The sequence below is a fragment of the Urtica dioica genome, chromosome 9 (assembly GCF_054948205.1).
Source record: "Urtica dioica subsp. dioica isolate 48M chromosome 9, U.dioica_male_clone48M_v1_H2, whole genome shotgun sequence".
NCBI classification, from domain to species: Eukaryota; Viridiplantae; Streptophyta; class Magnoliopsida; order Rosales; family Urticaceae; genus Urtica; species Urtica dioica.
Genome location: NC_142764.1, coordinates 474,485 through 546,197, shown reverse-complemented (window position 1 = coordinate 546,197; position 71,713 = coordinate 474,485). Strand labels below are relative to the sequence as shown.

General features: G+C 41.1%; 4 protein-coding genes across 7 annotated transcripts; 2 read left to right on the top strand and 2 right to left on the bottom strand.

Annotated features, from left to right (window-relative positions):
• Positions 1–19,511: 19,511 nt before the first annotated feature.
• WAVE2 (SCAR family protein) lies at positions 19,512–25,403 on the top strand. 2 transcript variants are annotated; one of them, XM_089625663.1, is made up of 10 exons: positions 19,512–19,811; positions 19,892–20,055; positions 20,361–20,484; positions 20,586–20,718; positions 21,910–21,980; positions 22,282–23,693; positions 23,805–24,664; positions 24,759–24,830; positions 24,956–25,066; positions 25,164–25,403. In XM_089625663.1, exons 1-10 carry the CDS (start codon positions 19,633–19,635, stop codon positions 25,200–25,202), a joined length of 3,165 nt encoding a protein of 1,054 aa, XP_089481789.1. In that variant the 5' UTR covers positions 19,512–19,632; the 3' UTR covers positions 25,203–25,403. The 2 variants fall into 2 exon arrangements, with proteins under 2 accessions (XP_089481789.1, XP_089481788.1); XM_089625662.1 differs by having other exon boundaries at positions 19,513–19,811; positions 22,282–24,664.
• Positions 25,404–60,840: 35,437 nt separating this feature from the next.
• Positions 60,841–61,962, top strand: LOC149384598 (uncharacterized). The gene has a single exon (XM_089625062.1). It carries the CDS (start codon positions 61,156–61,158, stop codon positions 61,558–61,560), a length of 405 nt encoding a protein of 134 aa, XP_089481188.1. The 5' UTR covers positions 60,841–61,155; the 3' UTR covers positions 61,561–61,962.
• A 513-nt stretch (positions 61,963–62,475) lies between these two features.
• LOC149384597 (Pollen Ole e 1 allergen and extensin family protein) lies at positions 62,476–63,813 on the bottom strand. Its single transcript, XM_089625743.1, has 2 exons — positions 63,153–63,813; positions 62,476–63,088 (listed from the first exon to the last, which is right to left on the bottom strand). Exons 1-2 carry the CDS (start codon positions 63,301–63,303, stop codon positions 62,742–62,744), a joined length of 498 nt encoding a protein of 165 aa, XP_089481869.1. The 5' UTR covers positions 63,304–63,813; the 3' UTR covers positions 62,476–62,741.
• Positions 63,814–64,410: 597 nt separating this feature from the next.
• LOC149384596 (Hydrolase-like protein family) lies at positions 64,411–68,565 on the bottom strand. Of its 3 annotated transcripts, XM_089625742.1 has the most exons (12): positions 68,208–68,557; positions 67,987–68,137; positions 67,850–67,917; positions 67,455–67,525; positions 67,099–67,326; positions 66,349–66,512; positions 66,155–66,210; positions 65,987–66,039; positions 65,220–65,388; positions 65,045–65,142; positions 64,855–64,959; positions 64,411–64,632 (listed from the first exon to the last, which is right to left on the bottom strand). In XM_089625742.1, exons 1-11 carry the CDS (start codon positions 68,347–68,349, stop codon positions 64,855–64,857), a joined length of 1,305 nt encoding a protein of 434 aa, XP_089481868.1. In that variant the 5' UTR covers positions 68,350–68,557; the 3' UTR covers positions 64,411–64,632. The 3 variants fall into 3 exon arrangements, 2 of the variants coding, with proteins under 2 accessions (XP_089481868.1, XP_089481867.1); XM_089625741.1 differs by having other exon boundaries at positions 67,850–68,137; positions 68,208–68,559; XR_016301286.1 differs by lacking the exon at positions 64,411–64,632 and having other exon boundaries at positions 64,861–64,959; positions 65,245–65,388; positions 68,208–68,565.
• Between the last annotated feature and the right edge of the window lie 3,148 nt (positions 68,566–71,713).

The window sequence follows — 71,713 nt, the reverse complement described above, 5'->3', positions numbered from 1 at the left end:
AACCAAGTTGTTGTCAATAGTGCCCACAAGAAGAGTTGTAGTCTTTATTTTGTACATTTGATGTAATAAAGTCTCACGAAGACTCTTGCTTGTAATTACTTATTCATTTAATAAAAAGTTGAAACGTTCATTCATTCTTCCTTGTCTGTTTGAAGCTTTATGATAAAACATTAGTCTTTAGTCCATAAACAAACTAAACAACTTACGAAGAGACAAATTTAGATTTGCATGAACAAACTCTTCGTAGTTTGCTTAAAACGATATATTCGCAATCTAAGGGTCAAAGGACTATTGACCTAAGTATGATTGTTAGGAGAATCTATGATGTCTAGTTATGGGGCATTGAGAGTTGGAGACTCTATAGTTCTTCTAGGTATCTTCCGAAGGTACTGAATTGACCAGTGCACTTCTAGAGACAAGATAAGAACAAACCATTTAACCACTTATGTCTCGAAGTCACTACGTATGAATTGCATCGTGCTTACCTTAATCCTGAAATGAGACATGCCATTTCACAACTTACGTATTCTCATTTGAGAAAGTCAGAGTTCGGACTCACTATGTGATTCCGAACATGGCCTATTGATGAAGTACTAAGTTGTGAGAATGTCATGAGTAACTTTGTGAAGTTCTCATAGATATGGAATTCATGTACAAGATTGCTGAAATGCAATGTATATCACCTCATGCTTTGTTCCTTGGAATGTGAATAAATGAACTGGCCAGTGTCCAAATTGAGTCTTGACTCTTTTGGATGAAACAATGTGACTTGTTAGCTCCTCGTCAATACATTGTTTCTAACTTATTCACAAGCGACAAAGGAGTTGAGGAAATAACAGCTAGAAGGGTAAAATGGTAATTTTGTAAATCCCGACTAGCTGATGACGTTCATGAAGGGTAAACACTGATAATATTCTATGGATCCACTCATTACAATTTGGTTGAATTCTTGAGCAGAAAATAAATTCATTTGAACCGAGAGATTTTCAGTGTCAACTCTTTAGTGGAGTCAGTTGACATTAAGCTAAACTTGGAAAAGGTTTGTGAACTTTTGAGTCCAAGTATTTAGCTCAAGCTTTGTTCATTTGAATCCATGAGGTCACTGTCACGAATCACATCGAGTAGGAATAGTTAAACTGGAAGCTAAGTCAAAACAAGAACGAGACAAGTTTTACGAAAATTGTCAAAAGGGTATTTTTGTCTTTTTGGAGAAAGAATGAAATGAATGTCAATAAATATTTTTGGCATGGTCATTTGATGACTTGCATCCACTCGGCCAAGTTAGTTTGTTTGGGCATTGTTGATTAATTTCATTTCATAAGAGTTTTATTGAAAATTCTTAATGGGCATTTCTCATGTTGTCATGAACAAATGAAGAAGTTTCTAGAAGCTCCTTCTAGAGAGACTTGGCCGCCCACCCTATAGAGAAAAATGAGATATTATTTTGTGTATAAATGTATCAAGATACTTGCCAAAAGAAAAAGAGGAAACAAATTTCCTCCATGCACAAAGAGGGAATTCGGCCAAGACAAGTCAAGGGAGAAGAAAACATAAAAGGAAACAAATCCAAGGCCTTCTAGAAGGCATCTTGGCCGTGTGGAATCAAAGAGAAAGAGGGAATATTTTGCTCATGAATATGTGATATTCTATAGAAGATGAAACTACCTTATTGAAGGTGAAACCTCTCTTATAAATAGAGCCCTCATTCTTCACATTTGATTCATCCAAAGTTTTAGAGATTGAGAGCTTCTCTCTCTAGACTTGGCCGACTTCTCCTAGAAGGGTAAAATGGTAATTTTTGTAAATCGATCTAGGGTTTAAGAAAAAGTTTAACGCTTCAGTAAGCGGCGAAATTTTAAAAATTTTCTTTTACAAGTAAAACAGTTTTTACTAACCTAGACAAAGAGCAAGCACATGTAAATAAAAACTATTATGAGCATAAAAGATTACTAACATTTTAGAAGCTTGAATGTTGATGAGCCTTCGGAAGGTTGAAAACGTTCATCTCCCCTCGCAGCACGTCTCTCTTCTTTCCTCGGGAACTCGAGCAACCACGAAAGTTTCTATCACAAGAATCACTCGAGAAAAAAAGGAATTAGTGTGTGGGCACTTTTAAACACGACGACTCGAGAACAAGTCTCAAAGTTGAAGAGCTAAAACACTAGGTCAAATGAGGACCTAGGTGCCAAAACAAAAAACGAAATTGACTAGAGAGAGAGAGAGAAAGAGAGAGAGAGAGAGAGAGAGGAGTCGGCCAACAATGTCTAGAGAGAGAGTCTCTCAATCTCTAACTTATGTTGGATGATTCAAATAAGAGGAATGAGGTGGGGTATTTATAGGAGAAGGATTACCTTCAAAAGGTAGTTTCCTTTTCTCTATAGAATATCACATATTCATGAGAAAATATTATTTCCTCTTTTGCACACCTCATGGGCGTCCAACATGCTTCATGGAAGCTTTGGATTTGTTTCCTTATTTGGTTCCTTCTCTCTTGGCTGAAAATCAACTTTCCTTCTAGAGGAAATTTGTTTCCTCTTTTTCTTTTAGCAAGTATCTTCATACATTAATGCACAAAATAATCTCTCTTTCACACTAAGGGCTGCACGAAATTTAGTCTCCCATTCTCTTGGGTTGTGTTGTCGCTCGTTTTCGGACAACGATTTAGGAGCCCCGAACGGTTCGACCCGAGGCCGGACCAAGTGGTCGCGTTCGGGCTCGAAGGTGTCAGACTCGGTATCCCGAGCCTTCCCTTAGCTGTGAATGTCCCTTGAGTTCGTCCAAGCACCTGAAGAGGAAGAAAGAACACGTGAACTACAAAGGGAAAACAGAGGGGGTGCCACTGTTTACCTCTCCGACGCTCAACATTAGTGGGATTGAGGTGGAGAATAGAGGGTTTAGGTGTTTAAGGGCCGAGACTTGAGAGAAACGAGCGAGAGGTGAGTTCGGCAGCGTTTCAGTACTCAAGAATGGATTACCTTTTGAAGAGGGTGGGCCTCTTGTATTTATAGGCGACCAAGGGGTCATTGGTGGGACCCTTGGCCGAGGATAACATAGGCTCGGCCATTGGCCGAGGATAGCATAGGCTCGGCCATTGGCCAAGGATAACATAGGTTCGGCCATTTGCCGAGGATAACATAGGCTCGGCCGAGGATAGCATAGGATGGCCGAGGATAGCGTAGGCTCGGCCATTGGCCGAGGATAACATAGGCTCGGCCATTGGCCGAGGATAGCATAGGCTCGGCCGAGGATAGCGTAGGATGGCCGAGGATAGCCGAGCTCGTGAGGCCGAGGTCGAGTTTATGAGGCCGAGGTCGAGCTCGTGAGGCCGAGGTCGAGTTTATGAGGCCGAGGTTGAGCTCGTGAGGCCGAGGTCGAGCTCGTGATGCCGAGGTCGAGCTCATGAGGCCGAGGTCGAGCTTGTGAGGCTGAGGTTGAGCTCGTGAGGCCGAGGTCAAGTTTATGAGGCCGAGAAGAGATCGAGCTCACAAGGCCGAGCGGAGGTCGAGCTCATGAAGCCGAGGCCATCGGGCTGATGGCCGTGGATAGCCGAGCTCGGTCTTGGGCCGAGGCTATTGGGCCGGCCCTTGGCCGAGCCGGCCCACGGGCCGATCTATGGCCGGGGCAAGTCTGATCGCTGTTTTGCCTTTGATTGGCCGCGATCGGGGTCGGGCCGATAACATTTACCCCCCGAGTTTATCGTCGAGTGAAGCTCGTGCGGTAAACTCAAGATTCCCGTCATCGTCGGCCCACCGGAGTGACCCATCGCGAAAAGGTTTGACGCGAGCCTTTTTTACTATTTATTTTTTCTTTCTCTGGTCACTTTTTGTCTTGCCTCGCTTCACGTGCCAATGGACCCTACCAACCACCTGTCGGGGCGTGGGTCCGTCGAAGATGACCTCTTCCCTCTGCTCGGGAATCAAGATGTAAACCTAGACGACTTTTGGGTGCAATTCTCATCCCTTGCGGCTACCCAAAACGCAACGCCCCCATCATCGCCTTCGGGCAACAGGTCGGTTGAGATGGCTGGAGGTGATCTTCGCTCGGTCGATGCGTGGCTGGCCGACATGGAGGAGGGTACGCGCACCGGAGACGTCGCCAGAGGGGACCCCGACGTCGTCGGGGACGCGCGCGGCCCGGGGGAAGGTGCGCCCGCCGAGGTGAGTCCGTGCGAAGGTGGGCCAACCCCCGTCGGCCTTGTCTGTGCTGGAGGCGTTGCCGGGAGAGGCCCAAGCCGCGCTGGTGGAGCGCCCGCCCTGGAAGGAGTCGCGTCGGCCGAGCCGGGCGCAGGGAGAGTCGCGCCGGTCCCGGGTGGCGATGTCGGGACTGTCCGGCAAGCGAGCGGCGGCGAGGGAGGCCCGAGTACTCTGGGCCCGGCCTTCCCCGAGGAGGGATGCACCGGTGGAGGTCGATCGGAGGCGGGGGGCTCCGATGGAGGGCCGCCGGAGGCGGGCGGCGTCGTTGGCGGCAGCGCCGGCGCCAGAGACGAGGAGCGCCGGCCGGACAGCGCTGGCCAGGGGGCGGCGGTCGAGGCGCTGGTTGCCCTAGCCCTAGGGGTCGGTGGCGTCCCATCTGGCGAGCGGGGCCATGCTGTCGGGCCAGGCGCAAGCGCCAATGGGCCGGCCGAGAGCCCAAAGAGCCTGGGTGACCTGGGCGCGCGAGGGGACTCTCCGGCCAGGCCGGGCGCCGACGGTGGGCCCGCTGCCGGGCCGGACAAGGGGAAGACAAGGCCGGCTGGCTCGGGCGGCCGCCGTGAGGGGTCTGCAATCCGTGATGACCTGGACTGCTCGGGCGTTGATGTCCCGAGCTCGCTCTCGATCGTCAGTTTCACGAGTTTGAGGAAGCGTTACGGCATCCCGGATTCGGTGTCGATCCTGAGGCCGTTGCCCGACGATCGCCCGACTCGCCCTCCGAAGGGACACGCGGCCATTCACGAGTCGAGTCTTCGCGGGGGGCTACGGTTACCCTTTCAACCGGTGATCCAAGAGCTATTGATTCGGTTGGGGGTCCATGCGTCGCAAATGTCTCCGTCCTTCTACCGGGCGGTCACCGCATGCCATATGATGCTCTATCGAGCAAAGAAACGGGCAGTCACCGCAGACGATATCCAGGATCTCGTGGTCGTTCGCGGGGTCCCGGGGAAACCGGGCTTCTACTGCGCGTGCCCTCGGAAGCGCATCTCCATCGTTACCAAGGTTACCTCGAAGCATCGGTACCCTTGGGTGTGGGTTTCCGAATCGATCTTCGGGGCGGCGCCCTTAACGTTTGGGCCCGCGGTCGACTTTCCCTCCGTCGGGGACGCAGAAGATTCCGAACTCGTATCCGTGATCAAAGCGATCCCGGATTCGAGGCGGCAGGGGTCACTGTTCGAGTCCCCGGACCTAATGGCGAGGACCGGGTGGTTCGTGCCTTATGACAATGCCCCTCCGTGTCTTGGTCTTGGCGTGGAGGTTACGGAGGACCCTGTATCAGAGGCGGGGGGTTCGTCCGCCCCTCTCCCCGACGCGGGGGGTACTAGCCGTTCACACGCTCTCGCGTTATCGCGCTTTTTGTTGTATTACGCTTATCGTGTGTGTTCTAACTTACTGTCGTCTCTCTCTCTTTCAGATACTATGCCCAGACAACATCGGTCGCGCACACACGTGCCGAAAGTGGCACCTATCGCTGAAGCTACGACCGCGGCTTGCCCCCGAGCTGAGGTTCGCCACCGAGGGTCGCCACCGCGGGCGGGGAACGAGGCGATCTCTTCTAACAAGCGATCGTTGTCGTCGACTTCATTCGGACCACCCTCTGGCCACAAGCGCGCCCACACATCGACGGTGCCGGATAGCATGGATTCGATGCTCCTGGCGGAGGCGGCGGAGCTGAGGGATCAGTGCTCCCGAGGGATTCTTGGGACCTCTCTGCGGGACTTCAAAGGTTTGCTGACGACAAGCGATCTGGAGCATTTCCAAAACGGGATCGGCGATGCCCGAAAGGTACGATCCGCCTGCTTATCTCATGCGTAACCATTATGCTTATTTCGACTATACGTATATCACTTGTCTCTGCAGATGCTCGCACGTCAAGAGCGAAGCGGTCGCATTCTCCGGGACCTGCTGCGGCGCATGCAGATCATGGAGAAGGACAAGGAGAGCACGGCGGCCGCCCACGCTGACGCTCTAACGGGAGCCCGCACCGCTCGAGAATTTCAAGCACTCGAGGAGGAGCTGAAGCGAGCTCGCGAGGAGTCGGCGATCAAGAAATTGCTTCGCACGGCCGGGCAGACGTCTCGGGAGAAGGCGGAGCAGGCGGCCGACACATTCGTAGGGGAGACGAAGAAGCTCCAGGCGGCGCTCTCGAGCCGGGACGAGGAGCTAAGCATCGTCCACGCTCAGCTGTCAGTGAGCGAGATCTCCCGGGTCAAGGTCGAGAGGGAGAGGGATACTTTGCGGGCGGAGGTGCAGATCCTTGCCGAGGAGAAAGACGACGCCGTGCAGTCCAAGATGGACTTGGAGGATGATTGGGACCACGCGCTGGAGGCGGCCCATTATGAGGCAGCCAAACGGGTCCGAGATGCGACCGCGAAGGAGAACGTGTCTCGTGGGACCACGTTTTCCTTCTTCGACGTCATGTTTCCTCCTCTGGACGACGAGCCGCCTGAGGACGACATGCGACCCCAAGCCCCCGTGGAAGCCGCCCAGTCGATGAACCGTCAACTTGACGGAGAAGCCATCGGCGGGTTTGGCGCCCCCTGCCCCGAGGACGACGAAGAGCAGATCGACTTCGGCTCGGAGTAGCCGAGTTTTCTTTGGTTTTCCGCGCACTTGTTTAGCGCTTGCATCATGCTTTCTTCCGGAATTTTGTTATGTCTTTCTTCCGTTAGAAGTTTGCCGTACTCTCATACTTTTCTTGTTGGATTGCTCGTACAACATTGTTTGCTTTAGTTAAAGCTTTTTCGTCTGTTATGCGTCTTATTTTCTCGACTTGCTATGCTTAGCGTAATCGATTCGCGCGATTTTATTGGTGCGTGTCTCACGAGCCCAGCTTGCCTTACCTAGCGTAATCGGTTTGCACGGCTTACTGCCGCACTTGGCAGCGAAGTTTCCCGCGGACGCTGGCTAGACCAGATTCGCCCGACGGGTGCGACCTTCGGCCATCCATTCGTGACTCGTTGCCTATCGGCGTGTGCGAGCTGGGTGGCCGTCGCGCTCATCTTCCGGCGAGTGCGCTACCTATCGGCGTGCGTATCGGGATGAGCTTGCAATTCCCAGTGAGCATGGTACTTGTCGGTACGCGCGTCATGTTTTGGGTTTTGACTGCCGAGATCGACGGTCCAGTGCGCGGACGCGATCTACCGACACCCCGTTGCCTATCGGTGTGCGGGGCGTGGAATTGTGCGAGAGCGTCGCGCAGGGGTTGGAGGTCCGGTGCGCGGATCCGACTTGTTAATCTTTAGCTACCTTTCGGTGCGTAAAACGTGTCATTGTGCGAGCTCGACTAGACGAGGTGACGAGCTCGACTAGACGACGTGACGAGTTCGACTAGACGAAGTGACCAGCTCGACTAGACGAAGTGACCAGCTCGAAGTAACGAGCTCGACTAGGCGAAGTGACGAGCTCGACAGCTCGAAGTGGCGAGCTCGACTAGACGAAGTGACGAGCTCGACTAGGCGAAGTGACGAGCTCGACTAGGCGAAGTGACGAGCTCGACTAGGCGAAGTGACGAGCTCGACTAGACGAGGTCAAAGTCCCAACAATCCGTTAGCCCCCCGAGTTTCTCGGGTACTCGCAGAGAAGACGAGAAATTGTTACAAAATAAGGTAAAGGTTTCGAAGCGAAATGTAATTCGATTACAATGTTGAAATAGTTAAAAAATTACATTCCCAGGCCGTTTGGCCATACTTGAGATTTAAAATTGTCATTGCAAAAATCGAAAATGAAATGACATAACAAAACATAGAGTAAGCGGGAACGGGCATCTATTGGTAGTATCGCCGAAGGTGCTCCGCGTTCCAAGGGTGTGTGAATACGAGTCCTTCCAGGTTCTCGAGCTCATACGTGCCGTTGTGGATGGCTCGACGCACGCGGTGCGGACCTTCCCAGGTGGGGCCCAAGACTCCCGCCCCTTGCACTTTAGTGTTTTAGAACACCCTCCTGAGGACGAGGCTTCCGTCGGCAAACTGTCGCAGCTTGACCTTGGAGTTGTAGTATTTTTCGACCTTCCTCTTTTGTGCAGCAAGGCGGGTGAGCGCGTCCGCCCTCTTCTCATCTATGAGGTCCAGCTCGAGCCTGATCGCGTTGTTGTTTGCGGCTTCTTCGTATTCCTCGATGCACAGGGTCGGCAGCTTGGTCTCGGCGGGCACCACGGCCTCGACGCCGAACGCGAGAGCGAAAGGGGTTTCGCCGGTCGCGTTTCGCGCGGTGGTTCGGTACGCCCATAGGACCATGGGGAGCTCGTCGGCCCAAGCCCCCTTTTTCTCCTCCAGCTTCTTCTTCAGATTCTCCTTGATCGTTTTGTTGACCGCCTCTACCTGACCGTTGGCTTGAGGATGGCGGGGGGAAGAGAAAGTCTTGCTAATGCCCAACTGCTCGCATACTTCTCGGAGGCGCGCGTTGTCAAATTGCTTTCCGTTATCGGTCACAATCGACGCGGGGATCCCGAAGCGGCAGACAATGTTCTTCCAAATGAAGTTCGTTGTGTTTGTCTCGGTGATCTTTGCCAGCTATTCGGCCTCTACCCAATTTGTGAAATAGTCGATCGCCACGATCGCATGCTTGTATTGCCTCGGAGCCATAGGTAGCTCGCCGATGAGATCGATTCCCCACTTTGCGAAGGGTCGTGGCACGATGATCGGGTATAGCGGGGCAGGCGCTTGGCGCGGGATGTGAGCGAACCTTTGGCATTTGTCGCATTTTTTGGCCCACTCGTGGGAGTCCTTTTTCAAGGTTGGCCAAAAATATCCGAGCCTTAGAAGCTTTAATGCCAAGGATTGTCCGGCGGCATGGTTTCCGCACACCCCTTCGTGCACTTCACGGAGCGCTTTCTTCGCCTCGACCTCGGTCAAGCAGCGGAGGAGGGGCATGGAGTAGCCCCTCTTGAACAGGTTATCCTCCCTCATCGCGTACTTCGGCGCCAAGCTTCTTAGCTTTTTGGCTTCTTCTTTGTCTTCAGGGGTGACTCCTCGCTTAAGGAGTTCCACGAGCGGAGTCATCCATGAGGGGGACGGAGTCTCGTCGACTACCCCTACGTCGCCTCTCGAGATGTAGGGTCGGGTCAGCACTTCGATCGGGACGCTGCCCTCGCCCTCCTCGTCTATCCCGGATGCGAGGTGAGCCAAGGCGTCAGCGTCGACGTTCGCCTCTCGAGGAACTTGGACGATCTCGAACCATGATAGGGCCTCTAGGTTCTCTTGGGTCTTGGATAGGTACGCGACCATGTTTGGCTCTTTTGCGACGTAGTCGCCCTTAACCTGGTTCACAATCAACTGCTAGTCGCAGTGGATGCGCAGGTTTTGGATGCCTAGCTTGTTTGCTAGCTCCAAGCCAACGATCAGAGCCTCGTATTCTGCCTCGTTGTTGGAAGCCTTGAACTCGAACCGCAGGGCGTATCTCAGTTTTTCCCTATCGGGATTTGTGAGCACAACGCCGGCGCCAGCCCCCCGGGCGTTTGACGCGCCATCCACGTGCAAGTCCCAGACCGGCCCTATCGGGTTGTTGGCCCTCTTCTTCGATGACTCGCTGTGGTCGTCCTCCTTGTCTTCTCTGCCCTCACCGCCTTTGTCCCCCTCGTCAGCCGAGGGCGCGCCTGTGAACTCGGCTACGAAGTCGGCGAGGGCTTGGTCCTTGATGGCGGTTCTCGGTTGGAAATCGACCCCGTACTCGCCCAACTCTTGGGACCATACGGCCATTCGAGAGGAGGTCCCTTTTTGAAGGGCCTTCTCGATGGGATGCCCCGTGCGGACCACAATGGGGTGCGCCTGAAAGTAGGGTCGGAGTTTTCTCGCGCTCATGACAAGGGCGAGGGACAATCTCTCGATTTCCGGGTATCGAGTCTCGGCATCGAGGAGCGCCTTGCTAACGTAATAGACCGGCCATTGCACCTTGTCTTCTTCGCGTATGAGAACCGCGCTCACGGCCCTGTCAGAAACCGCGAGGTAGATGTACAAGGTTTCGCCATTCTTTGGCTTTGCAAGGAACGGGGGGGAGGCGAAATATGCTTTCATTTCGCGGAATGCTTCCTCGCACTTCTCCGTCCACACAAACCCGTCGGTCTTCTTCACTTGAAAAACGGTTGGCACTTGTCGGTGGCCTTGGACACGAATCCCGTCAGGGCGGCGATCCTTCCTGTCAGACTCTGAACTTCTTTCACTTTCTGCGGCGACCTCATCTCTAAGATCGCCCTAATCTTCTCAGGGTTAGCCTCGATCCCGCAGCGGCTAACCATGTAGCCCAAGAATTTTCTGGACTCGACCCCAAAAGCGCTTTTGTTGGGGTTGAGCTTCATCTTGTAGCGTCGCAGGATCGCAAACATCTCTCTCAGGTCTCGAACGTGGTCGTGGGTCTTGAGGCTTTTGACGAGCATATCATCCACGTAGACCTCCATGGTTTTGCCAATTTGATTGGCGAACATTCGGTTTACCAACCTTTGATATGTCGCTCCCGCGTTTTTTAGGCCAAAGGGCATGACCTTGTAACAGTAGAGTCTGCGGTTCGTAACAAAGGTGGTCTTGATCTGGTCCAGCTCGTGCATGCGGATCTGGTTGTAGCCTGAGTAGGCGTCCATGAAGCTCAACAACTCGTGGCCCGCCGTAGCGTCCACAAGCTGCTCGATCCTCGGGAGGGGGAAGCTATCTTTCGGGCAGGCCTTGTTGAGATCTTTATAGTGAATACAGATCCGCCATTTCTCGTTTGGCTTCTTGACCATCACCACATTGGACACCCACTTGGGGTGTTCCGCCTCCCTGATGAAGTCGGCGGCGAGAAGTTTATCGACCTCTACACCGATGGCTTGGTATCTCTCTCCGCTGAACGTCCGCCGCGGTTGAACGCGTTCGGCTACTCTCTTGTCGTCCTTGAGACGGTGAACCATTATCTCGGGGTCGATCCCCGGCATGTCGGCGTGTGTCCACGCGAAGACGTCCTTGTGCTTGCGGAGGAAGGTGGCGAGCTGGTTTCGGACTTCGGATGGGAGCTGGGTGCCTACCTTGACTACCTGGTCGGGTTTGGAGTTGTCCAACACGACGGGAACAAGGTCGTCCGGTGTCTCCACCTTTCGACGCCCGACATCGTCCCTCTAGTCCAGTTCTCCGAAGATTCCTCCTTCCTCTATTACGCACGGGAACTTGTCCCCGAGCTGGAAGACGGTGCTCACCATCTTTCCCTTTTCTTTCCCGTCCACGCCTTGGATGTAGCACATCCTTGCCATCGATTGGTCTCCCAACATCATGGCTATCCCCTTGTCAGTCGGGAACTTCATCATCAGGTGGTAAGTGGACGTAATGGCCTTCAACCGATTGAGGGTCGGGCGGCCAATTATGATGTTGTAGGCGGAGGGTTGGTCCACGACCAAGAACGATACGATGTGGGTAACCTCGAGCCCCCCCGGTGTCCCGAAGGTCACCGAGAGGTCGATGGTTCCCTCCGTCATGACCCTCTCCCCGGAGAAGCCGAAGAGCGGAGTCAAGATCGGGGTCGGTCTCATCCCAGATAGCTTCATCCTATCCAGCGCCGCCTTGAAGATTATATCGGCGGAGCTCCCATTGTGGATTAGGATTCTCCGGACGAGGTTGTTGGCGACCGGGGCTGAGACGACTATCGCGTCGTTGTGTGGGTGGAGGACTCGCGCCGCCTCTTGGCCAGTGAAGAACATGGACTCGAACGGGGCCGGAGGAGGAGCCTCGTACGTATGTTTGATGTAGTGCGCTATTTTCCCTTGGGAAACTTCACGCGCGTACTTATTCCTTTGCGTGGACAAGTCCCCAAACTCTGGGCCGCCCATGATTGAGCCCACGACGTGCAGTTGTGAGCTCTCCGGTTCTTCGATTGCTGCTCGGTCCGTGACGGTCACCGTTGCCGAACCCTTCCTTTCCTGCCGCGGATGCTCACCGTGCACCACGGCCGTCCCGATCGTTCTAAGGACGTACTCTTTCAGTTTCCCGTCTTGAATCAAGGCCTCGATCTGACGCTTGAGTTGATAGCATTCGGACGTCAGATGCCTGTGATCTTGGTGGTATTCGCATAACTTGTTTCGGTCCCTCTTTGCAGGATCCTTTGTGAGAGGAGTGGGGCTCCCTAGCTTGTCGCGGTGCAGAGCTAGGATCCGCTCCGGTGGGGTGTTCAAGGGGGTGAACGTCGAGAACTTTCGGAAGCTATCGACGTGTGACGGTCTCGGCCCGGGGAGGGAGCGGCCGTTAGGGGCCTGGCCTCCCTTGTTCCTCCTCTTTTGAGAGTCGGGACGATCCCCATCTTGGTCGTCGCGGCGTCGACTACCTTGCCCCCTGACTTCCGGCCATCTCGGCCATCGAGACAATCCTCGATTCCCATATACGTGCGGGCTCTCGTCATCAGCTCCGCCATGCCCCGCGGGACTTTCCCAACAATGGACTTGAGGAAGTCGCTCGTGCGAACTCCCTTGGTGATCGCCGTGATGGCGTCCTTGTCGTCGAACCCCTCGACTTTGTGAGACTCCTCGGTGAAGCGAGCGAGGTATTGCCTCAACGTCTCGTCTCTCCCTTGCCGAATGGAGAGGAGGTGGGTCTTCGACTTCTTTTGTGCCACGAGCGTGGCGAAGCGGGCAAGGAAAGCCTCTTGCAAAGCCCGAAAGGACGGGATGCTCCCGGGTCTCAAGCTCCGGAACCACTCAAAGCCCGACCCTGTGAGGGTTAGGCTGAAGGCTTGGCATAGGGTCGCGTCCGGCTGCCCTTGCATTGTCATCCACGTCTCGTAGTGTTGGATGTGGAAGTTCGGGTCAGTCCGCCCATCATAGGGAGGGATGGACGGCAATTTGAAGTTCCCCACGCAAGGTTGCGTGAGGATTTGTGCGACGAAGGGAGAGTATGATTCCTCGATCCCTCCATACGGCCTCTGCCTCCCCGACTCCCTCATCTCGATGATTTGGTTTTGGAGGCTCTGAATTATCGTGACCATGTCAAGCCCGTTAGCAGGGCTGACCGTCGAGGCCACGGGAGTCGCCGGCTGGCGCTCGTTGGACGCTTGGTCCACGATATTGGCCTGAGGTTGGCCGAGAGTTGCGGCGGGGAGCGCGTCCCTCCGAGAGTTGAGCCTTTGGCGGAGATCCTCCCCTCGGGAGTTTCTCTGCGCCGTCAAGCGCTCTCTAAGGTCCACGCTCGGCGCGTGGTGGGGCGAGTTCGCCCTTGGTCGGGCCGTGCGGCAAGCGCTTCGGCTATCAGCCCCATCATTGCCCAGAGTCGCTCTCTCCTCGGTGAGGGGCCGTGTCCGGCCGCCTCTTGAAACCGAAGGGGCGAGTCCCCGGGAATGTGACCGTGCCTGTCGTCGCGCCGGACGCGACAGATCGGCCAAAGCACCATCGGGCCTCTCGGGTCGCGAATGGGCGAGGCTAGGAGTCGCCTCATCGGTCCTTGACTCCCCCACATAGTCGGGGTCAGAGTCGTTACGGGCGGATCGATCCTCGACATCGTAGCCGAGGAGATCGGCAATGAGCGAGCCGTCGACGCCGGGACGGTCTAGAAGCTCTGCGAGCCGCCGAGCCGTGTCCTCTCGGAGCGCAGCCTCGGGGTCATTCGTCGGGTCTTGGGGCTGGCTCTCGTTATCACGAGGTTGCCCTTCAGACGGTGAGCGAGGCTCCGGAGACCGTACCTTGAGCTCGTCGCTCGAGTACCGGTGGAGGTCGCTGGAATGTGACTCATCTCTCGAGAGTCGTAAGAGTAGTGAGAGTGTGGAATGGAAGGGAGAGCGCGCTAAGGTCGGTGGTCCCCTCCTTCTAGCGCCAAAATGTTGTCGCTCATTTTCGGACAACGATTTAGGAGCCCCGAACGGTTCGACCCGAGGCCGGACCAAGTGGTCGCGTTCGGGCTCGAGCGTGTCGGACTCGATATCCCGAGCCTTCCCTTAGCTGTGAATGTCCCTTGAGTTCGTCCAAGCACCTGAAGAGGAAGAAAGAACACGTGAACTACAAAGGGAAAATAGAGGGGGTGCCTCTGTTTACCTCTCCGACGCTCAACATTAGTGGGATTGAGGTGGAGAATAGAGGGTTTAGGTGTTTAAGGGCCGAGACTTGAGAGAAACGAGCGAGAGGTGAGTTCGGCAGCGTTTCAGTACTCAAGAATGGATTACCTTTTGAAGAGGGTGGGCCTCTTGTATTTATAGGCGACCAAGGGGTCATTGGTGGGCCCCTTGGCCGAGGATAACATAGGCTCGGCCATTGGTCGAGGATAGCATAGGCTCGGCCATTGGACGAGGATAGCATAGGCTCGGCCATTGGCCAAGGATAACATAGGTTCGGCCATTGGCCGAGGATAGCATAGGCTCGGCCGAGGATATCATAGGATGGCCGAGGATAGCGTAGGCTCGGCCATTGACCGAGGATAACATAGGCTCGGCCATTGGCCGAGGATAGCATAGGCTCGGCCGAGGATAGCGTAGGATGGCCGAGGATAGCCGAGCTCGTGAGGCCGAGGTCGGGTTTATGAGGCCGAGGTCGAGCTCGTGAGGCCGAGGTCGAGTTTATGATGCCGAGGTCGAGCTCGTGAGGCCGAGGTCGAGCTCGTGAGGCCGAGGTCGAGCTCGTGATGCTGAGGTCGAGCTCATGAGGCCGAGGTCGAGCTTGTGAGGCCGAGGTCGAGCTCGTGAGGCCGAGGTCGAGTTTATGAGGCCGAGAAGAGATCGATCTCACAAGGCCGAGCGGAGGTCGAGCTCATGAGGCCGAGGCCATCGGGCTGATGGCCGTGGATAGCCGAGCTCGGTCTTGGGCCGAGGCTATTGGGCCGGCCCTTGGCCGAGCCGGCCCACGGGCCGATCAATGGCCGGGGCAAGTCTGATCGCTGTTTTGCCTTTGATTGGCCGCGATCGGGGTCGGGCCGATAACAGGTTGGACGGCCAAAGGGCTTCTAGAAAGCCTTTCTAGATTTTTCTTTACTTGTTCATGACAACATAAGAAAAGCCCATTGAGGATTTTCAAGTAAAATTCTATGAAATGAAATTAATCCACAAGGCCCAATGAACACATCATGGTTAAGTGATCTAGGCCATCATAAATTTATTGACATTCATTTCATGCTATGTCCAAAAAGACAAATTTATCCTTTTGACAATTTTCGTAAAACTTGTCTCGTTCTTGTTTTGACTTAGCTTCTAGTTCAACTATTCCTACTCGATATGATTTGTGACAGTGACCTCGTGGATCCAAATGAACAAAGCTTGAGCTAAACACTTGGACTCAAAAGTTCACAAACCTTTTCCAAGTTTAGCTTATTGCCAACTGACTGCACTAAAGAGTTGACACTGAAAATATCTCGGTTCAAATGAATTTGTTTTCTATTCAAGAATTCAACCAAATTATGATGAGCGGATCCACTGAATATTATCTATGTTTACCCTTCATGAATATCATCAGCTAGTCGGGATTTACAAAAATTACAATTTTACCCTTCTAACTGTTATTTCCTCAACTCCTTTGTCGCTTGTGGATAAGTTAGAAACAATGTATTGACGAGGAGCTAACAAGTCACATTGTTTCATCCAAAAGAGTCAAGACTCAATTTGGACACTGGCCAGTTCATTTATTCACATTCCAAGGAACAAAGCATGAGGTGATATACATTGCATTTCAGCAATCTTGTACATGAATTCCATATCTATGAGAACTTCACAAAGTTACTCATGACATTCTCACAACTTAGTACTTCACCAATAGGCCCTGTTCGGAATCACATAGTGAGTCCGAACTCTGACTTTCTCAAATGAGAATACGTAAGTTGTGAAATGCCATGTCTCATACGTAGTGACTTCGAGACATAAGAGGTTAAATGGTTTGTTCTTATCTTGTCTCTAGAAGTGCACTGGTCAATTCAGTACCTTCGGAAGATACCTAGAAGAACTATAGAGTCTCCAACTCTCAATGTCCCATAACCAGACATCATAGATTCTCCTAACAATCGTACTGAGGTCAATAGTCCTTTGACCTTTAGATTGCGAATATATCGTTTTAAGCAAACTACGAAGAGTTTGTTCATGCAAATCTACATTTGTCTCTTCGTAAGTTGTTAAGTTTGTTTATGGACTAAAGACTAGTGTTTTATCATAAAGCTTAGAACAGACAAGGAAGAATGAATGAACGTTTCAACTTTTTATTAATGAATAAGCAATTACAAGCAAGAGTCTTCGTGAGACTTTATTACATCAAATGTACAAAATAAAGACTACAACTCTTCTTGTGGGCACCATTGACAACAGTAACTTCTCATCTTATTTAATAATCATCATCTTCTAGTTGGCAATATTCCTAACAATTCAGTGGGTCCACGAAAAAGATACACGGACACCAATGAAGTTGCTCCTTCAAATCCCAAAGGTGACGACCATGAAGATTTGGAGTCATCCTCGGTTGCCACTTCTTCAACTAAGAAAAGTGCGAAGAAGAAAAAAAGGAGAATAAAGATGTGACTGATGAATTAAAGCTTATAAGAGATGGAATGGAATCTGTAGCAGCGACATTAGGGAAATTAGGCCGATTGGACTTCGATATGGAGCAAGTGCTCCTTCAAGAAGTTGAAAAGGTAGAAGACTTGAGAACATGCGGTCACAAGTAAAATTTTATAAAGAGCTCACCGAAAATGAGAAGATTGCTCGAGTTTTTCTCGCAACTAATGGAGAACGATGTCGTATATGGATGGATATGCAATTTGGATTGCAAATATTCAATGCGTGATTCGATTGTCTACTACCTTGTATGTATAAGCTCAAAATGTCTAAACTGTCTTCTTAAATTTCATAGAGCCACATGTATCGGATTAAATTAGATACAATATTCTCTTTTAAATTTGTTTTTACAAGTTTTTTTTTATATATCATTTAAAAGAATTAAAGGCTTGTATCACAAAAAGTTACAAGTTAATTAATCAAACATAATTAAAAAAAAAAGGGCTCATGCTTTGATAACAGTTTTTTTTATTAATCAAATAAAAATAAACTTTCCTATAGGATCAATTGAAACTCCCCAGAGACGAATAATAATAAAAGATCATCATGAGGTTAACCATTTAAAAGATCCCTCAAAGGATAACCATTTTAAAAAAAAATAGGTATGAGGTTAAACAAATCAAACATAAACATACTCTGAAATGTGAACCGAATTATAATTTTTACTTGGTTTTCAACTTTTTTATTTGATTTTTAGGGCTAAAGTTATATTTATACTTTGTATTAAGTTACAAATTAATAAATAAATGAAAAAAACTATATCTATACACAGGATTTCAACGTTTAAGAGTAAAATGTTATACACGGTGGTCTAATATCAAATCAACGGTACGCAATCCAACATTGTGTGAGTAGCAAAGAAATGCAAATTTTCCATCTTGTTTTTTAACACCTCCAAACAAAGAAGGGAAAATACTAGGGATTTCATTTTCTTTCCCTCACATTTTCCTTAACTTCCATACACAAGAAGCGATTCTTATTTTCTTTCTCACTTTCCGTCTTATTTTCATTTTCCATCTTATTTTTCGGGTTTCAACCGGAACCTTAGAGAAATGAATTCATGTGGACACCATATCTTAATGTTGCAATTATTCTTAAAGCATAAATAAGTGTGACAAAATAATTTTGTGTTGTAAATAAAGATAGGGAAATAGTTAAACGGAAAATTTCTATGAATATTTAACAAGATTAACTTAAAAACCGATTCTCTTACTTTCAAAATTACTTCAAAAAAACTTTTTTCTTTCTTTTTGATTGAAGTCAATTTTATCAAAACAAAGTTTGATTAAGAAATAGGTAAATATAAATTAATTTGTTTTTTCAACCTTTATCCGCATCTTTATTTCTAGGGTGCTTCGGTAGTTATGAGATGTTGATCTTAAATGTTAAATTAGGTAAACTAAACCATCGAGCTTAAAAAATAGATTTAGAAATGAGTCAACTCGTCAACTGATTGTAGTTTATGTATTTTTTTTATTATTTATTATGCTGGCTAGGAATACGTAATTACGTACGTTACATACAGCTGGATGGTCTTCATCTTATTTTATTTCTACTAGTTATTTTGGCGTTGAATTTCTGGTACTAAATATAAGACAGATAGCTGGTAGATCTCAAAACAAAAGAACAGGGATAAAGACACATCTAGCAATGTGTGTGTGTGTGTGTATATATATATATATATATATATATATATATATATATATATACTTTCAATATCGTTTTTTCTTTTCGTCCAAGTAATATGTTCAGTTGTTCAACCAAATAAGACGATTCTTGTTATTTCATAAAATGGTTTAGTGAATAATTTATCTGTGATATTATTAAATCCTAGATTTTAACATTAGGTTAAAAAAGGTGGGAAGGAAAGTACTGATGATTTCATGTGTATTTTCTTACAACGTGGATTTAATATATAAGTTATAAAAACATGTATGTAATGATGTATAGTACGAATGAAGAGGATATGTATAGTAGAAAAAATGAGTTTTGAAATCGTCCATCGTGATGAGTGCCTTTCATTTATTATTACTTGAACCTTTCTAATTAATCCTCAATGGACCACTCTTGGTTGGAATTGGATACAATTTCCTTTTCTTAGTACAAAAAATATAAGGAGAAATGGTGGAAAAAATACTCAATGTTTAGACAAAACAATATTTATATATTTATTATTATTTTTTGGCAAAAATACTCAAACTTTTAAATTTAATTACACGTAAATTCTTTACCATTAAAATTTATGTTTGAACTTAACGATCTGAGTAATAACGGACCAACTATAACATAACATGTGATATTTTGGCAAAAAAAAAAATTGAGTATATAAATAATATTTTGACCAAATATTGAATATTATTGCCATAATTTAAATGGAAATTCCATGCTTTCCTTCAAGCACTAGTTTGTTGATTGTACTACTGTGTTTTTCATGTTACCAACGTACATTGCCAGCAAATTTTAACTTTTATGTTTATAATAACAGAACACTTTAAAAAAAAAAAAAAACAGTAACAGACTACACATTATGCAGAATATAAAGTCTAAATGAAACAAAAAAAAAAAGAAAACACTTTAAAAAATTCTTCACTAAATAAAAATATTATCTCATTCACAACAGAAAAAGGCACGAAGTAAAAAACACAGAAGAATTTGATTGAATGGGATGTTTTTGTTTATGAAAGGGGAAGATTATCATTCCTTGGTCAATTTTAATCACATATAAAATATTAAAATCAAAAAGGGCAAAATAGTAATCTAAAGGAGAGAGAATGGCTTGCAGAGTTGGCAATGTTGTGGAGGTGGTGTGAGGGAAGGGAGCAGTTAAGTAGCTCCAATCTCAGCTCACATACTAATTCTAATATATATATGTTTTTTATTATTATTTACTATCAAGTATAAAAAAAATAAAATAAAAACAAATACAAAACAATCAAACTCTCTCTCTTTCTCTGCGACGAGGAAGAAGAGAAAGAAAATGCCTCTGGTGCGATTGGAGATTCGGAACGAGTTTGGGTTAGGAGTGTCGGAGCGTCATTTCGCGGCGGCGGCGAAGCCCAACCACGGCGCCGGCAGAGAAGACTCCAAGGTCGTACTCGACGGACTCGCCGTCTCCGGCCTCGTCGGCATACTCCGCCAGCTAGGCGATCTCGCCGAGTAAGTTTTTTTCTAAACCTTGTGCTTCATTCGATTGCTTGTTTCGGTTTTTGATCTCCAACCGACGAAATGGCTCGCAGGTTCGCGGCGGAGGTTTTCCACGGCCTGCAAGAGCAGGTCGCGAACACGTCATCCCGGAGCCACAATCTTGTGCTTCGCGTGCACCGTATTGAAGCTGCTCTTCCGCCTCTCGAGAAGGCCGTTCTCGCTCAGACCAGCCATATCCATTTTGCTTACACTCCTGGTACCTTTGAGTTGAAACTCTATCAAAACTACAACTCGAGTTTCCTAAACGTTTGACCTAGAGTTGTGCTGAGTTGTTTTTCCTTAGATGGTTACTGTTGAAAAGTTGAATTGATGATCACTTGATTTTGCATCCTGTTGTAACAAAATCATTGTTTGACGCTGTAATGTGGTCTGGCCAAGTTCCAAATTTTCAATTTGTTTTTTCCTTCTCATTTCCTATTTCTCACTGGGAGCATACTTCAAAGTATCATGCTGTTGATTCGCCGGATTCTTCAAGTCCTTAATAAAACGATTTCCTTGCAGGTTCCGAGTGGCATCCCCGTATTCGATGTGAAAGAAATCTATTTATCCACAATGACTTGCCTCATTTTATTATGGATTCGTATGAGGAATGCCGTGGTCCTCCTCGCTTGCACTTGCTTGACAAGTACTATACAGTGTTTCATTTTCTCGAGTGTGTGTGCCTTTTCAGGGAAAGAGGTGAATTTAAATCCTCACATATTCTGTGTGTCATGCTTTGTCTTTCAGGTTTGACACTGGCGGGCCGGGATCTTGTTTGAAGCGGTATTCTGATCCGACTTTCTTTAAGAAAGTGTCAGCCATGTCCGACGAGGCAAACAAGGAGAAATCACAAAAAGACAGGAAGGCTCGTAGAACCAAGGTATGAACTTTTACATCGCATATGAACTTGCATAGGTATTTGTACTATTCCAGAGCAACAATCATATTTTTTCCGATCCACCCGACAACCGGCGGAAAAGTTGGTTCCATTGTCATCATCTGTGCTTTGCTTGATAAAAAGCTGGCAGGAATTTCATAATATTGGGCTGTTAGTCGCGGTCAGAAACACTACGTGACTGACTCCTAATAATTACATAATGGGTACTAAGAAATAGAAATGCCAGAAACAGACGACCATTCTCTCTCTCTGTCATTCGCTCCAGGCCATGCAGTAGTCAGACCCATTGCCCATCTGTAGCCAGTAGCTATTTATGTATATTGCAGCCACGAACCTGCAGCACTGTAGCATTCAAACATGAACCCTCAAAACCACTCCAGCTCAGATTTCGACCCTTTATTTTGCAAATCAACCATTTTTTTTTAAATGTAGTTTGCTATTGTGATGGTTTCTGGTTTGATGATTGAGTTTAAGGTAAGCAAAGAACAAACTAAGGCAGGTACATAGTTTGGTCTTGTGGTAATTCCACTCCACCTCCAAAGTGGAGGTCGTGGTTCAATCCCCACCAGCAGAAAATGCCCTTCAAAAGAACAAACTAAGGCAGTTAAGAGGGTTTTTGTGGTTGCTGTTTATCTGTGGACTTGTCCGAGTTATGTGGTCATCACAGTGTGATTTTTGTTGGGTTTGCTGAACAAATGAAACACAAATTCTACTGCCATAGACTAGAGATGAAATCGCCACCTTGCCGTTGGAGAAGTATTTGATGCATCTAGATTGATTTGGTTCTTAGTTACCCGACTGCCACTTTAGAACCGTTTCCCCCAATGAGTTGGTATCTACTTCAGGTCTTTTTGTGTTACGTGTCAGTTGTCAAAAAAGTTATATAGTGAGCATAAGCCGCTAGCTGGGCGAGTGCTGGCTTACACAGCCTTCACAAAAGTCTAAGCGAGTTTCTCTGATTATTGATATGCGTTTTTCCAATGATCACATTTCTGTATTGGAGTATAAATATTACACCCTTCCCAGAATTCTGGAACACACCACCATCAAATTACTTGAACGAAACTCTTCTATGCTGTGTATTTGATGCAATATATACTCTATCTTGTAAAATTACTATTTCAATGCGGCTGTTATTTTTAATTATTTTCTCATTCAAGCATCTAATTACAGAAAAAGAGGTCGTCAAAGCAGCCTGGTGATGTGTCATGTAGTGCATCGATGCCCAGCACTCGCAATTACAGGTAACTTGTATTTACGTAACATGTATATTATACGATACCGTACCAGTCTAGTTAGAGTAGAGTTCTCATACTTGTACTGATCAAGGGATTGAACTTTAACATGACATAGATCCATCAACTACCTTATATTAATCTCTCAATATTCTTTTGCTTTATGGAATTAAGAAAGCCCTATTTGCAAATTTCTTCATTACTCTACATGTTAATCTCACTCATGGTTTGGCTCATTTTTATTTTTTCGTTTGTTTGTTTGCACATACTTAATTTTAACGCTCGAAGTTTAATGGCCTATGACATGCAGCTCTATTCCTCCTAGTGTCGATGGACGAAGAAGCTCTTCTTCTCAAACTGCTTCCACAGTTGATCCTGGGCTAAAGTACGATCTTGGGGACAGCCTTAATTCATTTGGTTCAAGAGCTGAATTGGGTTACATTGACTGTGTGTTCCGTCCAAGTTCTTCCAAGCAAGCAGTAGAGCAGGAACCCAAGGGTTCTTCCTCCTTTAATATGGTCCAGCACAACGATGGTAGTGCTTCTGTTTCTCATGAAGAGCACGCCAAGTTAGCTGATCACAGCTTTCCGCAAAGTTTGCTCCAGGAGCAAATGACCTCAACTTCATCTTGTGTCACATGGGATGAAAAAGAAGAGATAATGGAACCGGAGACTATGGAGAATGGTGTGGATGAAATTCTGTATCTTCCCCGGGATGAAACTGAAGAGGTGGAGGATTGCGTTCCATGTGGAGATGGGGACAGTCCAATTGTTCAGCAGATGGAAACACTTGGTGATCACGAGGGCATACAGGAATCATCGGTCTCCAGTCAGAACGGGATTGATGAAATCGACAGCGAGCCGGAAAATTACTTGGATGCCCTTAATACTATTGAATCAGAGTCTGAAAATGACCTTGACTCCCGGATGAAACGAGGATTGGAGCGGTTTTCCTCCATTTCCAATATCGGAGGAGCTGATGGAATGGATGAGCTCACCTCTTCTTGCTCTGATCATCATGCTCCAAAACCCGAATCTCACACTGATTCCTTAGTTTCCTCCAACCAAGAAATGGTTCCCGACCAGCCTGACTTGATTTTATCCGAGAGTTGTGGTCGTGTACAGATGATTGTGCCCAGTGTATCCACAGAAAAGCAAGTTCCTTCAGACATTCCCAACTCGTGTTCGTCAGAGAGTCATGCCATTGACCAAGTTCCTCACATGGCTAGGGAATCTTCTCAAGATCATTTAGCAACTGTAACCGGAACTTCTGATATTCCTGAAGGTCCAGCATCAGAACCTGTTACAGCCGGAACTTCATTCTTGCCCACAAGGACCGCTGATATACAACATTGGTCAGGAGATATCGATAGTAAGGCTTTGAGCAACATTAGCGAGACTCGGGAATCGACAATCGATGTGTCAAGCAATAGTTCAGTAAAGATCTGGACTAATGGCGGTTTGTTAGGACTTATGCCGTCAAAACCCCCTGACTTTAGTATGGCAAGTCCTGTGAATCAGGATTCTGTTAACAGTTGCAAACCTAATTTAGTAAGTCCGTTAGATTCTGTACCCGGAAATTTGAGTAATTTGCATACGCAGAATGGGTTTACTAATTCCAGGGGAAATGAGCTGAAGGAAACTAGCATGTTGGTAACTGGGAAATCGCTTCCGGTTGATCTAAATGTTAAACATAGAGTTACTGAAGCCAATCAAGAAAACGGTGATAATTCATCTCTAGTTTTTGGACTCAGCCGCAGATTACTCTCAAATAGTTTTGGTAGAAAATTATCTGATTCAGATGATACACTATTTGAACAACCTGCTTCTGTAGGTGACAACGTATTGGATCAGAAAATTGATCACCCAAATCCGATAGTCCTTGTAAAAGGCTTCAAAGAGCAGTTTGGATATGGATATACTGTATCACCCACCGCTTCTCCACCGCTGGAACACATGAAAATCTCTTACCACCCGGTAGACGGATTCGAAGCTTCCAAACTAATGCTCAAGTTTTCCGATGGAACGCAAAGCCATGAGAAAACAAGAGATACCTTTCCCTCGTTCCAATTGATCCCTGAAGCTGCTATTCCTCGGCATGACTGTAACTCGGACTCTGACGATGACACGTTTTGCAGATCATCGCCGTTCATGTCTGATGATTATCTAAGCCGCCACTCCGATTCAAATTCGGAACAGTGGGAATATGGTGATGAACCCACCGATGGTCTGGACAACAATGTTTACGATGCTCTATGTGGTATATCTTCGACGGAGCTTGTTCCAAGCTCTCTTGAACTTGATGGAATTCCCAGTAAAGACGTTTGCTTCAACGGCGGGTTGAGGAGGGAAAACTCTGGGATGGGTGTGGAATCTTCTATATGCAGTCCAATTCTCGATCTTCCAAGTTTTGATGCTCTGAAACCTACATATCAGCAAGAAGCTGACGAGTACTCTCAAGCACATACCACAGAGGACTCATCCCCAATGCCACCTCCTCTTCCTCCCATGCAATGGCGGGCTTCAAAACCGGACGTCGATGAAGCGAAAGACGAATCAGATTCGGCTACAGGAGCTTTCGAACAAGTGTCGCGTGTTGAATTACCGAGCTCTTCTATTTCCCGGTCACCTGATCTGGCTCCAAAAGACCTACAACACGCCAGCAAAGAGCCCATAATTAAGCCAAAAAGCAAGGTATGATTGTTCGATAAGCGAGTAATAGGCAATATGCTGCTTTAGATTTGCTAGATGAAGAGATAATAAATGTTTTGCTCCATCGAATATGCAGAAAGAGCGAAAGCATTCCCCGAGTGGGCCGGGGATGGACGAGAACGATTTCTTGCAACAAATAAGGGCCAAGGTGATTGTTTGCCTTTACGTTCGAGTCACTCATTCGAGTTTATTGAGCTAGGATGGATCGAGAAAAGTCAGTTTAGTTTTATTTATTTTTGTGAAGTTGATTTTGTGTTCATGTATAAATTACAGTCATTCAATCTAAGACGAACAGCAGTGCCTGAAAAATCATCAACTGCATGCGGGCCCACTGCCAATGTTAATGTCACTGCAATTTTGGAGAAAGCAAGCGCAATTCGCCAGGTTCCATATCATTTCACTTTTGTTGACTTTTTTAATTCGTCTCAAACTCGAACCATTTGCATTCGTTTATGACTGACTTGACTTTTAAACTCGCCAGGCTGTTGGGAGCGACGACGATACTTGGAGTGATACCTGAGTGTTCTTGTATTGTTGACTTCTTATCAGAGTGTTACTTATGTGTAAATGAATAGTCCTGTTTCCTTGTAATTAATCCCTAGGTCTAATAATCTTGAATCTTATTGCCGTCAGTTTTGCGTGAATATTGGGTTTCTTTAATCATGAGTTAATTTGATGTGTGATGTGGGAGAGGAATGCAGTAGTAGTTTTGGTTATGATCTTTCATCTTCGGCTGTCTAATTTTACCCTGCATCGGGTAATTACTCATATGCCATAGTTAATTAAATTTACTTAAAGTATTTACAGAAAATTAGGAAAATAGTTAACTTAAACGTTTGACATTGCTAAATAGCCTACGTTTGATAAATCTTAGGTAAATAACCATTTTTAGACATTAATCTTAAGTAAATAGTCAACGTCTAGTGTATAAATGATTATTTACCTAATATTTACGTCTGAAAGTGATTATTTACCTAAAATTTACTAAACGTTGATTATTTAGCAATGTCAAACGTTTAAGTTGGTTATTTTCTTAATGGATCTAAATATTTATGATAAACACTGGCTCAAACATATTAAATTATTATAGTTTGGCGAATGCAAGGTGTGTGATGTGTATTCATCAAAAAAACAACCCGTGCAAGGTAAATGTATTCAAAGGGTTTATATTATAATAGACAATTTTTAAAAAATTTGAAAAAATGCGAACAGTCAAGAAAAATGATCGTCCGATTTTAAGAACACTAATTTATTGATTAAAAACTTACAAAATGTTTAAATTTTATTTCTTAGATAAGTTTTAAAACACAATAGTTACAAAGATTTAAACATAATTGAAAGGATGAGGAAATAAAGCCTAGTTGGAACATGCTGACTGATGAGTGCGTTTTATACGTACAAATTTCTCATTTTCCGACTTGAATTTAAGAGAATCCTTACGTGTTTTTTTATATCTTTTTGTATTTTTCTTTGTTATTAGAGGTTTATCATGATCTAAAAGCGTTTTGAGGGCAATTGAGCAACTTTGGGATGATTTGAAGATGTTTCGGACGAGTTAGAGCTAATCAAGAAACATGGCGTCTTCTTCTGCATGATTTGAGATTCTGAAGTGACGATTATGGATAACTTCTTTCTATCATTGGATAGAGCTACCTCTTAACTTTCCAACGCATAATTATTTGCAAAAATCCGACATCGGAGCAAGAAGATACGGCCAATAGAAAAACAGTGCGCGCGTCCGAAAGCATCCGCGCACCGCGCGGATCTCCAGACTTCCAGCGCACGCCACGAGCCCTTGACACACGCGCTACGCGTTTCTTCGGATTTTGACGAACTTTCTTTCCGTTTTTTTTTAATGTTTTTAGACCATTTGAACCCTTCCAAAGGTTCAATATGCTCCGAAAATCATCTCTTGACCTATATATTCGACTTTAAGCTCTCAAAAACACATCTTCCCTTTTGTTTAAGTTTCTCTTTTATTGGAAAAAGTGTTCTTTGACGGAATTGACAACCCGACGAGTTCTCATTCTCCAAATTCATCCGTTCTTCTTTTATTTATTTTATTGCTCTAAATTATTGTTGAACATCTATTTTATTTAATATGAATTCTCTTTTGCTTTCAATATTTGTTTCATTGCTTTTAATTATTCTGTTATGTTTAGCGTTGATTATGAACACCATTAGAGGCTAGGTTTCTTAATGGGTTGCGATGTAGCCGGGGTTGATAATGGAAGGGGGGTTTGTTAGGGTTAGATAATGCTTGTTTGCTTCGTTTACTGAATTGCTTGTCATGAATCATGCTTTATGCTTTATAATGCTTGATCACCATTAGAATTGTTATCTATGATTGTTTATTGCTTGAGAGAGAATATATAATCATGTTTTTATTCATGTCTTCATAGTTGATCCTAGGTTAGTAGAAAATCTAGGCAATTTATGTAATCGTTTGAACTCTTGTTGTATCGCGTGTAATTGTTTTAATAGGATTAGATGCCGAGAGGATAATGATCCGTCAATTGCATAGGTTTGCTAAAACACTCGAGAGAGGCTAATGAATATTTTTTTATAGAATGAGATTAGCATTCATAAGAGTAGATTTTGTTGTTCAAACCCGAAACCCCTGATGTAGTTAGTTCCGGTGAAATCGTGACATCTACTTTCTCTTATTCGCATAACTCGTGTTTAATTCTCTGCTTTTATTTTGTTCATCGTTTCAAAACCTAATCACTTTTATTTGGAATCAATTCACAACAAGTTAAAGTAAAATCGTGATTTTTTTAGTCTATGTGGGTTCGACACTCGTTATTTCCATAACTACATTACTTGGGCGACACATACACTTGTGTGCGTGAATTTATTGCAACACTGACTGAAGAAGAACGCTATCATGATGACTTTGTTGCAAAAGTCCTATCAAGTAATGCATGCATAATCTATTCTCGATCACTCATGAGAGAGAGAGAGAGAGAGAGAGAGAGAGATTTGTATACTTGAACCGGATATATATATATATATATACATATATTTACGGTTTTATATATATTTTTCGTAATCGTACATAAATGAAACTTTTTTATGAGTTTTATGATACTTGAAATTAAATATAATATGCAAATAATATAATCAGCAACAACAAAAAATTGGCTACGTAAGCCACCTAAATTATAGGAATTGTAAATTAGCCAACCTTTGGTAAATACTTTGTAAATAGCCAACTTGCATACGTGGCAGCCTATTAACTACATTTTTTACATGTTTGGCTGGATTAAATAAGTCTTTTACTAATCTGCCAATGAATCCACTTGAGCAATTTCCAAAAAATGGTAAGACATCAATGTCAAGACCGCTTGACAATGTTGATTTTCGGAGGCCAAAAGAAGTTGGCGTGTTGAACGTGATGAAGTTCCACTTGTAACAACTAGGGATGACACAAAAATACGTCAACACAAGGTGCTCTCAGTGCAGCAATGAAGGTCATAATGCGGAAACTTGCTTCATATGAAAGTAAGAGGAATTTGTAAGATTTTTATACTAACACGATTAATATTTTCAGGCCCGGCCTACCTTGTAGGCCAAGCCTTTGCTTTAGGCCTCATTTTGCTCGGGTGCTTGCTCTTTGTCTAGGTTAGTAAAATCGTTTTACTTGTTTTAAGGAAAATTTTTAAATTCCACCGCTTGTTCGAAGCGTTAAACTTTTTCTTAACCCTAGATCAATTTCAACAGAAACTTTCGTGGCTGCTCGAGTTCCCGAGGAAAGAAGAGAGACGTGCTGCGAGGGGAGACAAACGTTTCAACCTTCCGAAGGCATCTCAATGTTCGAGCTTCTTAAAGGTTAGTAAACATGTATTGCTCGTTTATAGTTTTAAACTATGTGTACTTGCTCTTTGGTAGTCGGGGTCGGAGTCGCCTCGGGCGGATCTATCCTCGACGTCGTAGCCGAGAAGGTCGGCGATAAGCGTGTCGTCGACGCCGGGACAGTCTAGGAGCTCGGCGAGCCTTCGAGCCGTGTCCTCTCGGAGCACGGCCTCGGGGTCATTCGCTAGGTCTTGGGGCTGGCTCTCGTTGTGACGAGGTTTCCCTCCTAGACGGTGCGCGAGGCTTCGGAGGCCGTAAGCTCTATAAAATCAACCAAGGCATGTATAAGCCTTGTAAAGTCCAGAGACCCTGCTCAATTCGCCCCCCCTCCCCCCCCAAATCTGATTAGGTATTCACTAATATTTTAAGGGTCACATATTTTTAATGGGCTAAAAAATATAACAGCCTGTTGTAGTGTACTATAGAAAAAAAAAAAAAAAAAACTTTGGAATGCTTATTTTTTTTCTCCAGTACTGACACCATCACCATCACCATCACCATCACACTAAAGGGCATGAACCAAATCTGAAGATTTTTTTCATAGAAATGAAGAAAGATGTTTTTTTTTACCACAATGAAGAAAACAATTTAAAAAACGCAGGTTTTATATATGTAACTTCTTTTTTTTTCCTTATGTGTTGTTTGTTGCTATATTTAAATTAGTTGGTGTTTGTGTCTTTTTTTTTTTTTTTTTTTTAAGAATTGTAATGTGTTGTCTATATTGTTAGAAATATTGCCCACTAGAAGATGATGATTACTAAATAAGAACAGAAGTTACTTTATCAGCATCATATGATTAGTGGGTTGGGGTATGATAATATTTAAAATCAATAACAACTATCATCCATAATCTCCGTATCAAACTGAATCGCATGTTGGGCATCCGAGATCGAGCGATGAACTAAAACTTGGTCGATGACTGATATGTGCCTGGAAATATTTATCTAATGTCATATATGTGGAACACAAGTGAAGGTTGATCACTTAGTGGGAGCATTCTGCACTTGTGGTAAGTGTACGGCCCGGACAGACCTTGCATGTAGATGTGTCGTTTAAGGACCGTTACGACACACTATCCAGGGTCACAAATGATGGTCACAGTGACGCTTGATCTTAATCCTGAAGTGATCATGGGCTTCTAGGTCATGTTACCGGGTTCTTTGATTCATCACGTTAAAGGCCAATGAAGGTTGAATTAATGGATTTCTGATAACTCGAGACATGATTGTAGAAGAAAGTGTTTTACAGATACGGAATCCAGCCTTCCTGAAAGAAGGTTAATGTTCTTAGGTTGAATCCAAAACCGATTGATTGTGCACACTTCCGAAGTTGACTTACGTTCGGTTGAATCTTTCGCTGGGGAAGCAACGATGCTTAGGGCTTATATGCAACGAGAAAGGTATAACGGAACAAATTGACTTATCTCGATACAGGCAGAACCTGGAGGGTTATGATCACGTACTGACTAAATATGTGGACACTCGTTACGATGAGTAAATATAATTCTAGTATTAAAGGAGAGTTCAGTCTTAGCTTACACGGTGGAGTATTGACAAAGATTAGACGAATCGATCGAAAAAGAGAGGATTTTTTTTCGCCTTTTTGATCGTATTTGTTTAGCTTCTACTACTAGGTCCATCGTCCCCGATTCGGCTTCGATAAAGGCGGATAAGAACGTTAATATAATAGTATGTATTATTATTATAATCTCACTTGCTGTAATAGTGATTGACAGTATTAAATTCCGAAAATGGTATTTTAGGAATTAAATAAATATTTATAGTAAAGCTGTTTATTTATTGCTAGATCAAGTAATTAAACTTATTATTTATTGTTGGACAAGTAAATAAGTGTTTAATGTGTTTAAATCTATTGGACATTGAATAAGCAAAATCGACTATCCCTATGGTGTTGGACGGTTTTTGCACTGGTATGGTAACCAGTATTTTTTCTGTTTTTCTGTTCATAAAATATAGGAGAATAAATAGGAGATATATTTCACTACTACAAATACTGTTTTCCAGTGTGGAAGACATTCGGGTGCGACTTTTCGCACCCAAAATTCGCACCAAATGAGGTTTTCAGGTGCTACTTTTCGCACCCAAAACTCAAACAAGCATTGGAAAATTTTCGCTGATTTTTTTAACTTTGGGTGCGACTTTTCGCACCCAAAAATCCGTCAAAACTTGTGGGTGCGACTTAGTCGCACCCAATACTTTATCAAAACTATTAGGTGCGAGTCTGAAAACATTTTAGCAGCCGACTTTCCCCCTCTTTTTGGTAAAAATATCATTGGGTACAACTTTTTCGCACCCACAAGTACTAACACGGGGTATTGGATGCGACTTAGTCGCACCCAAAAGTGTCTTTGTCGCACCCAAATTCTAGGTCAGGATATAAAATAAATTTTCACTTCCGTTTTCATTCATTCAATTCCGAGCCCCTCTCTCTCTCTCTCTCCGAGCTCTCTCCTACAACCACCACCAGTCCACTCCGAGCGTCCTCTCCACCGAGCCTCTCTCTCGACCACCACCAGTCCACTCCGAGCGTCCTCTCCACCGAGCCTCTCTCTCCAACCACCATCGACGGGTACCACGCCACCATCAAGCGTCCTGCTCTGTCACGTGCCGTGCTCTAGCTCCGTCACAGCCCCGTCGTGCTCCTCCTGCCTCTCGCAGCCTCGCCATGATCAAGCCCCGCCGTGCTCCTCCTACGGTGAGTTTCCTTTCCCTCTTTTTTTTTCTTCCTCTTTAATTTCAGGCCAGCAAGCAAACTCCGACTTCCTCTTTTTTTTTCTTCCTTGCAGGTACAAGAACACAGCTCTGCCGTGCCGTGCTGTGCTCCAACTCTGTCGCAGCCCCGCCGTGCTCCTCGTGCCTCTCGCAGCCTCGCCGTGCTCAAGCCCCGCCCTGCAGGTTAGCCTCGGCCCTTTTAATTATGTATTTTTAAGAGATTTGTTAATAACTAGCCTATAGTTAGAGGGGATATTAAAATAGTAGCCCATCTATTAGTTTATTTAGCTAAATAGCCAATATTACACGTAGTACAAAATACCATTTTCTCAACCCAAACCCTAACCAGCCTCTGATCCTCAATATCAGCCTCCTCAGATCACAGCACCGGACGGAGGCGGAGGCGGTGGAGGAGGAGGAAAACGACCAGAGCCGCTACCGGAGGCCTCGCCGTGCCTCTCTCGGAGAACGGCGGCGATCTTGGCGCGAGCCTCGGATATCGCGTCCCTCCTCTCCCGGAGCCCCTCCGCGTCGAGCCCCTCCAGCGGGAAGTTCCATCAGTCGAGTACCTCGTCGTCGTCGCCGCCGTCGGAGTCGTCGTCGCCGCCGTCGGAGTCGTCGTCGCCGCCGTTCAGAGTCAGATCTCTGAGGTCCCTCTGGAGGGCTCTCTGGGCGTCAAGGTCTAGGAAGAGGCCGTCGTGGCGCTGCTGAGTTTGGCGACTCTCCGGTGGCGGTGGGCCTCGACGAGCGGGGCTGCGGCCGCTGCCGGACCCGCCGGGGCTCAAGCTCCGGAAGGAAGGCCTCGCCGCCAGGCACCCCGTCGTCTTCGTCCCCGACATCGTCACCGGCAGCCTCGAGCTCTGGGAGGGCCACCACTGCGCCGACGGCCTCTTCCGCAAGCGCCTATGGCAGTGGCGGACCCACGTTGAAGGCCCAAGAAGCCTGGGCATCCCCCCCCCCCCCCCCCCCCGAGTCTGGATCCGCCACTGGCCTATGGGGCGGCACTTTCGGCGAGCTCTACAAAAGGTATCTCTCTTTTTTTTCTTTTTTTAGGAACTACCGTTTGTTCAATGCTCTTCTCTGTGACTTTGCGATTGGTTTTGGATCTGGACCAGGTTGTTTGATTAGATCGATAGCGGCAATGATATGCAAATAAGGATTGTTGAGCCTATAAAGTGTAATAAAAAAAATGCAAGGAAACTGAGACAGATTAATTAATCGTTCCAAGTCTATGCATTGCTTAATTTATTTATTTAATTTTTTTTTGTAATCCATTAATTACATATCAATGGTTAATATGATTTATTGTCGGATTTACTGTCTTCGATTGTTCATGGAAATAATTAGTAAATCGTATTTACTGTTAGATTAACTAGTCCTCATATTTGATATTTTTCCTGTTAGATTAACTAGAAAATGTTATGGTTAATCGTATTTACTATTGTTCTTGTTACGGTAAATAAGATTTACTATTGTTCTTGTTACGATAAATAAGATTTACTGTTATATTTACCATAAAAACGAATGATTTACTCAATGGTTAATATGATTTACTGTCGGATTGTTAGTCATCGATTGTTCACGGAAATAATTAGTAAATCGTATTTACTGTTAGATTAACTAGTCCTCATCTCTGATAATTTTCATGTTAGATTAACTACAAAATGTTACGGTAAATAAAATTTACTTTTATTCTTGTTACGGTAAATAATATTTACTGTTGTTCTTATTACGGTAAATAAAATTTATGTTTTCTTGTTACGGTAAATAAGATTTACTATTGTTCTTGTTACGGTAAATAAGATTTACTATTATTCTTGTTACGACAAATAAGATTTAATATAGTTTTTGTTATTGTTAATTAGATTTACTAATTTTTTTTGTTATGGATGATATTATTTACTATGATAGTTAATAATATTAACCTAAGGGTATAATTGGAATATTGGAATGTTGTCATGATAAATCGGCTATTCTCCTAAATATGTTAATAGTTTGGCTATAATTTTAAAGTAGAGGTGTCATTTTGGCTACTTCTTTAGCCGGCCCTATTTTTAATTACTTTAGATTAATTGTAATTAGTATAAGAAAAATTAGTCGATCTAAGCCACATCAAACGTTGCAATTGTAATCTAGCCAACGTTTCGTTTAATTTTCGAATCTAGCCAAATTTGATGACGTGTCATATTTATGTAAGATGATATTTACTATATTAGCCTTGGTTTGGTTTCAAAAATACTAGCCCACGTTTTGAAACTTGGTTTTGTAGCCGAATTTGTTATATTCGGTTTATATTTCGAATTTTAAAAAAAATTCTATACTTGGCAAAGTTGGTTATTGAGCGTTTTTTTCTTTAATGAACATTATAGCCGTGTAAGCAAATACAGTGTAAATGTTCGTAAATTTTTGTTAATCTCCGTTGCTTTGTTAATTTCTGTTAATTATGGTAAATTTACATATGTGCACGTAGAGCCGATTTCTTTCCTTTCCTTTAATACGCATTTAATACGGTATTTTTGTTTTCCAAATTTATTTTCTAATTTTGAACGGGATTTTATCATAATTACGTGTATTCATTATCTTGTTTAACTTATTCAATCAAATAAATATTTCCTTTCCCTTTTAATTACATCACCGAATCTCATATTTTGAATTCAAAAAACTGAAATTAAATTGCTGAAATTATAGCCGTGTAAGCAAATACAGTGTAAATGTTTGTAAATTTTTGTTAATCTCCACTGATTTGTTAATTTCTGTTAATTATGGTAAAAATTTTGTGCATTTATTGCATTAAATTTTCTCTTTTAATTACATCACCGAATCTTTTATTAAATTAGCTAAATATCCAATTAAATTGCGAAAAATCTGAAATTAATTAGCTGTATATAATTCAAACCGGTCAAACGTGGGCTAGTGTTTTGATCAAGTAAGTATAAGAAAAATGGTAAATTAGGTATTTTATATCTGTCTATTTCAGTAAATGGCTAGATTGCAAAATTTACCAAACGTTGGCTAGATTCCAAAAACCATGTTTCAAAATGGCTACGTTGCTAGTTTACCCCTAGTATAATTAGTCTAGTAGTTAATTAGTTAGGTAATTAAATAGTTTAGTTTTATATATATATATGTGTGTGTGTGTGTGTGTGTGTGTGTGTGTGTGTGTGTGTGTGTGTGTGTGTGTGTGTGTGTGTGTGTGTGTGTGTATTAATAATGTAGTTAGTTTGATAATTGTAAATCTTAAATATGATATAATTATTAAAATTGGTAAATATGATATAATTAGTAAAATTGGTAAAATTGTTAATTATTTCATTGAAATTAATTTGATATAATTATTAAAATTGTTAATTATGTAATTGAAATTAATTTGATATAATTAGTAAAATTGGTAAAATTGTTTATGTAATTGAAATTAATTTGATATAATTATTAAAATTGTTAATTATGTAATTGAAATTAATTTGATATAATTAGTAAAATTGGTAAAATTGTTTATGTAGTTGAAATTAATTTAGTTAGTAATTTTTTAAGTTAATATGATATAATTTAAGTTATTTGTTCAATTGTTAATCATGAAATTGAATTTAGTTAAGTTATTGTATAATTTAGTTTTAGTTTACATATTTTTGATAAATGAGTTGATATTATTGAATTTTTGTTGTAATCGAGCCACGGAGGTTCGGTTTAGGGTATAGTTGATTATGAGGATAATTTTGGATGATTTATATATGCTTTTTAAATGAGTTTGCAGGTTTTTGGTTTGTTAGAATTATAGGGAAAATTCTGCCGAAATTTCGGTAGAGTTTCCAACCAATTATTCTCAAAACCCTAATTTTTTCAATTCGACTTCAGATAACATAAAATTCATAATTTCACCTTCATAGTTCTTCGTCCCTTAGCAATAACTCTTAAGCCGCACTATTGGGCATCAGCGCCAACATAAATAATCGATTTCGGTCGTCTTCGTCCCTTAGCAATAACTCTTAATAACTGTTAATTTTTCTTTTCGTTTAGCACAATCAATGTCCAATCCAAGTAGAGATTGGATCACCGAGAACAATCGGTTGTCCTTGCAGTATAAAATCGGAGTTAACGAGTTTATTCGTGCTGCAAGAAGATTTTCGAATGATAATGGCGAATATCGGTGTCCGTGCAAGCCTTGCAACAACGTGAGATGGCACGACATTGGGGTTGTAAGGCATCATCTACTAAACAAAGGGTTTACCCCGGGCTACACAGAATGGTATCACCATGGCGATGTCATGTGTTCCGTCCGTCATCTTGAAGAAGTCTCCATCGGAGAAACAGCCCAAAGAGGAGTAGGAGGAATACATGTTGTTGTGGAGGATATAAGATATCACGAGGATTTCGACGGTGTTACGGAGCCGGCTCTGAGCGAGGTGCGTGCGGAAGAGCAAGTGGAAGACTTGGTCGCCGAGTTGGAAGCGGAATTGTACCCTGGATGCAAGGAGTTTTCGTCTTTGTCATTCTTGGTTCAGTTGATCAAGTCACGAACCATTGGACGAACAAGTCGTTCACAGAACTGTTGCAGCTTTTGAGGAAGTCTCATCCAGCCGGTAATCGAATTCTGGAGAAGCACTACGAGGCAAAAGTAAAGCTAAAGTGTTTCGGCATGGGATACGAGATGATCGACGCGTGCACTAATGACTGTGTCTTATTTCGAAAACATCTCGTGAATGTCGACGTGTGCCCGATATGTAACGAGAGTAGATGGAAGCCAACTGGTAAGAAGATACCGCAAAAGATATTGCGATATTTTCCTTTTAAAGATCGATTGAAACGACTGTACGCATCTCGACACATGGCGCTTTAGATGCAATGACACGAAAGAGATCGCGTCAGGGAAGCTGGCGTTCTACGACATCCTGCGGATGGTACAGAGTGGAAGAATTTGGACGAGAGATACCCAGGCTTTGCTGCAGAGCCTCGGAACGTGCGGCTTGGGCTAGCTACGGATGGATACAACCCGTTTGGGGATATGAATCTATCGTACAGCATGAGGCCTGTAGTACTTACGGCGTACAACTTGCCACCTTGGTTGTGCATGAAGAAAGAGTACTTGATGCTCACGCTTCTGATCTCGAAGCCTCATTCATCAGGAAAAGATATGGACATTTTCTTGCAGCCAGTTGTTGAAAAGCTGAAAGAACTGTGGGAGAATGGAGTCCGCGTTCGTGATGGAGCCAAAGATGAAGTGTTTCGGTTGCGTGCTGCGTTACTCTGGACGATAAACGATTTTCCGACTAGATCATATTTATCGGGATGGAGCGGCCAAGGGTATCTCGCTTGCCCCACGTGCAACTTTGACACGCCGTCCCTAAAAGTCAGAAACAGGATCGTCTACTACGACCATCGTTGATTCTTGAAAATGCGTCACCGATTGAAGAAAAGCAACGATCACTACAAGGAAAAACACGAAAAACGAAATAAACCCAAGAAGTTGACTTCGCAAGACATACTCGTTCAGTTGGCTGGTGTTTCTTGCACGACTACTGGCAAACACGTTGCCTCTGTAGGCAAAAAAACAAAAGTGAGCCGAGTGCGAATTGAATTGGACTAAGAAAAGCGTCGTTTACGAGTTGCCATACTGGTCTGAGTCGCAGTTGAAACACAACACGGACGTGATGCACGTAGAGAAGAACGTGTGCGAGATTCTTCTCGGGACGATGCTCAGCTTGGAAAAGATAAGAACTATGTGTTGGAATCGATCTAGGGTTTAAGAAAATAATTAACGCTTCGGTAAGCGGCGGAATTTTAAAAATTTTCTTTTCAAGTAAAAACGGTTTTTTACTAACCTAGACAAAAAAGCAAGTACATGTAATTAAAAACTATTATAAGCTAAGAAGTTTACTAACCTTTCTTGAAGCTTGATCTTTGAGAAGCTCTTAGAAAGTTGCAACGCTCGTCTCCCCTCGCAGCACGTCTCTCTTTCTTTCCTCGGCACCTCGAGCAACCACGAAAGTTTCTATCACTAAATCACTCGAGAGAAAAGGAATTAGTGAGTGGGCACTTTTAAACACTACGACTTAAGAACGAGTCTTGAAGTCGCAGAGCTAAACTCTAGGTCAAATGAGGACCTAGGTGCCAAGACAAAAATCGAAAATAAACTAGAGAGAGAGAGAGGAGTTCAGCCAAAGTTCTAGAGAGAGAGTCTCTCAAATCTCTTAAACTTGGATGAATGAAAAGTGAGGAATGGGGCTCCTATTTATAGGAGAGGTTTTACCTTCAATAAGGTAGTTTCCTCTTCTATAGAATATCACATATTGATGAGCAAAAATCCCTTATTTCCCATTCCATTTTGGGCGCCCAAGGCCGCCTCCTAGAGGCTTGGATTTGTTTCCTTTTTTGTTCCTTGGCTTGCCTTTTTCTCACTTGGCCGATTACCCTAATGCATACACATGCAAATTTGTTTCCTCTTTTTCTTTTGGCAAGTATCTTGATACATTCATGCACAAAATATTCTCTCTTCCTTTGGGTATTATGGGCGCCTACACCATCTAGAAAGGGATTCTAGAAGCTTTTCCATTTTGTTCATGACAACATGAAAAAGGCCCATTAAGAATTTTCAATAAAATTCTTATGAAATGAAATTAATCAACAAGGCCCAATAAATCTAATTTTGGCCGAGTGAAACTTGTCATCAAATGACCATGTCAAAAAATTTATTGACATTCATTTCACCCTATGTCTCAAAAGACAAAAATACCCTTTTGACAATTTTCGTTCTTGTTTTGACTTAGCTTCCAGTTTAACTATTCCTACTCGATGTGATTCGTGACAGTGACCTCATGGACCCAAATGAACAAAGCTTGAGCTAAACACTTGGACTCAAAAGTTCACAAACCTTTTCCAAGTTTAGCTTAATGCCAACTGACTCCACTAAAGAGTTGACACTGAAAATCTCTCGGTTCAAATGAATTTATTTTCTACTCAAGAATTCGACCTAATTATGATGAGCGGATCCACTGAATATTATCTATGTTTACCCTTCATGAATGTCATCAGCTAGTCGGGATTTACTAAATTACCATTTCACCCTTCTAGCTGTTATTTCCTCAACTCCTTTGTCGCTTGTGAATAAGTTAGAAACAATGTATTGACGAGGAGCTAACAAGTCACATTGTTTCATCCAAAAGAGTCAGGACTCAATTTGGACACTGGCCAGTTCATTTATTCACACTCCAAGGAACAAAGCATGAGGTGACATACATTGCATTTCAGCAATCTTGTACATGAATTCCATATCTATGATAACTTCACAAAGTTACTCATGACATTCTCACAACTTAGTACTTCACCAATAGGCCCTATTCGGAATCACAGAGTGAGTCCGAACTCTGACTTTCTCAAATGAAAATACTAAGCTGTGAAATGGCATGTCTCATTTCAGGATTAAGGTAAGCATGATGCAATTCATACATAGTGACTTCGAGACATAAGAGGTTAAATGGTTTGTTCTTATATTGTCTCTAGAAGTGCACTGGTCAATTCAGTACCTTCGGAAGATACCTAGAAGAACTATAGAGTCTCCAACTCTCAATGCCTCATAACCAGACATCATAGATTCTTCTAACAATCATACTGAGGTCAATAGTCCTTTGACCCTTAGATTGCGAATATATCGTTTTAAGCAAACTACGAAGAGTTTGTTCATGCAAATCTACATTTGTCTCTTCGTAAGTTGTTTAGTTTGTTTATGGACTAAAAGACTAAGGTTTTATCATAAAGCTTCAGACAAGGAAGATTGAATGAACGTTTCAACTTTATATTATTGAATAAGCAATTACAAGCAAGAGTCTTCGTAAGACTGTATGACATCAAATGTACATAAATACACACTACAACTCTTCTTGTGGGCACCATTGACAACACTATGACACCGAGAAGGCAAGGCTTGATTTGATGGACTTGGGCATCAAGACCACTTTGCACTTGGAACCAAATGGGGGTAGGTATTACAAACCACGAGCGTCGTACGTTTTGACCCTTGAGCAGAGACAGCGATTTACAGAGTTCTTAAAATCTATCAAATTTTCCGATGGTCTCGCTGGGAATTAAAAAAAAATGTGATAGCTGATGGGAAGCTCACAGGTTTGAAGTGGCATGATTGCCACGTGATCTTGCAAAGATTTTTTGCAGTTTGTATTCGCCCTTTTGTGCCACAGCCAATACATGATACGATCACTGAGCTTTGCAAGTTTTTCAAGTTGATAAGTTCGAGAACATTAAGAGACGGAGATCTTGAAAGTGCGCAAGAGTCTACCGTCGAGATCTTATGTAAGCTTGATATGATATTTCCACCCGCTTTATTAACGATCATGGTTCACGTGGCGATGCATCTACCAGAGGAAGCATTGCATGGCGGCCCGGTGCATATGCGGTGGATGTACCATTTTGAGAGATACCTTGGGACGTTACAACATTTTGTCAAAAATAGAGCTAGACCAGAAGGCTCTATTGCAGAAGCTTATGTTGTACAAGAAGCTCTAACGTTCATTGCAAGGTATTTTGAAGATAAGAAAGACGAGATGTGTGTGCCTTATAGGATGATGAACGCGATAGTATTAGACGATGACCAAAGAGAAAAAGCGGAGTGGTACATCTATACCAACTGTCCTGAAGTGGATTCGTATTTGGTGTAAGTAATCGATCCACATGCTTCTCTAAGTTATTTCATTGTTGTATTTTGTTTAAGTAATGTTTTAAACAACAGTGAGCATTTGGATTTCCTGAACGAAGCTGGAGTTCGCGATATTGAAGCGGAGCATAGAAATGGATTCAAAGATTGGTTTGCGAACAAGGTAATAACACAATATTGTAGTTTTTTTTATAAACACACAAGTGCTAACGAATGCCTTGTTTCGTAATAACCAGATTTTTGAAATGAAAGCTAGTGGCTCTGACGTGTCTGACGAGCTCTACTCTCTTTCTATCGGTTCCTTTCAAGTCGATTATCAATATCCCAGCTGCTTTGTTAACGGCGTGAAGTTCATTACTCGTCGGATGGAAATAGTGCTGTATGTGTGCATGTGGATGATTTCACTTACTACGGTCGGATGGAAGATGTCATCGTGCTGAATTATAGGTATAATTGTCGTGTTGTATCATTCAAATGTATATGGTACGGTGACAAGCACGATTCTCGGCGACTAGTGCACAACGATAAGACTACTGGAGAAACGAGTGCTTTTACCGCGAAACAGTGGTTTACAGAGAAGCCGTACATACTCGCGATTCAGGCGAAACAAGTCTTTTACATCAAAGATCTTGTTTTAGGTGGTAACTGGGAAATGTTTTAGGATGTTCCTGAAGTTGACCCCACCACCTCAGCCTCGATCCCGTTGACAATAGAATTGTCAAACATCGATCGTCTGAATCATCAGCACGAAATCGAAGATGCTGAGCTAGTAAATATCATTGGCAATGGTGAGAAAGATGATGATGATCATGAGGAACGCATCCTTTTTTAGGGAGAAGATGTTGATGTTGATGTTGATGTTGATGTTGATGTTGATGTTGATGTTGATGTTGATGTTGATATAGGCAGTGATGACGATGAATGAGTACTACCTATGTAACCACGGTCGACTCAAGGATCTCTTTCTTTCTTGGCTCATCGTCATTTGAACGTAAGTTATTCTAATTTTGAAATACTTAATTTGCAATAAATTCAATACTTATATTTTCATAAAAATTGCAGAGTAAGGACGATGGGAATTTGGGCTCCGCGTTAAAGACGTGGGAGCAAAAGCACCATAATAGAAAAGGTGAATGAACGACAGATTGGGCGAGACAAGCACATGTAAGTCATATGTGATAATTACGAGTACATTACTTACGTAATAATTAATTTTTGATAATTTTTTATGTGTAAAGGCGCGGATAGTTACTCTAGTGGCGGATCTTCGACGACAAGCAGAAGAGCAAGGCGTAGTATTTAACCAGGACGACGCAGAGGAGTACGCGATGATAGACATTCTTGGGAACCGTCAAGATTGGTATGTTGGAATAGGTCCAACGGTCCCGAGATCATCTTGGGCCGTTGCTCAGGCTCAGGACGAAAGCTCGTCGTCAGGTTCGTCATCGTGGCGCGTTCGAGATCCAGTGTTTGGCGAGCTCCAGGCTCAGTTGGCGACACAAAAAGTCGCTATGGAGGAGATGAGGCGAGCCTCGCAACACCAGATAGAGGAGAGGCAGCGAAAAATGTTCGCGTTCACGCAGCAGTTTTCGCCTTTGCCTCAGATGTCGCCCGACATGATGCCACAGGTGCCTCAGATGTCGCCCGGCATGATGCCACAGATGCCTCAGATGTCGCCCGGCATGATGCCACAGATGCCTCAGACGACGCCGTCGCCTCAGATGTACCCATCGCCTAAGATGCACCCTATGCATCAGACAACGCCGCTATCAGTTTCAATGGCGGATGCTCAGACGACGCCGCCAGCTTCAGCAGAGTTCCAGCGAGAGCGTACGAGCAGCAATGCACGAGGAGGTAGCAGCAGTTCCGGAGGAAGATTTGGCGGTAGAGGAAGTAAAACATTCAAGGAGTGGTTTACAAACCGAGGGAATGGAAAGGAAAAAGAAAAAGAAAAAGATTGAACATTTTTTAATTATTTGTCGTACATTATAATTATTATTGTAATCGAAGAACAAACGGATAATTTTTATTATAATTATGAATATTAATTAATGAATTTTCTAATTAATAAACTAAAGTACATATTATTTGATTACAATCATAGAATATATAAGCATAACAACAAAAAAATACTATCGGGTGCGACTATTCGCACCCTAAAATGAGGCTTGTAGACCATTGGGTGGGTGCGACTGTTCGAACCCAAAGGTCGATATTCCCCGCCAAATTATGGCGGGAAGACCATTGGGTGCGAAACTTTTCGCACCCAAAGGCCTACCCGCCAAACCTTTGGGTGCGAAAAGTCGCACCCAAAGGCCTTCCCGCCAAACCTTTAGGTGCGAAAAGTCGCACCCAATGGCCTTCCCGCCATAATTTGGGACTTTTTCAACATCACTTTTCTGACTTATGGGTGCGATAGTGGGTGCGAAATGTCGCACCTAAAAGTCATGACCATCGGGTGCGACATGTCGCACCCAAGACCTTTAGGTGCGGGATTGTGGGTGCGGAAAAGTCGCACCTAAAGTCGCACCTAAAGGTATCATTGGGTGTGACTTTTGACTTTTAGGTGCGAAAAAAGTCGCACCCAATGCTATTTTTTGTACTAGTGTTTTCCTATATTCTCTCCTAATATTTATGCTAAATATTAGGAGGATATTTAGGAGAAAATCTAAGAGAATATATTTTCCTAGATTTTCTCAACAGCAAAATATGTTATACTGTTGTATAAAATAAAATCCTAGATACTGATCTGACAGATGAAAGAAAAAATAGGATTCACTTGTTGAGATCCAACGGCTGAGATTTAATCCACTAGTGTGAACACAATAAAAGGAAATAATATCTTTTAGAATATTCTGAAATATTCTATAAAGATACCTTTTAAACTGCTATAAATAGAGGGCTGATGTGAAGCAAAATTGGACCTAACCATACTGCTAAAAACGCCCACACACTCTCCTTTGTGGCCGTGTGCTTGCTTCTCCTTCCTCCCCTCGGAATTGCTTCAATTCCATTCTTAGAAATAATAGAGAAAGATCGGAAACACCCCGTTTCCAGATCTAGTGAGATATAACGAAGCCCACTCTTTTGTCTTATCTTCCTCGGAGATTACGTTTCGGAAGATTTTGATGCATCACATCGAGTCCTTGAAGGAGAAGTTCCAGATCTGATCGTGTGGAGGCTTGTACGTTCAAGACGAAGACCAATTGTGAAAGCTTTCAGTTCGTGAGCCTAAAACTGTAAGTTTTCTTAAACTCGTCTTTTTATATGATATGGTTGCTTGATGAAGTTTCTTATGATTAATTAATTAAGTAATTTAGATCTTGTTTAATAACCATGTTAATAATTAGCTCTTGTTAGCATAATTATTCTTTTCCGTATTTTAATTGGTTATTTAAGGTGCATTAATCACCAACAAGTGGTATCAGAGCTAGATGATTACTTAATTAATCGATTCGTCTAGTAATTGATTTTGATATGGTTTTTATGAATTTATATTATGATATGTTATTCATTCAATTCAGTATGATATGATATGTGAATTGTGATTCGTGGTTGATCGTAGATTTTTTATTCTCGCTTTTCTATAATTGTTGTTAAACCCGAAATCAAAGGGTATAGGATTTTGTAATTTTATTTAAAATACTTACTATAATCCGATCATCTTGAAATTTCGGGGGCTGACTACCCACTGCAAGATGAGATGATGGTCCGAAGCACAGCCTCATCGGAGTTCCAGAGATCCACCTTTGACGAAGAGGACGAATTTTATGACATCCTTATCACAAGGATTCAAGCTAACTTGTTGAGCCCTACCTTGGCAAGTGGGCTCAAGGATTCGACCGGGTCAAAGCCCGTTAGCCCGGTTGGGCCCAAAAGGCCAAAACCGATTTTTATAAAAAAAATTAATTTTTGATGTTTTATTTAAATTAATTATATGGGCTGGGCCCTAATAAATTTTATTTAAAACATGAAAAATAAATGATCAAGGATATCGATTTATTTTTCAAATGCAAATTGTATTGGGCCTTAATCATTAAATTATTTTCTGACAACTATGGAAAAATAAATAATCTTTGACAATGATTTATTTTTCACTTGAGACATAGAATGTGCTCAACAAAAATCCATGAACTAATGTGATTGAGTTCATCAAATTAGATTTATAAGAATCAATTAGGATACGATCAATCCGAATCAAAACCATATATGCTTTGTCATGCTTGTTTAATTAATTGCTTTGCCATGTATGATATATCTTGAAAAATTGTTTTGTGGGTTATCATGGGCTTTCATAATATTTATCATATGTAACTTATCTAATATGATTAGGATAGTTTTTAATAAATAAGTTGAACGGATCGGAGAAACTTTGTCACCAAGACGATTAGAGGCTAAGCTTGGGGGTTATTAAAAGACTATGTCTTCCCTCCTCGCTGGAAGCTTTTTCTAAGAAGGAATGCTATTAGGATAATCAAGACTAAATGTCACAATGCTCCTAATCACTATGTTATATCGAAACTTAATTGTTTTTAAGGGTAGCTTAGAAACACTCTAGTTTTTAATATGATTAGATAATTCGAGTGGATCACCTAGATTAAAGTTAATGCTAGTAGATTAAAAAAATAATACTGAAAGTATATTGAGTCGTAGACATCCAACATTGCCACAACACCGTGCGGATGAAAGATCTCTGCTTGATCGGCGGTCTTTTAGACATGGTGATCTGCTCCTAAGGACATGCTTTTCTGATTCCAATAACAAGGTTGTGTTTCTAGCGATAGGTGGAGGAGTTGAACTCGGGTGTACTGGCTAAGCCAGTGTGTTCGGGTGATACTCTTTTTGCTGAAATGTTGGGTTGACTCATGCGTGAATTCAACCGGTGGTTGCTCACGTGGTCAAAGATTCCTAATTAATTGGTAGTTAGTGAACATAGTTATGAAGTGTCATGAACCACGATTGTTCACTAATCTGAGATGGTTCTCGATTATCAACTGGGTTCTTTGCTTTAGTATTTTATCCTGTGCTTGGTTGCATTATGTTTTTATTTTCGTAAATCTTATTGATAACTTGTTTCTTTTCATATTGATAATATATATATATATATATATATATATATATATGCTTTTATATTTTAGTAATCATGTCGAACCCTATTATGGCCCTGTTGTCGAAAGACGTCCTGACTGGTGAGAACTTCCCAAAATGGAAGTCTAACCTTAATATTATGCTGGTGAGTGAAAGCATTCGCTTTATCCTCACTGAAGAGAGACCAACTTTTTTTACATCAATTTCATCCCGGTCACAGAAGGATGATTTTGACGGGTGGACTGTGGCTAACAACAAAGCCATAGCCTACATGCTCGCAAGCATATCTGATGTGTTTCGAACAAAGTTGGAACGAGGAGACTGCTGTGGAGATCCTTGACTCGCTGCAGAACATGTTTAGGATGCAAAGCGAGCAAGCCCGTATTGAACTCACCCGTAAGTGCACTAGCACTAGGATGATTGCGGGAACTCCTGTGAGGGATCATGTCATGAAAATGACTAATTACTTCACAGAAGCTGAACTCCATGGGGCTTTGATGGATGAGTTCACTCAGGTGAGAATTATCCTAAATTCCTTTTCGAGTGATTTCATACAGTTCATGTCGAACTATATCATGAATAAGTTAACGTATGGACTGCCTCAACTATTGAATGAGTTACAGACTTTTGAGTCTATCACTCGTCAAGGAAAGAACAAAGGATCAGCTCTGTATGCTGACAAAAGTTCTTTTCCGAAATCCAAGAAGAACATGTCTTCTAGAGATGGGTAATCAAAGGTACATCCTAATACTTTGAAGGGGAAAGCTCCCGCTAATAAGAAAATGAGAAACTTCAAGAGAAGTGGAAAAGGAAAAGAGAAGAAGCATGAAATGGTGGGCAAATGCCACCACTATAACACTGAAGGCCATTGGAAGAGGAACTTTCCTTTGTATATAGCCGAGCTTGAAAATAACAAGAAGAATGCTGGTAATGTGCCGAAAAATTCATGATATCCTAAAAATATTTTTTAGGATAATTATTCATGAGCATACTTTTATTCTTGTTGCAGAATAGATCTATAGGAACACGATGGTGTTGGTAATCTTGCTGAGCAATGTCGGATTCAAGCCCGAATTATTGAGAAGCTCATGCTCCAGTTCAAGATCTAAAATTTCCCGCTAGTTTTATTATTTTCATTTTTGGATTTATTTTTTAACATAAGAGTTGTGTCACAAAGAATCCGAAGTTTTCTGGATTGTAGTCTTTTATGACTACTCCACATAGGATGAATTTTTTCTTTCTTTATGTTTTATTACATTATTTATGAACATATGAATGTGTCATTAAATATTTCTCTACTCATTTATGAATTGCCTTAAATTGCCTTTATGATATTTGAATATGCATAAATGCTTACGCCTTAATTAAATATAGAATATGAAGGACCGTGTTTCTGTTCATTAACTATATGGTGCACAATATTATATTATCCGAGTTAATAATCTCTATTAGAATTTTAATTAGCTTTTATTGCTTTATTAAAATTGCTATTATAAATATGTTTTATGAAATAATAAGAACTATTTAGAACTCTGGTAGTGTCTAAATAATTATCTCATATCGAGAAATGATTTGTGTGATTAAGAGATAATAAGATAACACAACTTTAAAGTTAGTGTTGATGATACATTGATTGAGTGGCAGGATCTTTATAAGAACCTAGACACTCTAGTTCAATAACTAAGTGGGAGCTTCCTTGAATGGAACCTAGTCACTAGAATTGATTAAGTGAGAGCATCCTTTATTGGATCATAGTCACTAGAATCATATTATTGAGTGGGAGAATCCTTTAAAGGATTCTAGCCACGACTGTTCATTAAATTTAATGGGAGCATCTTTATAAGAATCTCGCCATTATTGAACAATATAATGAAAGCAATGTCCTTCACAGGACTGTTACCATCATTTATGATGGAATCCTTTGATATGGATTAATATTGCTATCATGACAATAATTATTGACTTGCCATAAATGATCAATTAATAAGTGGGAGCATCTTTAATTAGAATCTTGCCGCTATTGAACGAATTTAAAATAGCTTAATCCTTCACATGATTTTATGCATCATTTATGATGAGATTCTTAAATGAATCTAATAAGCTATTAAATCGTACAATAAATGAAAGTATGCATCACTTGTCATTAAGTAGAAAGCATCCATTAATGGATCCTTGTCTTTAATCATCAACATAATCTTTCATTAAATGAAAGTATTGATCTTTAATAATGAAGATCAAGCTAACTTGTTTTAAGTCAATAAACCCTTATTTAGTAGATCAACCTGTCAAGCTATTAGCTTGAAGGATTTGAGAGATCGATAAATTGAACAATGAATGTGTTCGAACAAGCGGATTGATACTTAAGGGATTGAGCCCTTGAGAAGAGACATTGGCAACGATGTTGCTCTTCTCTCTGGTACCACGAACCAGTTCATTTGGGATCTTATTTAAAATAAGATGAATTGTCCTTTGAGGAACATGTTCTGTTGACTTTGGATCTAAGTAGTTAGATACTACTCTATCTTTTATTAAAAGGTAGATCTTTAAAAACGAACAAATAATCATGATGACTCTTGGATTTTTGTTATAATCGATATTCTTGGAATGATCGATATGTGTTATTATTATACACGTGTCATTAGAAAGTTATTACTCTTGCGTAATAGACTTAATGATGACATAATTGACAGAGCTAAAATAATTTATGTAGCTCAAGGTTTAGAAACAAAAAGCTCGTTCCATAAATGTCTCAAACATACTTATTGTGATAAGGTATGAGCTCAAAGTTGAGGCTAAGGACATTGTCAATAAGTGGACTATAAATTAGTCCTTTTGACAACGTCAAATTTCCGAGAATACTAACAAGTGTTTTAAAACACTGTAATATTCTGGAAATAGTGAGATACCAACGAGTGTTAGCATGCAACGGTGCAAATTGTTGAAGGCACCAATAGATGTACACCAACGAATATGGTAACTTCGTATCTTTAGATATGAAGTCTGGTGTATAGTCTTAAACATGCAAAGTGTTAGAATGATCTAAAGTAAATTGATTAACTAAGAACAAAATGACTTGACCTTAAGAGGTAAGTCAAGAATACTTGCATGTTAGCATGGACTGTGGATATATATTTGGTATATAAGTCGAATCGACATAACTTGTGGAGTATGATAAAATTGAGAATCCATGGGAATCTCAACCCTGGGTCAAAACTTCTGAAACTATCTTTACGATGGCTATGAATAAATTGGTTCATGGTAACTTATCTTCTCTGGTCAAAGTGGGAGATTGTTAGGAATATTGCCCACTAGAAAATGATGATTACTAAATAAGATAAGAAGTTACTTTATTAGCATCATATGATTAGTTGGTTGAGGTTTGATAACATTCAGAATCAATAACAACTATCATCCATAATCTCCGTATCAAACTGAATCGCATGCTGGGCATCCGAGATCCGGCAGTGAACTAAAACTTGGTCGATGACTGATATGTGCCTGGAAATATTTATCTAATGTCATATATGTGGAACACAAGTGAAGGTTGATCACTTAGTGGGAGCATTCTGCACTTGTGGTAAGTGTACGGCCCGGACAGACCTTGCATGTAGATGTGTCGTTTAAGGACCGTTACGACACACTGGCCAGGGTCACAAATGATGGTCACAGTGACGCTTGATCTTAATCCTGAAGTGATCATGGACTTCTAGGTCATGTTACCGGGTTCTTTGATTCATCACGTTAAGGGTCAATGAAGGTTGAATAAATGGATGTTTTGGGAACTCGGGACATGATTGTAGAAGAAAGTGTTTTACAGATACGGAATCCAGCCTTCCTGAAAGAAGGTTAATGTTCTCTCACCTAAGGGTTGACTCCATAATCGATTGATTGTGCACACTTCCGAAGTTGGCTTGCGTTCACTTGAATCTTTCGCTGGGGCAACAACGATGCTTAGGGCTTATATGTAACGAGAAAGGTATAACGAACAAATTAACCTATCTCGATACGGGCAGAACCTGGAGGGTTATGATCACGTACTGACTAAATATGTGGACACTCTCCTTTGTGGCCGTGTGCTTGCTTCTCCTTCCTCCCCTCGGAATTGCTTAAATTCCATTCTTAGAAATAAGAGAGAAAGATCATAAACACCCCGTTTCCAGATCTAGTGAGAGATATAACGAAGCCCACTCTTTTGTCTTATCTTCCTCGGAGATTACGTTTCGGAAGACTTTAGTGTCATCACATCGAGTCCTTGAATGAGGAGTTCCAGATCTGATCGTGTGGAGGCTTGTACGTTCAAGTCGAATACGGATTGTGAAAGCTTTCAGTTCGTGAACCTAAAACTGTAAGTTTTCTTAAACTCGTCTTTTATATGATATGGTTGCTTGATGAAGTTTCTTATGATTAATTAATTAATTAATCTAGATTTTGTTTAATAACCATGTTAATAATTAGCTCTTGTTAGCGTAATTATTCTTTTCCGTATTTTAATTGGTTATTTAAGGTGTATTAATCACCAACATATATTTCTTAGTTTTTTTTTCTGTATTATGTCTAGTGAAAAATAGCAACCGAGATATCATTAAAAAAAAAAGTTTGATTCAATCTAAAAAAGAATAAGAAGTTGAAATGGACACGAGCGAAATTATTTGTCATTATCATATGATAAACTTATTTTGTGTGTTTGGAAAAATGCCTTATTTTATACGTTCGTTTTAGGTCTCCTATTTTGTTAATTGTTTTAATCTTAAACGTATGTGATTAAACAGAGACGCAAGTGGGGTGCATGAGGTGAAGTCAACAAAGCCAACAAAGCCAAGGTCGAAGTCAACAAAGCCAAGGTCCAAACCAACAACACCATGGTCAAACTCAACAAAGTCAAGGTCAAACAAGACAAAGCCAACGTCAAACTCACCACAACCTAGCTCAGATTTTCAGGATAACGGCTACAAACTTCAGTGTTCCAAGCTTAAGTCACTGCCGTAATGTCACGTTAATATGAGTTTGTGATTTATATAGAGGAGTCCTAGATTTCAAACTAATCGGGGCCCAAGAAATGGCTTGGGACTTCAACCAAGATCGTTGTTCTAGAAGTGGAGTGAAGGGAATCTTTTTGAGAGTGAATTACATGAACAATTATTATGCGGTCTATGTACAATAGAAACAATGTAATCAGATCTTTGTTGTGGCCAAAGTAAGGTCTACGTCGTACGTAAATAACATTTAATATTTTGTTGTAATTTTGGTGGTCTATCTTGTGTTCAAAACTCATGTACGAAGTTCACTCAATGACATTGACTATCTGAAATCATAATATATATCCCATTACCCTTAATGTCATCAAAATACAACCAACAACTTCATTATAATACAATTACAATACCTATTTTTTTTAAATACCCCCTCATAGTAGATTACTTACTCAAACAGAATTATATACGAAACACTTGCAACTTCAATTTCTTGGTTTCACTTTCAATTTTGCCCCAATTATCATCGGTTTACAATTTCTTCGCAGCCATCGAACTCCTTTCCGTCCCGGATTCTTCTTCATACTTGTTTAACTTCCTTAGCAATCAAGGAATACCTGAATCGATCCCTTACACAGCTTAGGATCGACCTCCAAGAACCCACAACCGTTGAACTTACATTTCTCCAAAATAGGCAACGACGATGGGGTCAAGACGAACGAATGTAAAATAGAAAACAATAACATACATCGACAAATTCACCGTTAAAGGTGTAAGAGTTGGGGAGGAATCCAGGTAATTTATCCAAATTTTTAACTTGCAATTTTTCTAGCCTAGTCGAGTGGCATTGGCATGTCTTTTCTTTTCTTTTTTGTCCAACTAGTCGCTCACGAACTTTTGAGAGGCAATAATAAGGAAAGCATGATTATTGAAACACTTCTTCAGATTTGAAAAAAAAAAAAAAAAAAAAATAGTAAATACATATTCAACTTCAGATTGTCCCACCAACTTGGCAGCTATTTAAAGGAAGTTTCGCATTCTGCTCTCTCTCCAAAAAGCTTTCTTCATTATAATATTTCATCTCTATCAAATTGAAATGTACACATCTTCAACATGCCAAACCCTATCTCAACATGGCTGTGTAATACAGATATACGTACATATATATACATCCATACATATATTTGAGGTCGCTTAAACCATGTGGCCGTAGTTGGCTCCGTCCTTATATACATACATATACATGTACATTTTTTTTCACCTTTTGCAATTTTGTTACTCTAAAAATTTATAAAGCTATCTCCCTGAACTTTTTTTCACATATTAGCCTCTTGAACAGTTTATATATATATATATATATATATATATATATATATATATATGGTTTTGGGGTGGCAACATTCTCATGTTAAAAAAAAAAAAAAAAAAAAGTTAAACACTCGGCTTGACAGATATAATCGAATAATCAAATAAGAAAAAGCAAATGAATTCCATTTATCTAAAAGCAACTTGGTCTTGAATCATAATATATAATATAAATAATGCCACAGGATGGCAACATTTTTAATTACGAAGTCTTTCCAACCACATTTTGTACATATCCTTAATTTAAAGGCTATATATTAATCAAATAACCAAGGCAATAATTTAAGTAGAGTGCTTCTTGTAATCGAAGAGAGTGGAAGCAGTCACGCATGTATAAACTTGAATGGTGTAGTATATATTGTTCGCAAAGGTATAATCATAATATACAAAATGGTACTGACACATATAAATTCTATGTCAACCTATATGAATTTGCAATAAAAAGTGTAAACAATTGAAAATTTGGGAAACGGACATGAATACCTTCTTCAATGTATTTATATATATATATATATATATATATATATATACATATATATATATATATAAATAAATGTGAACATTGATATTTATTCCTTCTAAAAAATAATTGTATTTGTTTATCGTCATAAAAAAATATTAGTTTTGAATTTTTTTAATATATTAATAGAAAGCATTTGGTTTAATATTATTCACTCCACTTCCCTTGAAAATTACATTTGTTTTTGTTGTCGGTCGTTCTCAGAAAATCTGAAACATTAAATTCAGCGCGATCCGCGTTGAATTCCGAATCTAAGGTCCAACAGGTCGGGCCACTAAAAAGTCCATCAAAACCTAAAAAGAGCCAGGGCTCATTTGAAACGGATCCAACATCTGAGCTCGAACCCATCCTCGAAGAAGAGCACACACACGCGACGCGCGAGAGGCTTGGCGAGTCACGCCTCCCCCTCAGCGCGTCGTGCCAATGTGTCGAGGACCGATCATCGTGTGCTTCCACCGCCGTGACGCGCGCTCACTTGCGCGTCGTGTCGAATAGCTGGCGCGACGCGCGCACTGCTCCTTGCACCCGCGCTCACCTATATTTGTTCTAGTGAACGCATTCGATCTAGAGGAGCGACAACTCGTGACTTTCGAGTTTTTCTCATTTGCCTCGGGTGCGGCCACTTGATCCGGTCTAGGGTCGAACCACCTGAAGCATTAAATAATTTTTCATTTTCGTGCGACAATATTTTCACTCCCTTGCAACTAAACATAAACAGCTTATATAAAACGAGATGCTCTTTTATCTCAGCAGGAAGAACCGTAATGACCTCTATCTTTTTTTTGTTATTCTTCTTCTTTTAGATAAACATATATTTTATTTACTACAAAGAGACTTTCATTGCATTGGAAAAGTAAGTGCATTTCCAAGTAAAAGGAACGAAAATTCTACTTTGTCCACATTTAATAATTCGGAAAAGGATTTTTCCAAATGGGGGTTGTTCCGTTCATATTAATCCATTTTTATTATATCAAATTTATTGTGATTCCTTTACTAAAAGAAATTCCACATTCATAACACAAGAGTTTGCTTTTTTACTTTATGTCTTCCAAACTAAAAGTAATAGGGACAACAAGAACCCACAATGTTCCATTTTTGTTGAAAAGAAATAAACAAAAGTCCAATTAATTATAAGAAAAAAAAAATGAAAAGAAAATAACCAACAAGTCCACTTTGACCTGAAAAGATGGCTTTGAAAAAAAAAAAAAAAAAAAGGGTTCAAGCATTAAATCCATTCACAAGTATAGTGCTTTATGGATCAATTTCATTTAAAGTGCTTTGCATTTAAAAGAGGATTAATTGTTATTGACATAATATATTGTGTTATATTTGCAATTGATCATGCGAAACACTTGCTAGACGAGGCGATATAGCTCGCTGGAGGAATCTGATAGTTGTAATTTTTTTTCGATGTTTTGAACACACGGCTAAAGAACTAGTCAAAATGACACCCCTACTTTAAAATTATAGCCAAACTATTAACATATTTAGGAAAATAGCCAATTTATCATGACAACATTCCAATATTCCAATTATACCCTTAGGTTAATATTATTAACTATCATAATAAATAATATCATCTATAACAAAAAAATTAGTAAATCTAATTAACAATAACAAAAACTATATTAAATCTTATTTGTCGTAACAAGAATAATAGTAAATCTTATTTACCGTAACAAGAACAATAGTAAATATTATTTACCGTAACAAGAAAACAATAAATTTTATTTACCGTAATAAGAACAACAGTAAATATTATTTACCGTAACAAGAACAAAAGTAAATTTTATTTACTGTAATATTTTGTCGTTAATCTACAGGAAAAGTATCAGAGATGAGCACTAGTTAATCTAACAGTAAATACGATTTACTAATTATTTCCGTGAACAATCGAGGACTAATAATCCGACAGTAAATCATATTAACCATTGAGTAAATCATTCGTTTCTATGGTAAATATGTCTAGTTAATCTAACAGTAAATACGATTTACTAATTATTTTAGTGAACAATCGATGACTAAAAATCCGACAGTAAATCATATTAACCATTGAGTAAATCATTCGTTTCTATGGTAAATATAACAGTAAATCCGATTTACTGTTATATCGATCTTCTCTTTATATTGCTCATCTATTTCATTTTCACATCAGAGATGAATACTAGTTAATCTAGCAGTAAATACGATTAACCATAACATTTTCTAGTTAATCTAACACGAAAAGTATCAAATATAAGGTCTAGTTAATCTAACAGTAAATACGATTTACTAATTATTTCCGTGAACAATCGAAGATAGTGAATCCGACAGTAAATCATATTAACCATTGAATAAAGATCTGCGCATTCCATGAGTTGGCAATGGCATATTACTATATCTTTTTGCATCTTATAATACTAGAGGCCACGAAATCCTGTGTTTATAGTATAACATTTCAAAATTACAACCAACTTGGAAAAATAAATAAACAAAGTAAATAAAACCACGTAAAATAAAAAACAATTGGGAACATCTCAGGAAATACTTAACTTTGCACACGATCAATGATCACAAACAAAAAAACAACACCACTGAACCAAAAAAAAAAAAAAAAACAAAACAAAACAAAAGCACAATTAATAAACATGAATACATTAGAAGAAGAAGAAGAGGTAAATATAACACTACATATTTTAACAGTAAATATAATTGTGGCTGCGATTGCGAATGCCTCTGATGATTCACCTCGCTATAGTTGTTCCTTTCCTGCAATTGCCTACCACCAATCTTATCTGCAACGATAAATGGAAACAAAATCACAATCCAATTCCTTGCAATAATTTGATTCTAAAGTACTTTTTTTTTACCTTCAGGCTCTTTCTAGCTTTTTCTCTTATCTCTCCACCGAGCCGGTTAATAGTTTGGCTTTATCTTCTTCCTCTTCCTCGTCGGAATTGATTTCCTCGATGATTGGGCCACGAGATCGCGAAGGTCTAGGCTCCGGGGCTTCTTGGTGTCCGATGAACCCAGACGGGACGGCGTTCACGAAAGGACTTCCCATCGGGCCGAAGAAGCCCGAGCCTCCAAACTTGCTTTCGCCGATCATCGGACGAGCGAAGAAAGGGTCGCCGAACAGATTTCCGCCGCTGAACGGCGAGGAAGAGAACGAAGATTTCACGATGCCGTAAACCTAACCGCCGCGAATTCGTTGGAGCTCGATCTGATCGCCTTCAGCAAGCCGATCTCCGCCGATTCGGAAGCGCCTCCGATCTGTGCGTGTTCTTCGATCTCCATGGCTTGGTCCAATTTGACGAAGGGAAGGCGACGAAGGATTGAAGGAGAGAAATGGCGATCGAATCGAAGAACTCCCCGGAGCCTCTCCTCCTCCGCAGCCCCTCGCCTCCGCCGCAGAACTCGCCGTCGCAGATCCTCCGGAGGTTCGACCGCGTCCGCGAGCTGGAGATGGAGCTTACCTCCGGCGACCTGAGGCTCGAGAAAGGCGCGGTGGTGCGGTGGCGAGCCGAGTTCGGGAGGAGCCTCAGGATCAGCTGCGCGATCCTAGGGTTTCCAAGAGCCGGTTCTTGAGCGTCCATGGAAGCTTATCTAGTCTTGTGAATTAGGGAAAAGGGCATTTTAGGTACATTATTTTGTTTTGGCTAATTTCTTAACAAAAAACAAACGTTGGCTATTATTTTAAAAGGCCCCTCATTAAATGGCTCAAATTTCAATTAAAACTTTAAAATAATAAGTTTCAGTAGCTTTACGAAGTTTTGAACTCAGATTTCAAATGTTACATTATATTTTCTAAATTTAGTTAAAACTTAAAAAATTTCAAAATATTTTCGAAGTTTTACACTATATTTTCTAAGTTTAGTTAAAATTTTATAAAATTTATATATGTATTCAAAGTTTTAAATATATATTGTTGAACTTTTGTATCAATTTTTTCGAATTTTTGATTAACAATTGAAACGACTCCAAAAGAGTTGTTGATGCCTATAAATAAAATATAAAAAAAATACTATCGAACATCAACTCTTAATGGTTACCGGTACTGGTAGAAAGCAATTAACTATAACGATGAGAGGTACAATCACTCAAACTTGCATACTCTTTCTTGAGTAGTTGTCTCCTCCAATTATCAATGAATTGAAATTTAAGCTATGTACCCTTTCTCTCTTCCACATGATTCTCTTCCGCATATCGTTTCAGCAAAATAAATGCAAACACACACTATGATCAAGTTTCTTCTAGTATGGTGCCTGTAACATAAATTAAATTCGATCATATATCACAAAATCTCGTAAGTGAAAACAAAAGGATACTTAAATGACGTTATTTAGCCGGAAGTGGTGGAAAAGATACACAACCACGACTGTTGATCAACTCCAAATATCACTCGATAATTCTTCCAAAATATGTTGATTCGATAGATTCCGAATATCGGATTAAGGGCATCTCGAACAAGTTGATTCACAAATAATATCGAAAACTAGGATAATGGGAGAAACCAACAAGATTTATTTCTGGTTTTCAATTTAGTGCCAAACACAAAACAAGTCACTAAGATTTATAGTACATAATAGTACATAATGAGACCTTTCACAACCCAAAAATGACGAAATTAATAGTAATTGAAAGTTACTTAACACGCCGAAACAAAAACGAAACAAAAAAATTGAAAAATAAAAAACGGATAGATAACAAAACGGTTGTTTTGAGGTCCTAATTGTCCGAATTTGACTTAAATCACCCAGTCCTAGTGGCACTATGTCCTCTTTATTGTGCCCTTTCCAATAAAGAAATAACACTAATTTTACATCTATTTCCGTTACGGTAACCCCAAGACTCCATAAACTGTAATCCAGTTTGCCATGCATCATTCTCCGCAGGTTTGAAAAAATTCATCCCCGAATTTGATGCATCTTCAAGTAGTGTGTAAGGAGGATGATCTTCTTAGTGAACTCTAAGAAATAAATACCTCAACGACGTCCTCCTTCAGGGTGTCATAGATTTCATTGATCACCATAGTAGCTTTTATCTTCTTCCTCATCGCTTTCATCGTATACTAGACTACTCCATGACTCAAAAATGATATCCACTTCATCGTCACTTTCATCGTAAATTGCATCACTAAATAGCTTAAGAAAATTTCTTCTTTTTTCCATTAAAGTTAAACATGTGTGATAGTTGAAGTGGGTTAACATCAGTGGGATCGGCGATGAGAAACATGATTCACTCTTCTGCTCTGATATCAACTAATGTAGCAGGAGATGTGGAAAGGATACACAACCACGATTGTTGATTCGCTCACGAATGCCAGTCGATGATTCTTCCGAAACTTGTTGATTCGATAGATTACGAATACTAGATTAAGGGTATCTCGAACTCGTTGATTCACAAAGAATACCATAAACAATAAAAATGGGAGAAACCAACAAGGTTTATTTGTGATTTTTAATTTACCAAGATTTACAGTATTGAGACCTTTCACAACTCAAAAAAGGAAATGAAAGCTATTTAACACACAGAATTAAACACACACAAAAAAGGACATAACATAAAATGGTCGTTTTGAGGACCTAATCATCCAAATTTGGCTTAAATCACCCTACTCCAACGACACTTTGTACTCTTTATTGTGCTGTTTCAAATAAAAGAAAACATGAATTCTACGTCCATTTCCATAACGACAATCCCAAATTTTCATAAATTATAATCCAGTTTGCCATCCATCATAACGCCGCCCATTCAAAAGGGTAATGTCATAGTAATAACTTATTTTGACTACCGGAAAATTTGAGTATAACATCATAGTAATAACTTATTTCAACTACTTGAGTCTTAGAAATGTGATGTACATGCTTCTGCTTTTAACTTATGAAGCATGCAATTCTCTATTAATTATATTTCTTTGAGAATACATACATACACAAGCTATTAAGTTTGGACATTACCTTTTAGTATAATTTATGGTACAACTAGTTGTTAAGCCATTTTTTGGATTTAATATTTGTGGACATGTAGTGTGCTTGGGTTTGTCACGTGCCAAGTCTTGGATAGGCCAGAAATCACCCTTCAAGATTCCAAAAGAATGGAGGATGTTTAAGACAATGCACAAGCATCCAAAAGCGGGCAACCACTGTTTAGCTTAGTTTGCTTTGATCTTCAGAGGAATTTCGAGTCGTGTAATGGGAGAAGAATCCAAAAAAGATTTGAGTGTGGTGATGATAGCTCTTCACTCAACTTCACGCCGGAAGTGAGTTCACTATTCTTTCGACTCCACACCGTGCGTGAGTTCCCTCTTTGCTCAACTCCACGCCAAGAGTGAGTTCGCTTTTCTCTCAACTCGACGCCAAAGGGAGTTCGTCGCCATGGTTTCTTAAGAAAAGAGAAAACGTGAATCCTGTGGTGGAATATTCCTCTTATTAAGTGAAGAACATGAGAATCGGTTTATCAAGCTCTTGGATACATTTGGAGAGGGAATAAAATTTGGCTTGGTTAACCTTGGTTTGTGAGAGGTTCAAGTTGTGCACCACTCAAAGTATACTTCACCCGACGCCAGGGAAGTTGGGCCAAAGTCGAGTTTAGTCTTCCTCCCCGACCACATGCGGTCCAATCAGATAATCTCTAACGATTTGAAGACAACACAAAGTCTGATCCCTCGTGATCCAGACGAGCAAAACAAAAAGCTCAAAGTCATACCACTGGCGATCCAGACAAGCATAGCTCCAAAAAGCTCGAAGTCAGATCTCTTGCGATACAGACGAGCGCGGCTTCGAAAAGCTCAAAGTCAGACCCTTCGCAGTCTGTACGAGCGCACACTAAGAACACTAATAAAAAATACAAAAGAAAAGACTCCCCTAGAGCAATTACATTTTTCGCACGACAAGTCGCACGAGAAATTGGCGCTATCCACATATACCAGCAGGTCTCGAGTTCAAATCTTGGTGGACGCATTTATTTTGCAATCATCAAAATAAATCGAGGAGAAAACAAGGCCCACCTCAGCCTTCTTGCCTGGGCCCAAACCTCTAGCCCACACATCAACCTGCCAAGAGCTTCCACGCACACTCTCCACCTCGCGCACGCGCCCACCAACTCTCGGAGGTCTTCCCGCGCGCGTGATGGCCACGCGCAAGCATATTCTCGCCAATTTTGGGCTTCCTCGCCCAATGTGGGCCCATTTACTCCCGCCAAATCATTTTTTTTCCGCCTGGGAAGTATTTCTACCTGCCCAGCCTTCAAATCTACTTGCCCAAGAGCACTTTTCATCAATTTTTCAAGCCAAACTTGGCTAGGCCCCATAAAACAACTCAAAACCCCCCAACACACCCCCAAAACACTATAAATACTCCTTTCACACCACCATTTTCTCTCAAGAAAATAAAAATCTAAGCAAACCCATGCCAAATTTATATCATTTTTCTCTCTTGATTTTTTCTAACAAACATATTTGAGATTAAAAAAAACAAAGAGAAAACAACTCCACTCACACAATAAAAACACAAAAAAGAGAAATAATCTACTTCCATTCTCTCTAGAATGGGAGAAAAAATATTTACTCTATCAAAAACGCTTTATCTCACAAACCAAGGTTGACAAAGCCAAATTATATAATTCCCTCTCTAAATTAATTTGACAAAGAGCTTGAGAAATCGATTCTCATGTTCTTCACTTAATAAGAGGAATATTTCACCATACGTTTCACATTTTTTCTTTTCTTAGGAAATCACAGTGACAAACTCACTCACGACGTGGAGTCGAGAGACGATCAAGCTTACTCCCGGCGTGGAATCGAGAGAAGAGCGAACTCACTCTCGGCGTCCAGTTGAGCAAAGAGCGAACTCACTTCCGCTGTGGAGTCGAAAGAAGAGTGAACTCACTTCCGGCATGAAGTTGAGCGAAGAGCTATCACCATTACACTCAAATCCTTTTTGGATTCTTCTCCCATTACACGACTTGAAATTCTTTTGAAACTTGGATGCTTTAGACCTTGTGCTAAACTTCCTCTTATCTTTTGGAATATCGAAAATTGATTTTGGGTCCATCCAAGACTAGGCACGTGACAAACCTAAGCGTACTACGTGTCCACAAATGTTAAATCCATAAAACGGCTTAACACTAATCTCGATTAATTTCATCTCAGAAAGGATATATTCTAGGCCAGATTAACATTCTTGTAATTTATTCGGCTGCAAAAAGGAATCGATTCCAAATCACCCATATATTCCCACAAAATAAATAAACGTTTTCACATGCTAATGCTATGGTGTAAAATCAAGGCTTTCACGTAGCTTTCTAATGATATGTTATGAGTTGAGGCACACTATAATTTGTAGTGCCTTTGAAAGAAAGGCGATGTATGCATGCATGCATGCATGATATAAAAAAATCGCACTTTATAACCCTATTTCCACGCTTTCCTATATGTACACCAACTAATTAATCTCTTTTCCTTCATATCTTCTCCATAATTTTTCTTTTTTCCTTTTTCCTTTTTCCTTTTTCCTTTTTCGAGTATAAATAAAGTTATTATTGGGGAAATGTATTCATGAAAAGAAAAGGACCTTAGCTCAAATGAATGCACAAAAAACATATACAAGTAATGCTTTTATCTTTCTAAAGCAAACCAAAGTTTTTATTTTTTTATTTATTTAGCTTTCACTTTTGAGGCCATTGGAAATGCGCACAAAGGAACTTAATTTCTTGTGTATGTATACTTATTTGGAATTGGAACACGCTTTAGGATGATATAAATCCCTTTACCTTTATCTTTATCTTTATCTTTATGCTCTCAAAATCAAATCATGTTTGAGAGTGAGACTGTGCAAAGCTACCTAGCTGGAAATGGGACCCACTTCTGAAGACGAGAATTTTATAATGTCGTGAACAAAAAGCTCGCCTTCAGCTTTTTCACGCCACCTAATTAGTTGTCTCGCGGATTTCTTAAATCACCTTTTCTCTCTCTTTTTCTCATTTCATTCATAGAAAAAGAGACACTTTTCAATCTCTTATATGTATACATACATATATATACATACATACATATATATATATATATATATATATATCACAGCCATTCCCACACCTCCTCTTCTCAAATGGTTCTCTTCTTTTAATTAGTTCCCCCATCAAATAATCTCATGCATACAGTGTGATATTGGCATCTCAATTGGTCGTGATCATATAATTTTTTTTTTTTTTTGAATAAAAGTCCCCCTCTAAGCCTCTGCATCATTCCTAGTCGTCAAATACTTACAATACTATATACGTATAACGTATAGGGATTAATTATATATATGGGTGGTACAAGTGAAGATGATGATGGGTGCAAGAACGTGGGTGGAATCAAGCTGTTCGGAGCGATGATAATGTCAGCGGAGGAATTCAGGAAGAAGAAGAAGAAGAAGGATGGGATGGAAGAAGAAGAAGAGGAGATGATAGCGTGCCCACGATGCAAGAGCATGGAGACCAAGTTCTGCTACTTCAACAACTACAACGTGAATCAGCCGCGTCACTTCTGCAAGGCCTGCCACCGCTATTGGACCGCGGGTGGGGCCCTCCGTAATGTCCCCGTTGGTGCCGGCCGCCGTAAATCCAAGCCTCCTCCCTACCACCTCCATGAATGGCACACCCCCGCCCCCGCCCCTCACCCCTTCAAGCGCCGCCGACCCACTTCTTCCGATACACTCACCTGTGCCTGATCCATTATACCCACACATATTACATGTATTATAGGGAGGGATTTCCATCTCTTCTAACTTCCAACTGTTGTACGAAGAGTCCAATCTACGACCTCAAATTCGGTCATGGATTATAGGGACGGGTGTTAATTATATATCGTTCCAATTGTGACTCGAATCCACCACTTCAAAAAGTTCATCCAATCAAATACTTGATCAAAAAGAATTGATTATATATATATAGTTTGTAAATTATATTTTGTGTGAAATTAATTGGTGTTGATTTGTTAATATTAATCTGGGGTTTGATTCGAGGGTCTTTTGTTTGTTTTACTATGTATTGATTTTCAATTGCCTTGTTTTATTTATTTTATATTGTGTACTACTTATATAGTTAATTCAAATCGTGGAAATTCGTTTTAATTAATATACCTTGATGGATAATATATATTTGCTTATATATAGCGTAGACTTCTTCAACTTGTAAATTATATATATGCGTGTATATATCAAAAGTTGTTATTGCCGGCCAAAGTAGCGTTGACTTGGTCCTTGATGACCTATTGAAACCCTATCAGATAGCCACGAAGAAAAAGGAAGTCACGTTTTGGCTATTTATATGTTACCGCCTAATCTAAAAAAAAATTACTATATAACTAAACAAGGTTTTTTGTTCGTTTGATTGTATGGAAAGGACTAACCACAACCATTGGATCGTTGTAAAATTGCTGTTGCTAGTGAAACAATTAATCCTCTACACACTTGCTTAATATTTTTGTTCTCTTGGATTAATATTTTTAAAAGATGGGAGAGAGAGAGAGAGAGAGAGAGAGAGAGAGAGAGAGAGAGAGAGAGAAGGTGAAATGTATCAACGTATTAAACTAGCTAGTTAGAAACTGGAGGTTGAATCTTCACTTTCTCCATTTTCTTAGCCCGTGTACAAGTATGTAACAGATAATAATAGTTAAGATGAAGCTGAATCAAAAGCTTACTTTACGTATCTTGAATCCATCAAATATATAAGGTCATGAGATGAGATGAGAATAATTGGATTTCGCGCACATATATATATATATATAAGCCTCGGAAGATTGAACATTTGGTTTACAAAAGAGCAAAGGAGTAAGCGAGGAATGAAATAATTAAGGGAGAAAAATAAAAGTTAGAGGATAGAAATGAGCATTGAAGATGGAGAGAGATGGTTAGGCGGGGTGGCCGTCGGCGGCGATGCCAAGGTCGCGGAGGACTTGAGGGCAGTCGGGGAGGGGGTTGGCGGCCAGGAAGCCGAGGGGGTTGGCCTGGCGGACAGGGGTGGCCATGCCATTGTTGAAGGTGAGGCTCACCCTCGCGCTCGCCTTGCTGAACGGCTCCTTGGAGATCTGGGAGCACTCGGGAAGGCTGCTCTTCACCAGGCTCACCTCGCAGATCTCGTCTTCGTGGTCCCCTTCCACCGCTATCTTGTATGTCCCGCTCCCGTCCGTGCTCGCCTCCTCCTCGTACGTCACGCTCCCCCCTTCCGTCTCCCTGCACTCCAGCCTCACCAAAGCATCTGCACCCCAATCCAATCATCAATTATACATATGCCTCACCTTCCATTCAATTCATATACATACCTTTCACGTAGGAGCTGACGCGCGTGATGAACTGGGTGTGGCACGTGTCGCAGTACACCTTCCCCTCAACCGACAGCCGAGGGGCCGCCGAATGGGCCACCCCCACCACCCACAACATCAACATTGCCACCGCCATCGCTGCTTTTCCCATTTTCTTTTCTACTTTACAAATTCGATCACGGCTTGTTTTTCTCTCTATCAATTTATAGGAGGAGGAAGCTCATGTATCTGTAGCGCCAACAAGATACGTTTGTTGTATATATAAAGAGGAGAGCGTTTGGCTTTTTTTATGGGGATTCGTTGTGCGTTCAATCGGAGGTTATTTTTGTGGGATGCTCCTTTGTTTTCCTATTTTTAGATGTGGCTCATAATGTCTCTCACTTCCTTGATTTTCTACTCCACCACTCTTCCTTGATTTTAGTCATATCATACGAATACCAATGGCTATCCATAATTATGTTGTTCATGTACTTATATTTTTTGTAACGGAAATAATAGTAAAATTCAATCCTCTTTTTTACCAAGCATGCAACGAACTAATATATTCATTATAATGTCAGAGAACTTCGCATAACCCCTTTTTGGCGAATTTATTTTTATTCACATTAATACATTATAAGTTTTCCACTGAATTATTATCACAGGATGAGCCAGCTATATTCTGTTCATGATCATATGTGCGATTGGCTAGTGCACCCTTTATTTTAAGGGTTTGTTCAAGTTTTGATAATTAGTCTAATTGATTTTACAAGGTTTTCTTTATTTTGTAATTTTAATATATTTTACAAAATTCAGTCAAACTCGGATAGCACACAAGAGGTTAATGGAGAACAAGAGATCCGATTCCTCGGCAAGATGTTAAATTAATTGTGCAGCTATAGCCTTGTCAATTATACTTTATTTTTGTTATTTTTTTTTTCTTATATAATAAGACAAATATAAGTTCAAGAAATTCAAAGTAATTGTATTCAGCCTAAAAGAGCTTTTTTTTTCATTAAGAAAATAACCAATTTAAAGTTTGATATTATTAAATAACCAACGTTTGGTAAATCTTAGATAAATAGTCATTTTCATGTATTTACAATCGTAAATCTTAAATAAATAGTCACCTTCATATTAGACACGCCATTATTTACGGCTATTTACCTAAGATTTATCAAACGTTGGCTATTTACAAAGTCAAACGTTTAAATTTGCTATTTTCCTAATTTTCTATTTTTTTATTTATATATTATCACCACAAAAAATGTCCTTCAAGTAAAATTAAGAAATCTATTCATTTCTCAAATCATTATTTGTACTACTATTTGTGCCATTAGTAAATGCTTTCATTTCGTCATTGATAAAATTGTAGCTGGAATTGAATAATTTTGTCCACTACAACACATTTGCCAGAAAATATAGCACCATTAACTGGAAAGGAAAATAAGCTTATTTGGACAGACGTTTCGTGTGATGATCTTGGGCCGCGCTCCTCACCCTGAAATTTTTAAAACATAATGTATCCATCAATTCTATAAAGTTTCGATAAAGTATTCTTTAATCAGCATCATCAGTAAGATTTGGAAGAAAAACAAAAAGAACGGTAAAAATCCTAACTGCATTCATGAAGTGCTAAATATTCCCGTATGTTCTGTTTTTTAAGAAAAGAAAAAAAAAATTCTCAAGTTAAGAACAAGCCTTCTTTAAAGAAGATCTATACCTACAAGCTGGCAGTGAAGAATTGAGTGGACTCTTGCTGCTTAAGGGTCTCTGCGACATGAGCAACCACTCCCACACCCGCATTGTGAAGCCATTCGTTCTTCACCTGAACGACAACGCCTTGAAAGATGAGCACAGAAAGAAAAGAAAAAGAAAAAGAACAGCTTGAATGGATTAGAATCAGCAAGTACATGAATGTTGTTATGGGCAAAAAAGGGCCACGTGGCTGAATGAAAGCTGACATCGACCTTTTTCCATCCCAATTGTTGCAGGCCGTGTATCATTTCCTCTGCGAACCAAATGCAAACATGAGAACTTAATTGCACAGTTGGTTCCAACACAGAATTATTTGAATTCGACTTTAACCTTCCATAATTTCATGATACTCTACTGTTTTTATGGTGTTGGGTTCTTTTTGGGCCGCCTCCTTTGCTTTAGCTGCTTCCGGAGGAAAGTGTGGGCCGTCAGAGGATACCGCCGGACAATAGTCAACGTCTACAACGTGCTTGTAACCATCCAGAGACCGCCGAGGTGGCTATATAAACCCATTATGTGAAGAAATGTTATTAATGACTGCACTATTTGGAATAACAAGTTTAAACAAAATACCTAGCTCGAAGAAGGACGAAATTAAATTCACATTCCATATATGTGCTCATGGCTAGAGTAGAAGTTGAACAACCATGGCAGTAAATAGTCTATATAAATATAGGCATAGCAGCTACCACAATGTATAATTATTCTAATATTTTTAGGTTATGACACGTTATTGAATTATTTACTTACATTAGTGCATCACCAATGCCAACAAACTTCATATCCAACCACATTGCCAAACTGAAGAATTTCATCATCTAAATAAGAGCCAAGATTCAAACTTTATGCTCCTCATCTCTCTAAGAGTACGTCCAATTCCATCTCAAATCACCCTATTACTTATAGTCACCCCACTAATACAATAAATTTCATAAAATAAGATAAAAATAAAAATAAAAAACAGAAACCATTGCAGAATAAAGTTACACCCACAACCGACTTTGATGAGTTTATTCTCCATTGAGTCAATTAATACGATCCAATTAATGGAAAACAGGACCACCGCAAGAAAGAGTTCAGCATAAAAAAATTCTCACCTTGACAAGTTCTGTTTCCCTCCTAATGGATGATGTTCGCCAACCCACCATATCTACATATCATGTTAAGAAAGTGAAAGGGCAGAGAAGAGAGCATATATAATAATGGGTTTTGTATAATAATAGATTAAAAAAAATCATGATAGCTATCTCACTGAAATTGGATACGGTCATAAGATACATTGGCATAAAGGATGCGAGATCTAAAAGCGCCTAAAGCAGAGCTGCAAAACATAGCACATAAAGCAAAAATAGAAGGGTAATAAATAAATATAAAAAATAAAAAATAAAAAAAGACCAAATGAAAGGCACAAAAAAGGATGACAAAATTCCATTAACTGTGAATAGCCTTATCCACTTACATAAACTTTCCGTCTTCACAATCGGAGGCCATTCTTAAGAGAAGAGGTGGTCTATCGGGTTTACCATCAGTGAGGAACAGTTGACTACCGGTTCGACCGACGAGAATTGGAGCAAGAGGTGCGGCGAGTTTTTCTAAGAGGGGCACTCCCAGTAAGAAAGGAAGCTGAACAACGAAAAACGACCACTTATCAAATAAATGCCGTGGATTGTGTAGCATTCAACGAGTGGTAGATTCTCCGTCGAATTCAAGTATCGTGAAATCAAGCAACGGATAATGTGAATCTCAAGATCACCAAAGTTGTGGAGCCTGATAAGAAGGTGACCATGATCGCTGTCCAGCTTTTTTATGATTTTTGTTGTTTAAGACAGCAATAATACATACTTTGATTCAAGAACAATGAATCAAGGAAAAGATTGTTGTTATACAGAATCTAACAGTGAAAAGGTTAAAGCACAAATGAACCCTTGACTTTTTTCATTCCAGCATGGCTAAATTAAAAGCATTTATGTTACTATTCACCAAGCCATCTTAGCCAATATCTTTAGGCAAGGCACCATGAAGCTGTCAACTCGTTTTGCCAGCAGTTTCTCGGTGAACCCGTTAAGGTCTGTGAACTTGCTTTCAAGCACTATTGCTTACGTTAGAATGAAAAAATAAAAGTAAAGTAATGTTCAACTTCTCCACTCAAAACATGAATGCAGAGAACCAGCTTAATGAGACCACTACCGTACTATCCTCGTGAACACACCTGCTTTTTTCCTCTAACACCGAGATGTGGCGTTGCCAGGGTTATGAAATTGATTGGATCAAGCCCAGCAATCATGCCACGTTTTGAGGAATTTACTTTATCACTTCCATTGTCGCAACTTGGAGAATAAAGAACAGCAAGTGCGTATCTGGTTATCAAGCCACCAAGAGAATGTGCTAAAAATGAAATCCTCTTCAGGCCTTCTGTCTTTTGCACGACCTGCAAAACCTGCTTATGATTGAACCCAAATATGACGTGACTGAGATAAGCTGTTCATCACAAGATCACAGATAAGCATAGAGAAATCGAATTACAAGTAGCATTTCTGCATATTTACAAAGATTTTCAATGCTCACCTCGTCAGCCAATCGCTTTCCCGCTCCATCTATTCCTGCAAAGGTTTTGGTATATGTGTTGCAGGAACTTGCTGCAAGAGAGTAAAACCTAAATCAACCTTGAGCAAAATCGTTATTTTTTTTGTGTTACTATTTATAATTACGCAATCAAATTAAACACGAAAACACAAACCACAAAGTGTTTACACCGACATCGTATTTAAATAATAAGCATCTCACACGAAATGTTCTTGTTCACTGCCGATCAAAAAGCCAAGAATGTCACAAATCTCTTGTTTATGAGACATCTTAACCAAGTCAGTCCTAATCTCCGTATCTTTCGAATCTAACTACTCATTCATAGACCATAACAGCAAGTGAATCAGTCAATACGAACTTGAAAAACACAGACACACCATATATCAAGAAGTTTCTGCCGAGACGCCTCTTTAACTCTGCTTCAACGTATGTCCAATCCTTTGGGCTACGGAAACCCCAATTAGTAAGTAGAAGCTTTCTGGAAACGATTTCATCGACTAAGCTCAGAATATACCTGGCCAATATGCCATGGACGAGGACAAGAAGATGATCTTGACCGTCATTTCTTCCGTTCGAGACACCTCTAGACGAACCGAAATTTCCTTCCGCGGCGATGGACATGGCGTGAGCTCTTAGGCCGTGGCTTCTCCAATTACACCTAAAGCCTGCCACGACTGAACAAAATCAAGACAGCACACGATTTATACACACACAGGAAATCAAATTCCGAATTACCAGAAGAGAAGCCCAAAGACGATGAAGAAGAAGACGACGACGAAGTCACACCGCCGTTCCTGCGACTGGCAGAGAATCTGAGGGAAGAAGATGAGGGTGAAGAGTAACAACAGCGCGCGTGAATCAAAGGCGGTGATGCCATTTGTCCTTGTCTCTGTATGTGTATATATATACAATATATGTTTGTGTATAGATGCAATAAATTCAAGTTCTAGAAGATTGAGAAGAAGGAGGATGAGGAGATTTGGAATGATGTGTCCATGCCTTTTGGATTTGGATTAGGATTTGGTTCAATTTCAACTGATGAACGCACCCACCACAACCATGACGAGACCACCCTGGTCATGCTCTGTTTTTTACTTCGCCTATTTTCAGGAAAAAAAAAAAAAAAAAAAAAAAAACTTTTTTTATTTATGTTGCCAATGAACACAAGACACGTGTATGTAGCAGTTTGGCAAGAAACAATAGAGATTGACATGTAGTCTGTCTTTCGATAATAAAAAATGTAGTCTGTCAGTATCTTATCGAAAGAAAACAGTAGTAATCTGGTGGCTGCCTCGACTTATCAATTTTCTTCCATCATTTCCCCCAAAATCCCCATTGCATCTTATTTTTTGCGTCCACAAAAATTGCATTTTAGGCTCTCCAATGAATGAGAGGACTTTTTAAATTTATACTCTCATTTTGAGAACTAATATGTAATATTAATAATTTTTTAAAGTTTGAGATTGAAGGTCTACTGAATGAGAGGACCTTTAAACTAAAGCTGAAAATTTGGATAACCGAAGTTAACCATTAACCAAAATTTTCGATCATAGGTTAACCTTTAACCTAAAAAAAATCAACTCAATTAATTGCAATTAACCGAATTAACCGTTGTGCATTAATTGCCCAAAACTTGTCATCTTTAATAAAGGTTTTGACTATAAAATATCATTTTAAATATCATAGCTTTAATAAAGGTTTTGACTATAAAATATCATTTTAAATATCATAGCAATAAATGCTATTGTTGACCGAAGTAGTTGATCGTATAATATGGCAAACAATGTTACAATAAACGTTAAAAACTGACACTGGAAAACAACAACAACAAAAAAGTGGTACATATTTGACTTTCAAATAGTGTTATAGTGGTATATAACAATGTTACAAACAATGTTACAATAAATGTTGCAAATGACTTTCAAATAGTGTTATAGTGGTACATATTTGTTAAAAATTGCAAATCTGTAGACATTAAAAATTCAAATGACTTCTTAAATTTATATTGAAATTTCTCTTAAAAAAAAAGTTGCACACTAACACTTAAAAAAAAATACACAATTAAAACATGGACATGAAAACATCAACATTTAACATAGTTCTAGAAATCAAAATACAATTAAACACAATCACAATCTTCTTCAAAATTATTCGTTGAGACCCCAATCGTTGAATGCTTCAACAAAATCTTCGTGATCTTGCGATAGCTCAGACGGCATCTTTAGCTTGACACGTTCCCAATCCTTGACGCACGTAAGAATCTTCACTAATTTTGGCCTAAGTCGCGCACGTCAGTCATCCATAATTCTTCCGGCGGTGCTAAAAGCGGCTTCGGACGAGACGCTAGACACCAGTACGGTGAGTACATCTCGGGCAAAGATGGATAAGATCGGAAATTGTGTTTGATGCGTCTTCCACCAATTGAGCAAGTCGAGGTTAGCTCGTTGAATGTCAATGAATTGCGCGTTGATGTACAACTTCAATTCGTTAGTATCGGTGGGAGTAGTTGTTGACGTAGAGGTTGTGGACGAAGATGCCTCAGCTCGGTAACGGTTGAAATCGGTCCAACTCTTCCCCGCCGGTGAATTTGAGAAGTTTGGTATCTCTTGTACCGGTCCTCCATACTTGTTTTCGTAATAACTGTAACATTGAACAATACTCTCCCAGACACCATCATAACTAGAATTATAATCAAATCCTATATTATTGCTAAGCATTTGAAACCATAATTTAAGACCTCTAAATCTAATGCGTGGATCTAAAATGAATACATAACAATATAAGTTTGGCATGGGAACAAATATTTTTTCCATACCTCCTTCATTTTTGCGACGACGGAGCCTACAGCTCATCTACTTCGTATTTTTTTTTAAATGACACTCATCTCGTACAGTTTGTGTATGGCGAGAGGAGACGTAGGATGTTCGTAAGCCGAGAGGTAGTTTGTGGCATCAAAAAATCCTTTTAAAAATTCACAAACGGCCTTAGCCACATCCCAATCATCGTTTGTGATCACTTGACGTCCGATCTCAGTATGATAAAACGAAGTGAAAAAATCTTTGTATGGAATGACTCTTTCCAACATCACATATTCCATCGGACGGGCATGTCTTGCGCAATGATGCGTGGCTCGACACCACAACCTCTGCAATATGCCTTCCATCGGTCACATCGTGTGTTTGGGTTGTTCATTTCCGCCACGGCTTCTCGGATACGTGAAATGTGCGGCTTGAGAAGGGCAAGACCGGCTTGAACCATCAAGTTGATAATATGAGTCGCACATCTTTGGTGGAGAATTACTCCTCCGGCATGGTTCCCAAGATGATTCTTCAACTTCGTTATTGCCGTGGTGTTGGCCGATGCATTGTCCATCGTAATAGCAACAATACGGTTCACGAGACCCCACTCTTCCAATACCTCGTTGATGCAATCGCTAATATTTTTTCCGGTATGGCGCATGTTCATATGCTCAAATCCTATAATTTTTTTATGCAAATACCAATCTCTATCGACATAATGAATGACAACACTCAATAATCATTTTTGTTAGATGAGTTCCATATATCACTAGTGCATGCAATGTTGTTTTCGGGCATACTAGCTAATGTTGCCATATATAATTTCCTATCATGTTCATATAAATTTCTCTAACCATTTGTACAAAGTGGGGGTTAGAGCCTATCCCTAGTGGTTGATCGGTAGATGCAATAAATTTAGCTATAGCTTGTCTACCCTTTGCTTCATCATATGAAATTGTACTTACTTGATCGATTGACTCTCCTCGCTTCTCATGTGAATTGATATGGTAGCGTAGTGATGACGTGCCTCCACCGGAGTAAGCAAGGGTATGCGTACAAATTTTGCACTTCACTTCATGGACATACGAAGAACCATCGGGGTACGTCGTGACGACCTTCTCAAAGACTTCCCAAACATCGGACCGTTGACTTCCGCTAATTTTACTCTTTTTACGGCGAGAGCTTGTTGGAGTGGTGGTGTCGATTTGATGAGATCCCGTTGAAGAGGGTGGTGTGGGTTGTTCTTGAAGTTGTTGTTGAGGCGGTTGTTGTCGAAGAGAATGTTATGATTCCGGCGCCAAGGTTGGTTGTGATACCGGAGTGGAGATTGGTGGAAACAATTGTGCCCTTGCCCTTCGAGAACGACTACGTTGAAATATGCCTTATGCCAATGCTTCTTGGTCTTGGGTACTGGCAAGGTGAGGAAAATTTCGCATAGTGGTA

Bases quoted from the DNA above. Each gene is read 5' to 3' on its own strand.
- LOC149384597 (XM_089625743.1), bottom strand. From the start codon at position 63,303: ATGGGAAAAGCAGCGATGGCGGTGGCAATGTTGATGTTGTGGGTGGTG. The intron at 63,089-63,152 runs GTATGTATATGA...ATTGGGGTGCAG, and splicing joins CGTCAGCTCCTACGTGAAAG to ATGCTTTGGTGAGGCTGGAG.
- WAVE2 (XM_089625662.1), top strand. From the start codon at position 19,633: ATGCCTCTGGTGCGATTGGAGATTCGGAACGAGTTTGGGTTAGGAGTG. The intron at 20,056-20,360 runs GTACCTTTGAGT...ATTTCCTTGCAG, and splicing joins CCATTTTGCTTACACTCCTG to GTTCCGAGTGGCATCCCCGT. The intron at 21,981-22,281 runs GTAACTTGTATT...TATGACATGCAG, and splicing joins CCCAGCACTCGCAATTACAG to CTCTATTCCTCCTAGTGTCG.
- LOC149384596 (XM_089625741.1), bottom strand. From the start codon at position 68,349: ATGGCATCACCGCCTTTGATTCACGCGCGCTGTTGTTACTCTTCACCC. The intron at 67,526-67,849 runs GTGTGTCTGTGT...ACTCTCTTGCAG, and splicing joins CAGAAACTTCTTGATATATG to CAAGTTCCTGCAACACATAT. The intron at 65,143-65,219 runs GTTAAAGTCGAA...TTTGGTTCGCAG, and splicing joins GTATCATGAAATTATGGAAG to AGGAAATGATACACGGCCTG.
- LOC149384598 (XM_089625062.1), top strand. From the start codon at position 61,156: ATGGGTGGTACAAGTGAAGATGATGATGGGTGCAAGAACGTGGGTGGA.